This window comes from Capsicum annuum, chromosome 1, assembly GCF_002878395.1.
Source record: "Capsicum annuum cultivar UCD-10X-F1 chromosome 1, UCD10Xv1.1, whole genome shotgun sequence".
Taxonomy (NCBI): domain Eukaryota; kingdom Viridiplantae; phylum Streptophyta; class Magnoliopsida; order Solanales; family Solanaceae; genus Capsicum; species Capsicum annuum.
The window spans coordinates 247,490,163-247,562,251 of NC_061111.1; the positions used below are offsets into that span (position 1 = coordinate 247,490,163).

The window sequence follows — 72,089 nt, forward strand, 5'->3', positions numbered from 1 at the left end:
TCCTCTTGATAAAGGTTTTATAAGGCTTTGATCTTCTCCTTAGAGCTCTCCAGTCTTGTTCATGCATAAGAAAGATGGTTCACTTCGGATGTGTATCGATTATCATAAGCTGAATAAAGTCACTATAAGGAATAAGTATCTCCTTCCTAGAATAGATGACTTATTTGATCAGCTATAGGGTGCCAAGAATTTTTCCAAAATATATCTCAGATCTGGTCACCATCAATTAAAAGTTAGAGAATATGATATTCCGAAAATAGCTTTTCGAACCTGATATGGTCACTTTGAATTTTTAGTCATGTCCTTTGGTTTGATTAATGCTCCTACAGTTTTTATGGACCTTATGAACAGGGTGTTTAAACCTATTTGGATATGTTGGTGATCGTCTTCATTGACGATATCTTAGTATATTCTCAAAGTAAGGAGGAGCATGCTGATCATCTTAGGATTGTCCTTCAAACACTTAAGGACCATGAGTTGTATGCTAAACTCTCTAAGTGTGAATTTTGATTGGAGTCGGTAGCATTTTGTTCCATATTATTTCTGGTAACGACATCCAGGTTGATTCTGAAAAGATTGAGGCAGTGAAAAACTAGCCCAGACCTACTACACCTTCTAAAATTAGAAGCTTTATGGGTATAGCTAGTTACTACAGGAGATTTGTGGAAGGATTTTCCTCCATTGCTGTTCCTTTAACTATATTGACTCAAAAAATGGTCAAGTTTCAATATTCGAAGGCATATGAGCAGAGTGTTCAGGAGCTGAAAGATAGATTGACCTCCGCCCCAGTGTTGTCTTTACTAGAGGGAATTGAAGGCTTCTTGGTTAATTGTGATGCTTCACGGGTCGGTATTGGTTGTGTATTGATGCAACGTGGTAAGGTCGTAGCATATGCCTCAAGGAAGCTTAAAAATAATGAGAGGAATTACCCCACTCACGATCTTGAATTAGCAGCTGTGGTCTTTGCTTTGAAGATTTGGCGACACTATCTTTACGGGGTACATGTTGATATTTTCACTGATCATAAAAGCCTCCAATATATTTTTAGTCAGAAGGAGTTGAATCTTAGGCAAAGTAGGTGGCTTGAGTTACTCAAGGACTATGATTTAAGTTTGCTCTATCATCCTGGTAAGGCAAACGTAGTTGCAGATGCTCTTAGTAGATTTTCTATGGGGAGTCTTGCACATGTGGAGGAAAAGAAGAAAGGACTCACGAAAGATATTCAATGTCTTGATAATTTAGGAGTCTAACTTCTAGACTCTGCGGATGGTGGGTTGGTTGTACAGAATATGTCAGAATCATCCTTAGTGTCAGAAGTTAAAGAAAAGAAGAAAAATGATCCCATTCTTTTGCAATTGAAGGAAGAAGTTTTACAACAAAAGGTTATGGCTTTTGAGAAAGTGGGAGATGGTGTTCTGAGGTACCAGGGAAGATTTTGTGTCCTAGATGTTGATGGCTTGCAAGAAAGGATCACAGCAAAAACACATTTTTCCAGGTACTCCATTCACCCAGGGTCTACCAAAATGTATCATGATTTGAAGGAAATTTACTGGTGGAACATGTAGCAAAATATTGCTGACTTTGTTCTTAAGTGCCCAAATTATCAACAGGTTAAGATCGAGCATCAAAAACTTGGTTGCTTTGCTCAAGATATAGCTCTTCCAGTATGGAAGTCGGATATGATAAATATGGATTTTGTGATAGGGTTACCATATTCTCGGCATCAACAGGACTTAATTTGGGTGATTGTGGATCGGACGACTAAGTCTGCTCATTTCTTGCCTGTTAAGACGACATACTTAGCTCAGGATTATGCCCGACTATATATCCAGGAAATTGTTAGGTTGCATGGAACCCCGTGTCTATCATTTAAGATAGAGGCACCTAGTTTACAGCTCATTTTTAGAGGTCCTTCCAGAGAGGTTTGGGTATGCAGGTGAACTTTAGTACTGCTTTCCACCCTCAGACGTATGGTCAAGTGGAGCACACTATTCAGACGTTAGAGGTTATGTTGAGGGCGTGTATACTTGACTTCAAAGGAAATTGGGAGGAGCACCTACCTCTTATTGAGTTTTCATACAATAATAGTTTCCACTCAAGTATTCGGATGGCTCCTTTTGAAGCCCTATACGGGTTTAGATGTATATCTCCTATTGGGTGGTTTGAGGTTGGTGAAACTAAGTTATTTGGCCCAGATTTGGTTTATTAAGCTGTCAAGGAGGTTAAGGTTATTCGAAAGAGGTTGAAAACTGCTCAGATTCGCCAAAAATCCTACTCAGATAGGAGGCATAGGGACTAAGAGTTTGAGGTAAATGATTGGGTATTCTTGAAGGACATGAAGGTTGTCATGCACTTTGGAAAGAAGAGAAAACTTAGTCCCCATTATATTGGTCCTTACCAGATTTTAGGAAAAGTTTGAAAGGTTGCCTATGAGTTAGATTTGCCCATGGAACTAGCCTCGGTTCATCTAGTATTTCATCTATCCTTACTTAGGAAGTATGTGGGTGACCCTACTCTTATAGTCCCCGATGGAGAGTGTTGGTATAAAAGATTCATTGAATTATGAAGAAGTTCCCATTGAGATATTGGATCGTCAAGTTCGCAAGTTGAGAACAAAGAAAATTGTTTCGGAAAAAGTATTGTGGAGATATCAAAAGTTTGGGGAAGCTACTTGGGAATCAGAGGAAGATATGAAGGCAAGATATCCTCATCTATTCACTTCTTAAGAGGAAGGCAATGAAGGTAATAATGCAAATCCTTACTCATGATATTCCATAAATTCTTGCTCTTCATTTTTTTTTCTCATGCCCCATGGTACGCCTATCTTAAATCGTGCTTATGTATATTGTCTTTTGTTCATAATTTGTATTTATAATTTCTCTTGGTGGATTTCTTTTTTGAGTTTCGGCATTATGTTGAGAAATATAATCATAAGAAAAGTTCACTTCCTAATGCTAGTGTGTTGAGTTTTACACGAATATACAACCTTAATTCGAGGACGAATGAACCCAAGGGGCAGATATTGTAACATCTCACAATCCTCTTCTTATCGCAATTAATTTAAATTTTTTTTCAAATTTATTTTATTCATTGGTTTCCAGCATATAGCATGTTACCTTTTACTTTCCAGCAAAGGTCCATCTGTTTCTCACTTTCTCTATAAGTTGTCTACCTCTTTAAGTTTTCTGTTCACTTTCCTGTATTAGACCATTGCTTCATCCACCAATTTCACAATGTAATATCATTGCACAACAATCCTATTCACCTCTCAAACTCAACTTCTAAGAATCTCCATAGAATTGGCTCAAGGGATTAAGCTTAGCTCCTCCTTGCGATCTGAAGTCCTTTAAACGTTTGAGGTATGTAGAACCATCCCTTTACATCTGTAAGTTCTGTTGTTTCTCTCATAATCCTAAAATGTCTAGTTTTCTAGGAAATCAAGATTTCTTTAGCTTCATCCATTATATTAGTTCTTTAAATATGTTTTCTGGGAATCTGGGAATTCACTGCAGATCATAACTACCTATTCAGTTCGTTTGTGAAAATCATCAAAGCTTGTTTAGAAAGAAACATTAATCTCTTTTGTATCACAAGTTGATATTGATTCCAGATTGTGTGTTGACATGCCAAATCTCTGTAAGTTAAACTAGTGTGTGTAACTGCTAGTGTGGTTTTGGTTTTATTTGTTCTTCTCTGGTAATCGTAACAAAACTAGCAAAACTTATCATGACAAAAATAAACTTACAAAAAGATATGAAAGCTGTGAGAGCACAACAACTCTTCACCTGGGAAAAACATTTAATGAACCTAAGACTCAACAAAGTAATAAGAATAGTCACCAATTACAGATTACTCAATGTGTGAAACTACTGCATCTGTGGGTTCAATTGGACAAGCTTTCAATGGTCTACCTTCTCTGTTACATCTCTTTTTATTTTCTCAATTAGTGTCTCTATAAGCATGTTTACTTTTCATGAAATTTTCCAGTTCCAAATTGTCCAAAACTGGAACATATAATTACTCCCATAATGTATTGTCACAATTCCCTTTGATCTGTTTCCAGTGAATTCTCTTAAATGCTTTCTAAATCTTGCTATTCCACCCTCTTGGACATGAACGATCATAATTGCCATAGCTTCAAGTAACCTGTTTTATGTGATCACAGTCAGCAAAGATGTAAGACAAGTCTCACAAATCTACCTATTCCATAGGTTATAATTAATATCATCAATCTAGTTAGGTGAACTACCATATGTAAGTCATATTCACAAATTATAACATAGCGAACCATGAAATTAACTATTATGCCTCTCCAATAATGATGTTAGCTTGTGATTATGAACATATTACAGATAACTCCCTATATGAGCCCTAAAGTGGCAATACATAACCATGAGCCTAAAAGGCTAAACTATGAGCATGAGCCTAAAAGGCTAATATCTTCTTTCAAGAACTAATACAATAAATAAGATAACTTCATGAGCATAAGGGAGTTAGTTAGCTAACTGTGAAGGCATAGGTTGAAACAACAAATGCCCGAAACTATGTTTGCCGACATAGGATAGAGATTATTCCGCAAGTCGGATGACTCTTTTTTCTTTGTGCATCTCGGAAAGGGGCTAACCATGGATACTTGCTAGCAAATCATGTCATGTCACATCCTATGCCCGACAAGGTATAGGATGGCTTAACTGATCGGCTGAGATCAGACTCCATGCGCTCACATGGTGGTTTATGATGGTTCACTGCTTTCTCCCACAAATAATCAAAGAAAACAAATTTACCTTAGACAATTATCAGTTTAGTTTATATTCTTGTTCCTTTCCGGTTGTCTTCACTTACTTTTTAATTTGAATCTTTTTGTTTTCATTTATTGTCTCTTGCTATACTATCCTTTTTAAATGGTTTTACATACCAATACATTCACGTATTGACCGCCTTTGGCGCTATATCGTTTCATGATGTAGGTTCTAGTGCTCAAGTTCGCGGCCAGGCATCTCATTAGCATCTCTATCTTCTGCTATTGGTGAGCCTCTTTCCCACCTGGAGGCAAGATGAGATATGATGATTGTTGTTATATATATATATATATATTAGTATTGGTACTTATTAGAGGCTTCACAGGCTGGTGTAGTTGTCAAACAACCTTTGTAGTTTCCAGTTTTCATTTATCATAACTATTGGGATTGTGGAACATTATGTGGTATTAATTATATTGTGTGAAGTTTTTAGCTCTTCAGAAAATTATGATTGAACTCTATGCTACTTCCACTTTATCCATCTGAAATAGAAGTGTGCTCAGATGATATACCAGAATGTTCGCCCATACTAGTTATAGTATCGGGTGCGTGCCACGCCCAAGGCCCCATCTCGGGTCATGAAATGCTTGGTATAAGAGCCCAGATTTCAAGTGTCCTAGGGTGTCTGTGAAGCCGTGTCTACTAGTATTCTTTTATGGGTGTCCAGCGTGCCACACTGATAATTAGAAGGCTACAGGGCATTTAGAAGATATTTTCCATTCCTTCATACTCTAGTTCGTGCGATAAAGTTCAAATTTATGTATTTATTTTAATTCAACCTTGCCGCTTGTTTTAGATCATGCCTCCAAAAACACCTGCCAGCCAGAGGGCCACCATTAATACTGGGGCTTCTTCCAGTGCCAAGGCTAGCAATAAGCCCTCGACTCATGTGATGCATACCATAAATGGAGCTCGCATTCCTAGGAAGAATGTTACTACTGAAGCATCTCCTGTGGAACATACTCCAGTAAGGAAACCTAGGGCATTCTCTATGCAACCTCCTCACACTGATGCTTCGAATGGCGAATTTAGACAGGCTATTCAAATGGTCACACAACTTTTGGAATCTCAGTCCTGTCGTCTGGGTCCTACTAGCTCCAACTCTCATAACTTTTCCAAAATTTCTAGGATCCAAGTGTTCCTCAAGATGAATCCACCCACGTTCACATGATCCAAGGTCGATGCGAATCCCTAAAATTTTATTGACGAAGTTGAAAAGATATTAAAGGTTATGCATACTAGTGTCATAGAGGGAGTCGAGCTTGTTTCCTACTAGTTGAAAGATGTTACTAGAATCGGGTATGATCAGTGGGAGCTTGCTCGTAGTGAAAATACACCTCCTGCAGTTTAGGATGACTTTATGGATTCTTTCTTTGACCATTTCTTTCCATAAGAGCTAAGGGAGGCCAAGGTACAGGAGTTTATGAATTTAAAGCAGGCAAATATGGGTGTGAAGGAGTATGGTCTCATGTTTACTAAATTGTCTCGATATGCTCCAGAGTTGGTATCTATAATGAGGACAAAGATGCTGAAATTTGTGTCCGGACTTGGAAAACATGTACGGAAAGAGTGGAAAGCGGCATTGTTGATTAGTGATATTGATATTTCCAGGTTGATGGTATATGCTCAATAGGTTGAGGAGGAAAAAAAAAGATAGAGAGGAATTTTAGAATAAGAGGGCCAAGTTAGTAGGCAATGAGTTTGCTCAACAATGGTCACAAAATGGGAATAAAGATTTCTTCGAGAAGAGGTCATCTGGACCTGCCCTATCTTCAGCTAGTGCACCAGCACCAAGGCCTAGGATTGACCAGCGTGTTCAGACAAATCAAAATTTTAGGGTTCAAGGTTCTCAATCACAGAAAGGTGGAAGTCAGTGGGTTCCCTCATATCATTCTTATACTATTTGTGGAAAAAATCACCCAGGCGAGTGTTGTTATGGTAAAGGTGTATGATATGGGTGTGGTCAACGGGGTGATAGGCAAAAATATTATCGATCAACAAAGAAAGTTTATAGGGGAAATAGAGCCCAATCCTATGCCTCAGTTCCTGCAGCAGGTCAGAGCCCTACTCCGGGATTGGTAGAGTTCAGAATCGTCTGTATGCTTTGGGAAATTGCCAGGATTTGGAGGCTTCTCCTGATGTGGTTACTGGTATGTTGAAAGTCTTTTTTCATGATGTTTATGTTCTACTAGATCCTGGTGCTTCTTTGTCCTTTGTGACCCCATATGTAGCCATGAAGTTTGGAGTATTTCCCAAACAAATCCTAGAGCCATTTTCTATTTCCACACCTGTTGGTGAGTCTATTATTGCTAGACAAGTTTATAGAGATTATGTAGTTACTGTCCTCCATAAAGACACCACAGTTGACTTATTTGAGTTGGACATGGTGGACTTTGATGTTATATTGGGTATGGACTGGTTGTATTCATGTTATGCTTCCATTGATTGTAGAACGAGGGTGGTAAGATTTTAGTTTCCCAATGAACCAGTTATTGAATGGGGAGGTAGTCCTGTCGAGCCTAAAGGAAAGTTCATATCATATCTTATGGCTCAAAAAATGATATCCAAAGGGTGTATTTACCACTTGGTTCAAGTCAAAGATTCTATGTCAGAAATACCTTCACTTCAGTCTGTTCCTATCGTCAATGAGTACCCAGAAGCTTTTCCTGATGATCTTCTAGGAGTTTCTCCCGATACGAAAATAGATTTTGGGATTGATCTTATTCCCGGCACTCAGCCTATCTCTATTCCACCATATAGAATGGATCCTGCAGAGTTAAGAGAGTTGAAAGAGCAGCTGAAATATCCTCTTGATAAAGGTTTTATAAGGCCTAGCTCTTCTCCTTGGGGTGCTCCAGTCTTGTTCATGTGTAAGAAGGATGGTTCATGTAACGACCTGTATTTTGGGCTAAAATGTAAATGTCATTCCTACGCATAGATGTTCCAAAAATCCATAAATCCAATGTAAATATAGTGTGCTAATCAATTAAGTAGTGTGGGATCTTAATTGAGCATGAATTGAGATCATAGAGGTCCCTTAACTCAAAGTCAAGTTTAAAGCTTTCCTATCATTCGAGTTTTAGTAAGCATTAAAACTTGGATAAACTTCAATCAACCATAACTACTTTAATATGATGAACTGGGTAGCCTACTATATATCAAATGAAATTTCTTTAAGTCTTTTTTCCAACTATACCAATTTTGCCAAAATCCGATATCAGAGTAAAAAGTTATGGCCGTTTTATTGTGAGCTATCCGGACTACCCAGGTGCGACGTTGAGGTCTGATGGACCGTCGTACACGTGATGGACCATTGCCCAGACCATCGGAACTAAGGCAGTAAGCCTGTTTTCTAGCCAAAAAGTGATGGTATGAAGCGATGGTCCATCCCAAGTTCGATGGTCCATTGCCCAAGACATCGCGGACCTCCGTTTAGTGATCTAAAGCCGTTTCAAAGGGGGTTTTGGGTCATTTTACACCCTATTTAACCCCAAATTCCATTAATATATTCACCTTAACTCATTATTCATCCATAACATTAAAAACTCCCTCTTCACTCTCAAAATAGGATCAAATTAAGGGTTTTCCCAAGAATAAGGAATCAAAAATCAAGCCTTAAGTCCAAGATCTTCAAGAAACAAATCAAGATCTTAATTTTACCTATCAACATCTAGGTTTCAACTTTTAGGTCTGATAATCTAAGGTATGTGGGACTACTCTAAAATCCTTGGTCATAAGTTTAAATGCTTTTACCAAGATTAAAGATCCACAATTTTGTTTTATAATGAAGTATTCTACGTGGTTTTTGGAAGGTATACATAAGGGATTGTTTCGATGAAAATATATATATTGTCTTGAATTACTTTTCATGGAAATTGATTTATAACTATATAAGTATGGGATCTTCTGTATTTTGTAAGATTGATTGAGAGCATGAGTATAAATCCCCTCTCTTGTTGTTAATTAAAGTATATGTATTCATTATGAATGATTCGAAACATATGCTTTAAGATTTGAAAGTGATCTTCTCAAATATCATGGTGTTTGACGTGGATTGTTATATTTAATGAGAGGGAGTTTCTTGTTACAATATATCCTTGGTTTAAAGGTAAAGAATTGTATGTGATTGATTAAATTAACATGACCACCCCATGTTTTGAATCTTGTAAAGAGAAAGTGTTTTTGAGGTTTCAAATTGATGACTCTTTTGTGATGTTATGAATCTTGGGTGGTCATGTGCATATTTTAAATATGATGGGCTGTGAATTTGATATGATATTGATTTGCAAGTCACGGTATGATGATACACAGTGATGATATGCCCTCAATAGAAAAAGTATTGATTGTTTGAAAGGATGATTTTTAATGATTAAAAAATTGGGCTTAAGAGAGCTAATTGGTTACCCGAAGAAGGCGTTTGAGTGTAAGGGCTCATCGTTGGAAATCGTAGTTGCTGATACGGGTATGATAATGTGGACGTCATGTAAGGGTGATGTCATGGTATACTTGTAAGGGGGTATACTATGTTACTAAAACTCCAATTCTGGCGGCACACTTCGATTAGAGGCTCGCCCGCCGAGTCAAGGGTAGATTCCATATAGCCTATGGAATTGCAATCGTAGGGTGTATACCCAGTTCATTTATATTGAACCATTCCTCTCTTCAGGATCTGAGGAACAGTCCCGGGGTTCTATTCCAAAATAGATTTGAGTGTGTCAGAAGTTGCAGTTGGTGAGACTTCTTTATTTCGGAAGGCCTGATCTTCATATTTGGTTGTTTTCTTTGATTATGGTCTGCTGGGGCCTTGTCCTAGTTCTAGACAAGATATTGACTCTTATGTATTATAGATTTTGCAGACTGTTATTAGATGTTGTTAGAAGTTATGGAACTCCATTTGAATTATTCCTTCTAGTTTTATTCTTTGACCATAAGTCCATTGTTTTATGTATTTCCTCTTTGTATTTGAATGGTGTATGTGATTGAAAGTTAGAAGGACTTTCGTCCTTCATGGTTCGGGATGTCTGTCACGGCCAGGGCCCTAGTTTAGGTCATAACAAACTTGGTATCAGAGCATGGTTCATGGTCCCAGGGTGTCTGCAAAATCGCATCGGGTAGAGTCGTGTTTATGGGTGTGTAGCGCGTCATACTTATAAGTAGGAGGCTACTTTGTGATTTAGTTCGTGCTTTAGAGTATAATCTGTCCTCTAATAAATGATCTCTTGTATTTCAGAAAAATAGCCATGCCTCCACGTCACACTATCGATCAAAATACCCAGAATGATAAGGTCCGTCCCACTCATGGAATGAGGACCCGCAATAGAGATCAGACTCTGGAAGTTGTTGTTACTCATAGAGTCCCACTTACTCAGGTGATGTGTGAGCAATTGCTAACACATTTAAGACCTTTAACCAAGAATAATTGTGAAGTCTTAAGAAACTTTTGGCGTTTTTGATTTGTTATGTCTGATTTTATTGTTTAAGCTGATGGTATAGAGAACCAACAAGAATGGAAGAAAAGAAGTTGAAATATGGAGGAATCTGAAGAGAAGTGTGGCTGATGACATCTGTGATAAGTCGTCAGTCCTGTGATAGGCTATCACAGTTGTCGTCAGACTTAACCAGAGTTTTTGCATGAGTTGAAGTTATGACGATACTTTGTGATAAGGCGTCAGGAGTTTCGTCAGCCTTAAATAGAAGATGAAAGTTGAAGACAATTTTTTGACGACATCCATGACACGTCATCAGCTTGGTGATCCTTCTGCTTATTCGGAACCTCAGCTGATTGGGAGAATAGTAGAACAACAAGAGGCTGACAGACTGGCAGCCTTGGCCAGGGCTCAGGTGAACGTACGGAACTAGGTTCAACAAGTACGTAACCCAACCTATGATGATGAAGAATTGTGTGATGAGAAAATGCTGAATCATCAAAACCCAAGGCGAGCTGGGCAAATTGTTGCACCAGTACAGCAAAATTTCAACAAAAACCATCTAATCAGATGAAGGTATGGTCAAAATACTGTCCATTATGAGGTTGATGATGATGACGAAGGAATGGATGGAGCAGGTGCAATGGGTGCTATCATTCCTCTATCGTTGGCACCTCGTGCAAAATTCAGCATAACAAGTACTATGATTCAACTCCTGAATCTGAAGGGTTTGTTTGGAGGCTTGCCTGGTGATGATCCGAACATGCACTTGCTGAACTTTATAACCATTTGTAAATCTTTTGATAATCTAGGAGTGAGCCAGAATACGATCCGGTTGAGATTGTTTCCATTGTCTATGTCTGGGGAGGTAACAATGTGGTTAAATGAGCTGGAGCCCGATTCTATAACCAACTGGAGACAGTTGAAAGAGGCGTTCCTAGAATGGTTCTTTCCACTCTCTAGGAGGAGGATACAATTAAGGTACCAAATCAGTAACTTTAAGTAGCTCCCGACTAAAGTGTTGCATGAAACTTGAGAGAGATTCAAGAAGAAGATGGCATAATGTACAAACCACAACATGACGGACTTGCACTTGATGGAGACTTTGTACAAAGCTTTTAACTCTATGACAAAGACAATTGTAGATAATGCTGCAGGTGGTTCGTTCATTGACCTTTCTTTTTAAGATGCTTCAGACATGCTGAATAAAATGACCAAATAAAGTCGGGCTTGGCATACCAGGGATTCTGTGGTAGCTAGCTCAACTATTTCTGGTGGTATGAATGTGGAGCAGCGTAGAAGGGATGAAGAGCGAGACCAAGACATGGCCCACTAAAAGACTCAGATGGACTTGCTGACCAAGCACTTGCTATCAGGCAAGACTGAAAAGGATAAGGCAGTGGAGTCTCAGTGCATTGTTCCTACTAATATAGATGAAAAGGCAAACTATGTGAGTAATCAGGGAGTTTCTGAGGCAATATCCAAGGGAATCAAGGTCAGAACTTTTATGACAAGCCTGATTATAAAGACAGGGAGTAAGGACACTAGAGAAATAATAATGGCAGGCGTGGTTTGCATATTGTTCCTGGAAGTCGGGACGCTGCACCAGCTAGCTCTTGTAAGATGTCCATGGAGGACATGATGAAAAAATTGTTAAAAGGATTTGAGGCTACCAACTCGGGGATAACCACTACAAAGAGTGAATTCTCTACCCTAAGTCAGTTGTTAGTTCACACTCCACTTCTATCAAGCAGTTGGAGCAGCAGATGAGCCAACTTTCTATAACACTGAACTAAAGAAAAAATGGTACTTTGCCTAGTAATATGGTTTAGAATTCGTAGAATAATGGCTTATGTATGGAGATTACCACTAGGAGTGGTAAGATCTTATTTGGTCCTTCTGTGGGTAAATCTATAGATGATGAGGTAGTTGTTGATGAATCCGACAAAATCAATCTAGTGGAGTCTGAGAATCTAGATATTTATGTTGATGACTCAGAAAAGAAATAGAGAAGGAAGAGGAAGTGGTGTTAAAGACTATTCCAAGACCACCAACTCCATTTCCTCAATGATTGAAGAAGAAGGCTGATGATGCCAAATTCAACAAATTCATGGCAATGCTCAAGCAATTGACAATAAATGTGCCCTTGATTGAAGCACTTGAACAAATACTAGGATATGCAAAATTAATGAAAGACCTTGTCACTAAGAAATAAAAAGTGAGCTATGAATTGGAGGCAGATCTCCACCTTTGTAGCTTTATTTCTACAAGGACCCTAGTACAGAAGAAGCCAGACCCAAGTGCAGTCACTATTCCTTACACAATTGGGAAAATGGAATTAACCAAAGCACTATGTGATCTGGGAGCAAGCGTTAATTTGATGCCACTGACTATTCATAGAAAGTTGGGTCCAAAAAATCCCATACCCACCAACATGAGATTCGTGATGGTAGATAGGTCAATAAAGCAACCTGTTGGCATTCTGTATGATGTGTTGGTGAAGGTGTCTAACTTTATATTCCCTGCAGGTTTCGTCATTCTTGATTACGAGGTGGACTTTGAGGTGCCCATAATCTTGGGTCGACCTTTTCTCACAATAGAAAGTATACTGATTAATTTAAGAGCGAATGAGCTCTTATTCAGGATGAATGGTGAAGTGGTACGATTTGATGTGGAAAAATCAGTGAAGTAGCATAAAGAGATGAGTGTGTTCTCAGTAGTTGATGTGTATTTTGAGGACGAACAGGAGGTGCCCATAGCTGAGCAACTTGTTATCGAACCTTTAACTGAGGTTATGATGAATTATGGTAGTGAAGGCATTGGGGAGTATGAAGAGACCGATTGTGACTTGACAGGCATCGGCTCATATCCTTATGCTCCTAAAAAGCTAAAACTTAACTTGGCTAATCAACCAATGCTACTAGCTAAGCCATCTATTGAAGAGCCTCCGATGTTTGAATTGAAGGAATTGCCTAGGCACCAACGGTACGTGTTTGTGGGTGATGGGAACATGCTACATATTATTATTATTTCTGCTGATTTGTGGGAACAACAAGTGAATGCACTTATCTCAGTACCTCAGAGGCACAAAAGAGCTATAGGGTGGACCATTACAGATATTATTGGCATTCCCTCGGGAATCTGCACACATAAAATTCAGCTTGAGAAGGATTATATTCCAACCATAGGGCATCAGCATCATCTTAATCCACCAATGCAAGAGGTGGTTAAGAAGGAGATTATTAAGTGTTTGGATGCAGTAGTAGTTTACCATATTTCTGACAGCAAGTGGGTGAGCCCATTACAATGCGTACCCAAAAAAGGAGGTATGACGGTGGTTGCTAATGAAAAGAATGAGTTGATTCCGCTCAGGCCTATAACTGGGTAGAGAGTCTGCATGGACTACCACAAGCTAAATTCTTACTCTGAAAAACCACTTTTCGATGCCCTTTATGGACCAAATGCTTGATTGATTAGCTGGCAGGGAGTGGTATTGCTTCTTGGAAGGTTATTTTGGATACAACCAAATATGTATTACTGCTGAAGATCAGGAGAAGACGATGTTCACATGCCCATATGGCACCTTTGCATTTAAAAGGATGCCATTTAAGCTATGTAATGCGCCCACCACTTTTCAATAGTGTATGATGTCTATCTTCTTTGACATAGTGGAGGACACCAAGAGATATTCATGGATGATTTCTCTGTGGTGGGTGATTCATTTGAGATGTGTTTGGCAAATCTGAATGTAGCCTTGCAAAGATGTATTGAATTAAATTTGGTGCTTAACTGGGAAAAATGCCATTTCATTATCAAGGAGGGCATCATTCTCGGCCACAACTATTTTGAAAAGGGGATAGAAGTTGATCGAGCAAAGTTGGAAGTTATTGAGAAACTACCACCTCCCATTTTAGTGAAAGGAGTACGCAGATTTCTTGGACATGCTAGCTTTTATCGGAGATTTTAAAATACTTCTCAAAGACTACAAATCCACTTTCCAAACTCTTGGAGAAGGAGGTGAAATTTTCCTTCGATGATGAGTGCTTGAAGGCGTTTGCATGCCTTAAAAAGAAGTTGATTGAGGCACCTATTGTTATTTCTCCAGACTGGGAAAAACCATTTGAGATCATGTGTGATGCAAGTGGTGTAGCCCTTGGAGATGTATTAGGGAAAAAGAGGGACAAACTGTTACATCCGATATATTATACCAGCAAAGCACTGAATGGAGCGCAAAATAATTACACCGTCACTGAATAGGAAATTCTGGCTGTAGTGTATGCTTTCGAGAAGTTCAGAGCTTATCTGCTTGGGAACAAAGTAGTTGTCCACACCGACCATGCTACCTTAAGGTATTTGATAGCTAAGAAGGATGCTAAACCAAGGCTGATCAGATGGGTATTGCTGCTGTAAGAATTTAACTTTGAGGTCAAGAATAGGAAAGGTTGTGAAAACCAAGTTACAGATCATGGAAGGTGAACAGGAAAGTAGTGATGAATAAAGATAAATGATGCATTCTCTGATGAGGAGATTCTGGCTACTGCTATTGAAAAATTGGCCTAGTATGCGGATTATGCAAATTATATTGTGAGTGAGATCATCCCAGAAAACCTTTCTTTCCATCAAAGGAAGAAGTTCCTACATTATGTGACGCATTACTTCTGGGATGAACCATATCTCTTTCGGCGATGTGCAGATAATATTATAAGGAGATGCATGCCAGAAGTAGAGGTATTGTGCATATTTGAAGCATGTCATGCTTCCCCAGTCGGGGGTCACCATACAGGTGACCGAACAACTAGGAAGGTATTGCGGAGTGGCTATTATTGGCAAACATTGTTCAAGAATGCCCACTAGTTTATGTTGAAATGTGACCAATGCCAGAGGCAGGGGTCAATCTCTACAAGACATGAGATGCCCTTGACTAAGATGCTTGAAGTGGAATTATTTCACGTCTGGGGCATTAATTTCATGTATCCTTTTGTGAGCTCGTACGGGATGAAGTATATTTTAGTTGCTGTTGACTACGTCTCAAAATGGGTTGAAGTTATAGCCTTTTCTGATAATGAAGGGAAGAGGGTTGTTTCTTTTCTCAAGAATAATATCTTCTCTCACTTTGGAGTACCATGTACTATCATAAGCGATGGAGGATATTATTTTTGTAACAAAATGTTTTGAGCAACTTTGGCAAAATATGGGGTGAAACAGCATAGAGTGGATACTCCATACCACCCATAAACCAGTGGGAAAGTGGAGGTATCAAATCATGATATTAAATCCATCCTAGCCAAAATGGTGAATGCGAGCCAAAAATATTGGTCTCGAAAGATCGATGATGCCTTGGGCATATCGGACTACTTTCAAGACACCCATTGGCATGTCACCATTTCATCTGGTCTATGGAAACGCTTGCCACCTACCAATAGAGCTGGAGCACAAGGCCTTATAGGCACTCAAAAGGTTAAATTTGACTTGGAAGGAAGCAGCAGAGCTGAGACTGGGGCAATTGAATGAGATGGATGAATTCCATCTCAGGGCCTATGAACGAGCAGATCTGTATAAAGAAAAGATGAACAAATACCATGATTGGAGAATTGAGAAATGAGAATTCCAAAAAGGTGACTTGGTGCTTCTATTCAATTCCAGACTCAAATTATTCCCAGGTAAGCTGAAATCTAAGTGGTCAGGTCCTTTAAAAGTTAGTCAAGTCTACTCATCTGGAGTAGTGGAACTCAAAAACAAAGATTGTAGTACCTTCAAGGTAAATGGGCAACGTGTCAAGCTTTACATTGGACCAAAAGAATCAGTGAAAAGTATCACCATTATCCATCTCAATGAAGTTTAAAGTAATCGAGATACCTGAGTCATGCTGTGATGTTAAAGTAGGCGTTGCATGGGAGGCAACCAATGACACTTGAGATTGATCCATTACAGGTATACTCTAATCCTTAGTTTAATTTTGCTTTTATTTTGAGTTGAAGGTGTAGGGTAGTCTGTTGTTGTAACATATTTTGTGGTAACTAGGAGAAATATAAGTACAGAAAGCAGTTGACGTGTTTTTGATTGATTTTTAAACACCTCTCTAATGTTTTGTTGGCAAAGACTGTGTGAATTATATTTACTTATGACCATTTTGAATTTTGTTGTGGCATTAGTTATAGCTGCATGATGATCATTGCTGAACAATTGCATGAACTAGATAAGTGGTGGCCTGCGATATACTTGCATGCCATGTGTGTGAGTAACTACTTAATTCCCTCTGTATGCTAAAGCCAGAACTTGCCTGGTTAGTCTTTCCACGGTTAAAGGATAGGGGTTAGGAAAGGATGATAGGCCATTTTGTTGATTAACCCACTTTTAGCCTAAATAGCCTACCCTATGTGCATTATATCCCTTGATCCCTGTTTTGAGCCTAATTAGCCTATTTGTTCCTTATGACACCTTTTACCTTCCCATTTATACCATAATGAACCTGTTTGGCCCTGGTCCTCCTTGGACACTGTGTACCTTGACCTAGGCAAACAGCCTAAGTTGAGGGTGGCTATCATAGGGGTGCATGATGTAAGATGAGTATGAAGAAAGATAGAATAAAGAAGAAGAAAAAGAAAAGTTGGGTGCTATTCTGAAAAAAAAGGCAGCCAACTTGAACATGTGCGATCAATTGAAAAGAAAATGAAAAAGAGGTGAATAAGTGAGCCCTAAGAGAGTAGTGTAGTGTCAAGGAGACATAGTCACTTTAAATAACCTTGAATATCATACCAGCCCTAGAATACATTATAAGCCTAAAAAAAGTCCAATAGTGATCCTAGTTGGCCTATCTGAAGGTCTTGGTATTGAAAATAAGGGCAAGCCTATGGTACTTGGCATACACTGATTGGAACTTCATTTTGAGAGTGAGAGTCTTTTGATGATCCCCGCATTTACATTTTTGGTTTATTATATGTGAGGAGGGGGATTTCTTTGTTGTGAATGCACAATGGTATTGTTTCTAGCTACTTGCTTATTTAGATAGTGTAGCTATCGTATATGAATGGTTGTTGTGGCTAAGATTGATGACATCGCTTGAGTCCTTTGTGTTACATTATTGTTCTTCAATGACATACATAGTTGGTTTTAATTGGATGGACCTTGGAGGTTGTAACTATGTTTTGAGTATAAAAGAAAAAATTGGCCGCTGAATATGCTCTGTATTCTCTTAGTTGTGTTAAGTTGCTTGAGGACAAACAAATCTTTTAAGTTGAGGGTGTTGATGTGTGAGAAATTGCTAACATATTTAAGACCTTTAACTAAGAATAATTGTGAAGTCTTAAGCAACTTTTATCATTTTTGATTTGTTATGTCTGATTTTATAGTTTAAGCTGATGGGATAAAGAACCAACAAGAATAGAAGCAAAGAAGTTGAAACCTGGAGGAATCTGAAGAGAAGTGTGGCTGATGACATCTGTGATAAGTCGTCAGTCTTGTGATAGGCTATCACAGTTATCGTCAGACTTAACCAGAGATTTTTCATGAGTTGAAGTTGTGACAATACTTTGTGATAAGGCGTCAGGACTGTTGTCATCCTTAAACAGAAGATGGAAGTTGAAGATAGTTTTGTAACAACATCCATGACACGTCATCAGCCTGGTGATAAGCTGTCAAGGATGTTGTCAGCCTTAAATAGAAGTTGGAAGTTGAAGAAAGTTTTGTAACAACATCCATGACACGTCATCAAGATGGTGATGGGCCATCATCGTCGTCGTCAGCCTTAGGCAGCAAGAGCCAAAAATGTAGAGGAGCTGACAACATCCATGATAAGCCGTCATACTCATGATAAGCTGTCACTGACATCATCATTTATTCTGAGAAAAAGCTAAAACTTCTATTTTGTTTCCGTATTTAGGGTTAACTATTTAAAGCCTTGTTTTAGGGTTTTCTAGGGAGACAAAACTTATCAATCAACATACTTTGCAACAGATGATTTTTTTTCTCTCTCTCTAGACTAATATTTTGGGAGTTTTGTCTTGAGAATCAATTCAAGTTATACTTTTTGATCTTCATCATAGTTGTAAGATAATCTTCTCAATTATGAATTCAATTTGTGTACTTGTTTCTTGTATCATGAGTGGCTAAACCTCATTCACCTGAATTATGGGATCTAGGGGTAGGTCATGAAGAGGTTCTAAATACTCAAGATTCAATAGGTGTTAGGATTTCTTGATAATTCTGAGATTTTAATTGATGTCTGTTGGTTGCAAATAGCAGGCATACCTACTTTGATTTGCTTGAGAAGGAAATCATAGATAGTAGTAAGTTAATTATCAATAGGGACTCGAAAATACTTCGTTTAATAATTAGTATTGTAACTAGGTTGATTAACCTGAGGTAAAATCTGGGCAGTGAATAATGATTCCCTAAGTTTGAGAGGATTAGGAAATTAGACTCTCAAATAAGTCGAGAGACATTTGAGCATATCATCGATAAAGATAGGTTGTTATCCTAACCACCGTGAGAATCTTGAGTCACCTTTAGCATCTGTCATGTACCGTAAGCCCTAGTGAACATAATTCTAGTTATCTCATAAAATCTTAGTTACAAACATTGAAATTAAAGTGACAAAAAATCAATTATGAAACTTGAACCCCCATTTCAGGAAACATTAAACTATCATTGAATTAAATCACAAACGACTTGAGTTCGCATCATATTCCCTGTTGGATTCAACCCCAACCTAGTTGGGTTTTATATTGACGACGATTTCTTACACCTATTCAAGAGTGCAGTCTTAGTGTTATCATCAGACCAGCCCACCAAGGGCACCTAGAGCTCCCCGGACGGGGACTAGACGTACCCAACCTCGCGAGAGAGAGGTATCTTATGCAGAATTCAGACAATCGATTAATATGCTTGTGCAATTGGTGGCCACATAGACTTAAAGGTCAGAGGATATTGGGTCTGCATCTGTTACATTTGAGGGTACAAGGGTGGGATAGTTCATGAGGATGAACCCTCCTAAGTTTACTAGCACCAAGATAGAAGAGGATCCACAAGAATTTATGGATGAGATGGAAAAGATTTTTTGGGTGATGCATTTAGACACAGTGGAAGGGGTTGAGTTATTAGTCTACCATCTTAAGGATGTAGCAAATCAATGGTATAACGAGTGGGAGGAATCAAAGGGTGAGCATGAAGAGCCTTTAGAGTGGGGTGAGTTCGTGGAAGCCTTCCTAGATCGATTCTTTCCTCTAGAGTTGTGGGAGGCCAAAGCGGACAAGTTCATGAACCTAAAGAAAGTAAAAATGAGTGTCAAGGAATACACTCTAAGATTCAACCAACTAGCCTATAATGCTCCAGAGTTAACTGGTAATATGAGAGGCCTTATGAGAAAATTTACAGCTGGTCTTTTTGATGACTTAGCACTTGAGTGCAAGGGGCAATGCTAAATAGGGATATGGACTTGTCTAGACTATCAGTCCATATGCAACAGGTAGAGGAGAAGAAAAAGATGATCTCTGAATATAAGGAGAAGGACAGATAGGCCAAGAGGGCCAGGCCGGTCGATCAGAACCACAGTCAGATACATGGTGGTGATTGGGGTAACAAGTGGCAAAAGAAAAAGTTTTGGGGCAATGCCCAATCTTCAGCCAGCATCCCCACGGCTACACCTCCAGTTTATCGATGGTTTTAGAATTTTCAGCCCAACAGCAAATCCAAAGTACAAGGCACTCAGTCACAAGGGAGTATGGCTCAGACATATAGGCAGTATCCTCATTGCAGTATTTGTGGGAAAAAACATTCGGAAAAGTGTATCTATGGTGATCTCATATGTTATACTTATGGTCAGACGGGTCACTTCAAAAGGGATTTCCCAAAATTAAGAGGCAACGTTGGGGTTACTAAGTCCCAAGCTAATTCTTCGGTGCCACCACCACCTTCTAAGGGTACTACTACCGCTACTGTGGGTAGTTGCAATAGATTGTATGCCTTGTCTAATCACCAGGAGGTAGAGGATTCACCAAATGTAGTCACGAGTACGTTACAAATTTTCTCCCATGATGTGGATGTGTTACTTGATCCCGACTCTACCTTGTTTTATGTGACCCCATTTGTGGCAGTCAGTTTTGGCTTTGAACCTGAAAATATTATGGAACCTTTATCTATTTCTACTTCTGTATGTGACTTCATTATAGCTAAAAGGGTGTATAAAAATTGTGTGGTGTCTTTCTGTAATCATGATACAATGGCAGGCCTCATAGAGCTTGATATGGTTGATTTTGATTCTATTTTATGGATGGATTGGCTCCATTTGTGCTATGCCACACTAGATTGTAGAACTTGGAGTGTCACTTTGTCCTTTCCAAATGAACCACTTATGGAATGGGAGGGACATTCTTTAGCACCTAGGGAAATTAATATCCTACCTTAGAGCCCATAAGTTTATTTATAAAGGTTGTTTGTATCATCTTATTTGGGTTAAAGATTTAAATACCGAAAGCCCTTTTCTCTAGTCTGTTCCTATGGTTAATGAATTCCCAAAAGTTTCTCCCAGGTAGGGAAATAGATTTTGGCATTGACTTATTGCTAGACACTCGTCCTATTTCTATTTTGCCAAACAGAATGACACCTACAAAATTAAAAGAGTTGAAAGAATAGCTAACAGATCTTCTTAACAAAGGTTTCATCCATCCTAGTGTTTCTCCCTGGGTGTACCGGTTCTCTTTATACGTAAGAGAGATGGTTCTCTCCATATGTGTATAGATTACAGTCAGCTAAATAAGGTCACCGTTAAGAATAAATACCCTCCTCCCAGAATAGATGATCTCTTTGACAAACTTCAGGGTGCTAAGTGTGTTTCAAAGATAGACCTTCACTCGGGGTATTATCAGTTGAAGGTTAGGGAGGCTGATATTCCTAAAACAACTTTTCGAACTCGGTATGGCCATTATGAATTCTTAGTCATGTCCTTCAGATTAACTAATGCCCCTGCAGCCTTCATGGACCTAATGAATAAGGTGTTCTGCCAGTTCCTAGATTTTTTTGTCACAGTTTTCATTGATGACATTTTGATTTATTCCAAAAGTAAGGAGGATCATGCCAATCACCTCTAAATTATTCTTCGGACCCTAAAAAATCACAAGTTGTATGCAAAATTTTCCAAGTGTGAATTTTGGCTTAGGGCTATTGCTTTCTTGGGATATAATGTGTCTAGTGAGGGAATAAAGGTCAATCCTCAAAAGATTGAGTCTGTGAGAAAATGTCCTAGACCCACAAATCCAATCGATATTCATAGCTTCTTTAGTTTGGCGGGGTATTACAGAAGATTCATAGAAAGTTTTTCTTCCATTGCTGCTCCACTTACTAGGTTGACACAGAAAAGGGTGAAATTTGTGTGGACTAACTCTTATGAGAATAGATTTGAGAAATTGAGGGACAAGTTGACTACTGCAACTGTTTTGACTCTCCTAGAAGGTACAAAGGGTTTTGTGGTGCATTGTGATGCATTCTGTATGGGACTTAGAAGTGTGCTTATATAGCATAGTAAGGTGGTAGCATATGCATCTATCCATTTAAAGGTGCACGAGCGAAACTAACCTACTCATGACTTGGAATTAGCGGTTGTGGTGTTTATACTTAAAATCTGGAGGCATTGTCTTTATAGGGTTCATGTTGTTATATTTACTGACCATAAAAGTTTGTAGTATGCTTTCTCACAGAAAGAACTTAATCTTAGGTAGAGACAGTGGTTAGAATTGTAGAAAAACTATGATATGAGCTAGCACTAACATCCGGCCAAGGCAAATGTGGTGGCCAATTCCCTTAGCAGGTTGTCAATGGGCAGTCTCGCTCATGTTGAGGAAGGAAAAAGAGAGATGGTAAAAGATATTCACCGGCTTACAAATCTAGGGGTTCGACTTTTTGACTCTGAAAGTGGAGGAGTGATTGTTCAGGAGATAGCTAAATCTTCCCTATGTGATGAAGTTAATAAAAAATAGGTCGAAGACCCCATTTTGATGCAGATTAAGAAAGATGTTGGTCAACATAAGGTAATGGCATTTGAAATTGGTGGTGATGGAATTTTGAGGTATCAAGGTAAGCTATGTGCGCCAAATATGGATAGATTGTCGAAAAGAATTCTTGACAACGCGCACACTTTGAGGTATTTTGTTCACCCAGGATCTATTAAAATGTATCATGATCTTAAAGAAATATATTGGTGGAATAATATGAAATGTAATGTTGATAATTTTGTTTCTAAGTGTTTGAATTGTCAACAAGTAAACGTGGAACATTTGAGACTGGGTGGTACTTCCCAAGAGATAGCCTTGCCTTTATGGAAATGGCAGATGATCAATATGGATTTCCTCACAGGACTTTCGAGGTCTCAAAACCAATATGACTCTATTTGGGTGATTGTAGACCGGATGACCAAGTCAACTCACTTTCTGCCTGTAAGGACTAATTATTTTGGAGATGATTATGCCAAGCTGTACATTGAGAAAATAGTTCGCTTGCATGGGGTACCATTATCCATTATATCCGATCGAGTTACGCAATTCTTTTCACAGTTTTGGCGATCGTTTCAGAGGGGTTTAGGTACCCAAATGAACCTGAGTATTGCCTTCAACCCTCAGATGGATGGGCAAGCTGAATGCACCATTCAGAACCTTAAAGATATGTTGAGAGCTTGTGTAATTGACTTCAAAGGTAGTTGGGTAGATCATTTTCCATTGATAGAATTCGCCTAGAATAATAGCTACCGAGGAAGCTACTTGGGAATCAGAAGATGATATGTGTGTGAGGTACCCAACTCCTTTCGAGGCCATGGATGATGATATTGAAAGTACAAATCCTATACTACTCTTTTTGTTTCATTTATCTTTTGAAATAGTGCTTGATGTGTCCCAAGTCATCATTCAGGGACAAATGATCCTAAGGGATAATGTAACGACCCGCATTTCGAGCTAAAATGTAAACCGCCATTCCTATGCGTATATGTTCCAAAAATCCATAAATCAGATGTAGATATAGTGCGTTAATCAATTAAGTAGTGTGGGAATCTAATTGAGCATCACTTGAGATCATAGAGGTCCCTTAACTCAAAGTTAAGTTGGAAGCTTTCCTATCGGTCGAGTTTTAGTGAGCATCAAAACTTGGACCAAATTCAATCAAGCATAACTACTTTAATATAACGAAATGGGTGGTTTAATCTATATCAAATGAAATGTATTTGTCTTCTTTCCAACGATACCGATTTTGCCAAAATTCGATATCGGAGTAAAAAGTTATGGCCATTTTATAGTGAGATATCAGGACTGCCCAACTGCAATGTCGAGGTCCGACGGACCGTCGCACGTGCGATAGACCATCACCCAGACCATCATAATTGAGGTAGTAAGCCTGTTGTCTAGCCAAAATTTGATGGTATGAAGCGACGGTCCATCCCAGGTGTAACGGCCCATTGCCCAAGCTATTGCAGACCTCCGTTTAGTGATCTAAAGCCGTTTTAACGGGGGTTTTGGGTCTTTTTACACCCTATTTAACCCCAAATTCCATCAATATATTCACCTTAACTCATAATTCATCCATAACATTAAAAACTCCCTCTTCACTCTCTAAATAGGATTAAATTAAGGGTTTTCCCATGAACAAGGAATCAAAAATCAAGCCTTAAGTCCAATATCTTCAAGAAACAAATCAAGATCTGGGTATCATCTATCAAGATCTAGGTTCCATCTTTCAGATCTGATAATCTAAGGTATGTGGGACTACTCTAAAAACTTTGGGCATAAGTTTAAATGATTTTATCAAGATTAAAGATCCCCAATTATGTTTTATGATGAAGTATTCTACGTGGTTTTTGGAGTATGCATCATGGGATTGTTTCGATGAAAATCTATATATTGTCTTGAATTACTTTTCATGGAAATTGATTTATAACTATATATGTATGGGATCTTGAGTATTTTGTTAGATTGATTGAGAGCATGATTATAAATCCTCTCTCTTGCTACTGATTAAAGTATATATAGTCATTGTGAATGATTCAAAACATATGTTTTAAGATTTGAAAGTGATCCTCTCAAATATCATGGTGTTTGACATGGATTGTTATATTTAATGAGAGGGAGTTTCTTGTTACAATATATCCTTGGTTTAAAGGTAAAGAATTGTATATGATTGATTAAATTAACATGACCACCCCATGTTTTGAATCTTGTAAAGAGAAAGTGTTCTTGAGGTTTCAAATTGATGACTCTTTTGTGATGTTATGAATTTGGATGGTTATGTGCATGTTTTAAATATGATGGCTATGAATTTGATATGATATTGACTTGCAAGTCAGGATATGACGATACCCAGTGATGATATGACCTTAATAGAAAAAGTATTGTTTGTTTGAAAGCATGATTTATAATGATTAAAAATTTGGGTTTAAGAGAGCTAATTGGTTACCCAAAGAAGGCGTTTGAGTGTAATGGCTCATCGTTGGAAACCGTAGTTGCCGATACGGGTATGATAATGTGGACGTCATGTAAGGGTGATGCCACGTTATACTTGTAAGGGGGTATACCATGTTACTAAAACTCCAATTCTGGCGGCACACTTGGATTGGAGGCTCGACCGCGGAGTCAAAGGCGGATTCCATATAGCCCATGGAATTACAATTATAGGGTGTATTAATTAGCTCAGAAGAGTATAAAGATTGGGTCAAGGTTATCAATAACTGTTTTGAAAATATTAAATATGCCCATGTATTTTTACTTATATAACGTTTATTATTATTGTGAAATGCTCTCATTTATTTTTTATAAAAATATGTATTTTTCATTGTTTCATATACCAGTACATTTGTATTGACCCCTCACCCTCTATTTCAGGATCTGAGGCACAGTCCTAGGGTCCCGTTCCAAAATAGATTCGAGTGTGTCAGAAGTTATAGTTGGTGAGCCTTCTTTATTCTGGAAGGCCTGATTTTCATATTTGGTTGTTTTCTTTGATTATGGTCTGCTGGGGGCCTTGTCCCAGTTCTATATAAGATATTGACTCTTATGTATTAGAGATTTCGTAGACTGTTATTAGATATTGTTAGAAGTTATGGAACTTCATTTGAATTGTTCCTTCGAGTTTTATTCTTTGACCATGATTCCATTTTGTTATGTATTTCCTCTGTGTATATGAATGGTATATGTGATTACATGTTATTCATGGTTCGGGATGTCCGTCATGGTCAGGGCCTTGGTTCAGGTCGTGACAGTTCACTTCAGAAAGTCAGATGACTTATTAGATCAACTATAGGATGCTATGAATTTTTCTAAAATAGATCTCAGATTTGGTTACCATCAGTTAAATGTTAGAGAATGTTATATCCCGAAGACAACTTTTCGACCCCGATATGGTCACTTTGAAGTTTTAGTCATGTCCTTTGGTTTGACTAACTCTCCTATGGTTTTTATGGGCCATATGAATAGGGTGTTTAAACCATATTTGGATATGTTCATGATCGTCTTCATTGACGATATCTTGGTACATTCTCAAAGTAAGGAGGAGCATGCTGATCATCTTAGGATTGTCCTTCAAACACTTAAGGACCATGAGTTGTATGCTAAATTCTCTAAGTCTGAATTTTGATTGGAGTCGGTAGCATTTTTGGGCCATATTATTTCTGGTAACGACATCCAGGTTGATTCTCAAACGATTGAGGTAGTGAAAAATTGGCCTAGACCTACTACACCTTCTAAAACTAGAAGCTTTATAGGTCTTGCTGGTTACTACAGGAGATTTGTGGTAGAATTTTCCTCCATTGCTGATCCTTTAACTATATTGACTTAGAAAATTGTCAAGTTTCAATTGTCGTAGGCATGTGAGAAGAGTTTTCAGGAGCTGAAAGATAGATTGACCTCCGCCCTAGTGTTGTCTTTATTGGAGGGAAATGAAGGCTTCGTGATTTATTATGATGCTTCATGGGTCGTTATTAGTTGTGTATTGATGCAACGTGGTAAGGTCATAGACTATGTGTTAAGGAAGCTTAAAAATAATGAGAGGAATTACCCTAGTCTCGATCTTGAATAATTAGCTATGGTGTTTGCTTTGAAGATTTTGCAACACTATCTTTATGAGGTACATGTTGATATTTTCACTGATCATAAAAGCCTCCAATATTTTTTCAATCAGAAGGAGTTGAATCTTTGGCAAAGGAGGTGGCTTGAGTTACTCAAGGACTATGATTTAAGTTTTCTCTATCATCCCGGTAACACAAAAGTAATTGTAGATGCTCTTAGTAGATTGTCTATGGGGAGTCTTGCACATGTGGAGGAAGTGAAGAAAGGACTCACGAAAGATATTCGTTGTCTTGCTAATTTAGGAGTCTGACTCCTAGACTCTGAGGATGGGTGGTTGGTTGTATAGAATATATCAGAATCATCCTTAGTGTCAAAAGTTAAAGAAAAGCAGAATAATGATCCCATTCTTTTGCAATTGAAGGAAAAAGTTCTACAACAAAAGGTTATGGCTTTTGAGAAAGGGAGAGATGGTGTTCTGAGATACCAGGGAAGACTTTGTGTCCAGATATTGATGGCTTGCGTGAATAGATCATGGCAGAAGCACATTATTCCAGGTACTCCATTCACCCGGGATCCACCAAAATGTATCATGATTTGAAGGAAATTTACTAGTGGAATAACATGAAGCAAAATATTGCTGACTTTGTTCTTAAGTGCCCAAATTGTCAACAGGTTAAGATCGATCATCAAAAACCTGGTGGCTTTGCTCAAGATATAGATCTTCCAGTATGAAGTGGGATATGATAAATATGGATTTTGTGACAGGGTTACCACTTTCTCGGCATTAACATGACTTAATTTGGGTGATTATGGATCGGATGACTAAGTCTGCTCATTTCTTGCCTGTTAAGATGACATACTCAGTTGAGGATTATGCCTGACTGTATATTTAGGAAATTTTTCGGTTGCATGAAACCCGTGTCTATCATTTTAGACAGAGGCACCCAGTTTACTTCTTATTTTTCGAGGTCCTTCCAGAAAGGTTTCGGTACGCAGGTGAACTTTTGTACTGCTTTCCACCCTCAGACGGATAGTCAAGTGGAGTGAACTATTCAGACGCTAGAGGACATGTTGAGGGTGTGTGTACTTGACTTCAAAGGAAATTAGGAGGAACACCTACCTCTTATTGTATTTGCATACAATAATAGTTACCACTCAAGTATTGGTATGGCTTCTTTCGAAGATCTTTACAGGAGAAGATGTAGATCTCCTATTGGGTGGTTTGAGGTTGGTGAAACTAAGTTATTAGGCCCAGATTTGGTTTATCAATCTGTAGAGAAGGTTAAGGTTATTCAAGAGAGGTTGAAAATTGCTTAGAGTCGCCAAAAATCCTACTCAGATAGGAGACGTAAGGACTTAGAGTTTGACGTAAATGATTAGGAATTCTTGAAGGTGTCATTAATGAAGGGTTTCATGCATTTTTTAAAGAAGGGAAAACTTAGTCCCCGTTATATTGGTCCTTACCAGATTTTGAGAAAAGTTAGAAAGGTTGCCTATGAGTTAGATTTGCCCATGGAATTGGCCTCGGTTCGTCCGGTATTTCATCTATCCTTACTTAGGAAGTATGTGGGTGAACCTACTCTTATAGTACTGACGGAGAGTGTTGGTATAAAAGATTCATTGAATTATGAAGAAGTTCCCATTGAGATATTGGATCGTCAAGTTCGCAAGTTGAGAACAAAGGAAATTGTTTCGGTAAAAGTATTGTGGAGAAACCAAAAGTTTGGGGAAGCTACTTGGGAATCAGAGGAAGATATGAAGGCAAGATATCCTCACCTATTCACTTCTCAAGAGGAAAGAAATGAAGGTAATAATGCAAATCCTTACTCATGATATTCCATAAATTCTTGCTCTTCATTTTTTTTTCTCATGCCCCATGGTACGCCTATCTTAAATTGTGCTTATCTCTATTGTTGTTTGTTCATAATTTGTATTTATAATTTCTCTTCATGGGTTTCATTTTGGAGTTTCGGCTTTATGTTGAGAAATATAATCATTAGAAAAGTGCATTTCCTAATGCTAGTGTGTTGAGTTTTACACAAATATATAACCTTCATTCGAGGACGAATGACCCCAGGGGGGAGTATTGTAACATCTCACAATCCTCTTGTTATCCCAATTAATAAAAAACATTTTTTTTTAATTTATTTTATTCATTGGTTTCCAGCATATTGCATGTTACCTTTAACTTTCCAGCAAAGGTCCATCAGTTTCTCACTTTCTCTTTAAGTTGTCTGCCTCTTTAAGATTTCTGTTTACTTTCCTGTATTAAACCATTACTTCATCCACCAAGTTCACAATGTAATATCATTGCACAACAATCCTAATCACCTCTCAAACTCAACTTCTAAGAAGCTCCATAGAATTGGCTCAAGGGATTAAGCTTAGTTCCGCCTTGCAATCTAAAGTCCTTTAAACGTTTGAGGTATGTAGAACCATCCCTTTACATTTGTAAGTTTTGTTGTTTCTCTCATAATCCTAACATGTCTAGTTTTCCGGGAAATCAAGATTTCTTTAGCTTCATCCATTACATTAGTTCTTTAAATATGTTTTCTGGGAATCTGGAAATTCACTGCAGATCATAACTACCTATTCAGTTAGTTTTGTGAAAATCATAAAAGCTTGTTTACATAGAAACATTAATCTCTTTTGTATCACAAGTTGATATCAATTCCAGATTGTCTGTTGACATGCCAAATCTCTGTAAGTTAAACTAGTGTGTGTAACTGCTAGTGTGGTTTTGGTTGTATCTGTTCTTATCTGGTAATCGATAACAAAACTAGAAAAACTTATCATGACAAGAATAAACTTACAAAAAGATATGAAAGTTGTCAGAGCACAACAACTCTTCATCTGGGAAAAACATTTAATGAACCTAAGACTCAACAAAGTAATAAGAATAGTCACCAATTACAGATTACTCAATGTGTGAAACTACTGCATCTGTGGGTTCAATTGGACAAGCTTTCAATGGTCTACCTTCTCTGTTACATCTCTTTTTATTTTCTCAATTAGTGTCTCTATAAGCATGTTTACTTTTCATGAAATTTTCCAGTTCCAAATTGTCCAAAACTGGAACATATAATTACTCCCATAATGTATTGTCACAATTCCCTTTGATCTGTTTCCAGTGAATTCTCTTAAATGCTTTCTAAATCTTGCTATTCCACCCTCTTGGACATGAACGATCATAATTGCTATAGCTTCAAGTAACCTGTTTTCTGTGATCACAGTCAGCAAAGATGTAAGACAAGTCTCACAAATCTACCTATTCCATAGGTTATAATTAATATCATCAATCTAGTTAGGTGAACTACCATATGTAAGTCATATTCACAAATTATAACATAGCGAACCATGAAATTAACTATTATGCCTCTCCAATAATGATGTTAGCTTGTGATTATGAACATATTACAGATAACTCCCTATATGAGCCCTAAAGTGGCAATACATAACCATGAGCCTAAAAGGCTAAACTATGAGCATGAGCCTAAAAAGGCTAATATCTTCTTTCAAGAACTAATACAATAAATAAGATAACTTCATGAGCATAAGGGAGTTAGTTAGCTAACTGTGAAGGCATAGGTTGAAACGACAAATGCCCGAAACTATGTTTGCCGAGGATAGAGATTATTCCGCAAGTCGGATGACTCTTTTTTCTTTGTGCGTCTCGGAAAGGGGCTAACCATGGATACTTGCTAGCAAATCATGTCATGTCACGTCCTATGTCCGGCAAGGTATAGGACGGCTTAACTGATCTGGCCGAGATCAGACTCCATGCGCTCACATGGTGGTTTATGATGGTTCACTACTTTCTCCCTCAAATAATCAAAGAAAACAAATTTACCTTAGGCAATTATAACTTTAGTTTATATTCTTGTTCCTTTCCAGTTGTCTTCACTTACTTTTTAATTTGAATTTTTTTTGTTGTCATTTATTGTCTCTTGCTATACTATCCTGTTTAAATAGTTTTACATACCAATACATTCCACGTATTGACCATCTTTGGCGCTACATCGTTTTATGATGTAGGTTCTAGCGCTCAAGTTCACAGTCAGGCATCTCATTAGGATCTCTATCTTCTGCTATTGGAGAGTCTCTTTCCCAATAGGAGGCCAGACGAGATATGATGATTGTTGTTTATATATTTTTTTTCTTTCAGTATTGTTAGTTATTAGAGGCTTCACAGGCTGGTGTAGTTTTCAAACAACCTTTGTAATTTCCAGTTTTCATTTATCATAACTATTGGTATTGTGGAACATTATGCAGTATTAATTATATTGGGTGCAATTTTTATCTCTTCAGAAAATCATGATTGAACTCTATGCTACTTCCGCTTTATCCAATTGAAATAGAAGTGTGCTCGGATGATATACCAGAATGTTCGCCCAGAATAGTTATAGTATCGGGTACGTGCCATGCCCAGGGCCTTGGCTCGGGTCGTGACAATTTTACCCCCTCCCCCCGACCCCACTATGTGGGGAATATACTGGGTTTGTTATTGTTTTTCTTGATGATGACGTATGTTAAAGTACAATAATCAATGCAATGGTTAAACATTAAAATTTTTTGATACATATTACTCCATCTAATGCATTAGATAGAACATCGAGTATTTATAATTAAAAGTAATGATAATCTTTTGATTTGAATTTTGAGTATTGAGTTCAGTTATGCACTGTTCAATAATTTTGCAAACTGTGAAGGTATTTAGTATTTATATCAAGGAAAAAATGGGAAATATATGTATAAAATGCTATTGATTTTGGATCTTGGATAATTAAATTGAAACAAACATTTTTAGAAATAAGGCCAATCAAATACTAAATGGAGGGAGTAGTAGCTAGCCAATAGCCAAATTCATTACATGTATATGCATATATATATAACTTGTCACCCCCATCCACAACCAAAATTCTTAATGCTTAGTGCAAGCCATAGTCAAGAAGGAAACTTGTTTAGCCACAAGATCATACCCAATTAGAAATTTGCCTGTGACAAGTTCCCAAAAGTAGCAGTTCCCTCATCAGGCAGCATTGTAAGACAAATCAAACCTTCATCCACTTGTGTAAATACATACGCTTGTGACAACTCTACATCCGCATTTGTAAAATGTGCGACAATCTTAGGAGCATTGATAATATCATTCTTAGAGGCGTAACATACAATAAAAAACCCTGACGGGTCGTGTTTTCTAGTAGCATTAATTGAAGCCACCAATGTTTTCTCCAAATTCGAGTAAAATTCAGGAGGGAAAAGCGTAAGTAATGTACCTGAATCGATAAAAATGCTACCTGGAGTATTGGAACTAATTTTAGAAGATCTGAATGGTAAAATCTTGTTTCCAATGCTAATACTTTCCAAAGATAGAAAATGTAAACTTTGTCCCGTAAACAAGGGAGTTGAAACGACGCCAGGACCAGACACAACTGCATTTCACCAAAGCTGATGTGACTAGTTGCATTGAAATCAATTAATAATGATTCCACTTGAATAAAAAATAAGCGAATTTCCCTTTGATTTCTTGATGCATGTGGTTAACAATTGAGACATTGCCACCACCTAATCCAATGAGACCAGAAGTGGTATTAGAGAATCCACAATTGTTATGTCCACAACCAAAAGGAACTTTAGGAATTGAGATATGTTTGCCAGAAGTAGAAGCAAATCTAAAAGTTTCAACAGAAAGTTCACCAAATGTAGCGGAATCATCAGCATAAGTCACTTCATAATTACATGTATTATTGTTACATGGAGACCATACTTCTTGACAAAGTTTAGTGTCACAGCTAAGTGTTTTGTAAGAAGAGCTATCTTGGGATTGAAAATGGGTGTTAACTGGTCGAAGCATTCAACACAAGGCTCACATTGTATCCATTCAAGTCACTACCAGTGCCAAGAATGACAAAAGCGTCTACTGGGGGAGTTCCAATTGAGATTTTCATGAGGTATTCTCCATCGCTTCCTGTAAGAGTTGATTGGACTGGATTAACACATTTTTTCTTGTAGAAGGAAGCTCGGGAGGATGAACTATGGATGGCATTTCGAAGGCATTCGTATGGAGTGTTTGATGAGTCATAAAAAGGTGAAAGAGGACAATCACGGTGGATAAGATCGACAGTAGAGCCATTTACATTTCTACGACGAGAAACCAAATAAAGATGAAAGAAAGATAAAAGAACTAAAATAGGGAAAAGAGTGAAAGATTTAGTATTAATCACCATGGCTAAGGTTTCGAAGAATGATGAGAAATGATGAACAGGAGACAAATGTTTAGTACCATTATCTAGGTAACAAAATTTATGTCAAGAGACTAATATATGTTAGAGTACGGGCCCTAATAATTGCCTATCAGTGGAAAAGGTAAGTAAACGTGGTTCACAGAAGTAAAAGCTGAACACAGTGTTTTTATGTGGTAAACACTCGGCTCAAGAAAGGTGTAAAAAACCACGACTTGTACCTCTACAGGATTTAACCCCAACTTCACTATAATACTTGAGCCTCAACAATCAACAAAGTTAAAAGACTTCTTGTAAACTAGGATTGAAAACTTCTAACTCCTATCACTACAAAAGCACAAATCTTCCCCAGTCTTCGAGTTCCCTAACTTGAAAACACAACTCCTAACTCAATCTATACATCACTGAGACTAGAACAATGACTCATTACAATACAAAGAACCTACCTACTACATACAGTTTACGACTTAAGTAAGGAACCAGGTTCTTCTTCAAGTATGAGAACTGTTTTGCTGATTGTTGATTTTCTTTTCTGTGCATTGAGTAAGTTACTTGATCATGCTTTGTTGTATATATGCACACTTGTAATTCACCTTTGATGGAGTCCTAAGTTGATTTATTCTTCTTTCTTCTTTCAACTCTATCAAGTAACTTCACTCCTTGTTGTAGCCATTTCTCCTCCCCTGGTTGAATAGGACTTTTTTGCTTTATCTTTTATCCTTATAGAACTTTTCTCATTGTTGGACTTCTAGATCAACTTAACTTCTGAGTATGGCATTTTCCTTCCACTTTACTGAAGTGATAAGTGTTTGAGATGGTTCCTGAATATTCTTGCTTATCCACTCCTGTCTATGCGCAATATCATTTTATCAATAGTCTTGCTGGCATCTTTTCTTAGTACACTTGAATGGACCAGCTTTCACAACATGTTTCATTCACATTTCTTATATCAAAACTCCACATGCTTTAAAAAATTCTCCCTTTTTGATGATGACAAACAAAGAAGCACAACATCACAGACCCCTGACATACTCAATAAGGAATTTGAATAAAAGAATAGCACAGAATGAAACAGGTTAGTCCAATTGAGTTACAAGAATTGCATAGCCTACTCTTCTCCCTTTTTACATCATCAAAGAGTTGGATCAACAAGTGAAAAACATCTAATAATTCATGGCCATTGAGGCTATCACTAATACAATCAAAATTCAGAATATGAGAACATGAATGCAATATGAGAAAGCAGGAGCAGAAACTAGTAAACCAACTAAGCCCGTTTCATTCATTAGCAAATATGACTACATATAAAATGTAAACTAAGAGAGAAGAAGCTATCAGGGAAGGAATAAAAGGAGATAGGCTTATGATATCAGTCAAGAGGCTAAGTAGAAGAAGAAGAGGGAATAAGAGAGGTGAGTTTTCTAATAACATCTATATTTTTAGCTCTCTCTTTTTCCAACAAGGAATTAAGGAAAGAAATTTGAGCATGGAGGATACATTTTTCTTCTTCATGAGCAGCCTGTGCAGCCTCCAAAGCTTCCTGAGCAACTTCCACCTCAGCTTGTTTTTCATCCAGTGAATTTCTCAATATTTACATCAGATTATCAGCACTCCTCATGGAAACAGGTAGCATTATGTGGTTCAAATTCCCTATGATATCCTTGGTAGTCTATGAAGACCATTCTTGAACAGAAATACTAAAGTCCTCAAATATGGGGGTGAGCGAGAATTGATAAGGTAGAACATGTCCATTTAATTCCTTGATTAGAACCCTTTGCATATGCTTTAGTATTAGTTGAGGTAGATCAATTCTTACTTCAGTATCTAATAATTCCATGAGAGTGAGATCAAGAAATCTAGCCACATTCCTCCTTTCCTTCCTAGAAAGAATCATCTTATGCACTATATCAAAGTACAATTGGTGAAGAGGAGACATCTCCCTCTTAAACACTCTTCTATGATTGACCAAGTGGGGATGCCCAGAGAACTTTCTACATATGTCAAGAGCTAAGGAAAGATTATCAAGAGGTGGACAACTGCCTTTGACATAGTAACCCCACCTTCCAAAAGAAATATGTAGACTCCTAGCAATATCAACAATGTAAAGGTTTAGTGTAACCTTTCTAACTATAGTAGAAAACAACTCGCCAATGCCCACCCCATTCGTATAGAACTCACACACTTAATGTCGAGAAAATCTTTGCTAAAGGTCTCCTTGTAGAAAGAGATAAAACCATCCCTGAAACTCTAATTTTTCCAGTCTCCATAGCAATACCCCCAGATCCACTAACTACTCTCCCTCTAGCTAATTTTTGATTTTGAAAGTAAAGACGATGAGCCTCAGGAGTATCTTGATGAGAGGATGGTGCAGGAACCTCAAAATCGGGATCCACTTCAGCATTGGTGTCTAGATAGAAGTCAAAGTCAGATGAGTCAGAAGGAACAGGTTTGCTGACCTATTTCTTTGAACGGGTAGATTATCTGGGAGAATATTTGACAGTGGGGGAGAGTTTTGAAGAGGAGAAAGCCTTTGAAGTAGGTTTAGAGGAAGTTTTTTGAGACACAAAAGATTTGGAAGTTTTTTCCCTGACAGTATTATTTTTCCTAACTGATCGAAGAAGAAGATCTGGAGAGGATGCAGGAGAAGAGATGGAGGAGGAGTGGGATTAGAAATTACTAAACATTTCCGCTTTTTGGATCTAAGAGCTTCAGCCAATGTAGCATCTTCTCGTTGCTTCTTTCCTCGAGTATGTGGGGTTCGAGGATTAGAGACAACTGGAGAGGGTTTTGAAGGCACAGTGTCTTGGACATAGACAGAGGGTTTTTTCTTGAACTGAGATCTCGACCTTCTCGGGATTAAGTATGCAATAGGAAAATCATCTCTATCATTAGGAAGATTATCCTCATTAATAATTTTGAGCAGGATAGGAGGAGGAAGAAGGGGTCGGAAGAAGGATGAAGTAGGTGAGAGAATTTAGGCAAAACGGTTTGGGAAATTTCTGAAGGCTGAGAAGTTTGTGAATTTTTGGAAGATTGGAGGAGGAATTAAGGGAGGTAAGGTGATGTTTGGATGAAGGATAAGTACGGTGAGGGGATTTGGAATAGATTCAGTGGAGGAAGAAGAAGAAGAAGAAGAGGAGAAAGATGATGAGAGTGATGCCATTTTTGAACTAGGAAAGTGTTCTTGAGTGTGAGGATGTTGAAGAGAAATTTTAGTGTAGAATCAAAACACAAAAAAGCATATTTAATAGGGAAGGGTAAGGAAGTTGGAAGGGTGAGGTACTGTATTTGGCAAAGGCGTAATGATGAGTGTTTCAGTCTTGATGGGAAAGAAATTGGCAGCTTTTTAAAAGGGAAGGGACTCTTTAAATTTTGGAGGTTTAAATGGCCCAAGAAGGAACCAGGAAAACAACTTGTTTCTCTTTAAGCTACTTTGAATTAATAATAATCATACCTGAATGACAAAATAGACAAAATTGCTTCTATAATCAAGGCTTTCTGCAAAATCAACACACACATGAGTCAACATACTCTAAAATCTTGGACTTAGGATACACAACTTAATGTATGAGACTGAATTAACCAACAATCACTTGTAAAATCAACTTACTCTAGTCAAGCATTGAGGGAGACTTATGCAATTTTAATCATTTCCAAGGCTAACCTATTTTTTTCAAAGTGTTCTCTACTCAAGGACTTAGTGAAAATGTCAGCAATCTGTTCCTCAGTAGAACAAAAAATAATGGATATATGACCTTTTTCAATATTATCTCTAAGAAAGTGATTCCTAATATCAATATGTTTGGTTCTCTTATGTTGAACAGGATTTTTAGTTATGTTAATAGCACATGTATTATCACAAAAAATAGGAACACAACCAACTTCTATACCAAAGTCCATGAGTTGTTGCTTAATCCATAGCAATTGAGCACAACAGGAACCTGCAGCAACATATTCAGCTTCAATAGTAGACAAGGTAAATGAATTTTGCTTCTTAGTGGACTAGGTAATCAAACATGATCCAAGGAAGTGTGCCATTCCTGTAGTACTTTTTCTATCCACCAGATATCCTGCATAATCAGCATCTGAGTAACCTACCAAATTAAAGTGACTACATTTGGGGTACCATAAGTCGAGATCACTGGTTCTGTTCAAGTATCTGAAGATTCTCTTCATAGATTTTAGATGTGATTCTTTGGGTTTTGCTTGAAACCTGGCACATAGCCCTACACTAAACATAATATCTGGCCTACTTGCTATGAGGTACAATAATGACCCTATCATACCTCTATAAATTTTTTCCTCTACATCTGAACCTGTTTCATCCAATTCCAGCTTTGTCGCAGAGCTAATAAAAGTACTTATCTCTTTTGCCTCTTCCATGGGGAACCTCTTGAGAAGCTCTTTGGCATACTTCTGTTTGTGAATCATTGTCCCTGAAGCTGAATTCTTTATTTGCAAGCCCAAGAAGTAATTCAACTATCCCATCATGCTCATATCAAATTCACAACTCATGAGTTTGGAAAACTCATAAGTCATACTCATATTTGTTGAGCTGAAAATAATATCATCCACATACACCTGCACAACTAACAAATCCTTCCCATTAGTTTTCAAGAAAAGGGTATTGTTAATTTTACCTCTGGTATGTCCATGTTCCAATAGAAACTTTGACAGTCTCTCATACCAAGCTCTTGGAGCTTATTTCAATCCATACAAAGCTTTGTCTAATTTGTACATATGATTCCGAAACTCCTTTCTTTAAAATCCTGGAGGTTGTTTAACATAAACCTCCTCCTTGAGAATGTCATTTAAGAATGCACCCTTCACATCCATCTAATAAAGGATAAACTCCATGTAAGTAGCAAAAGCAACAAGTAATCTTATAGCTTCAATTCTTGCTACAGGAGAAAAAGTTTCATGAAAGTCAATTCCTTCTTCTTGGTTGTATCCTTGGACCACCAATCTTGCCTTGTTACTTGTAACTATTTCATGATCATCAACTTTATTTCAATATACCCATTTAGTCTCAATTACTAATCTATATTTAGGGAGAGGAACTAAGTTCCATACTTTGCTTTTCTCAAACTGATTCAACTCTTCCTGTATGGCTACGATCCAATCAACATCAAGCAATGCTTCAGTTATCTTCTTTGAATCAATCTTTGACAAGAATGCCTTGAAGGCACGCATACTTCTCAATCCAGAACTTGTGTTTATCCCAGATTTTAGATCAGTAAGAACATTCTTAATAAGATGTGATCCTTGATACTTATATCCTTTTGGAATCAAGCCTAGTAAGCTACTAGGATCACTATTGATGTTCTAAGCTGGGGTATGTTGAGGCTCAATTCCCCCTATCACTATGCCCTCAACTTCAATTCTCCCTACCAAAGTGTCTCTATGTTTGGTAGCTCCAGTTGATGAACTGGGTTGTATAACCCGTTCCTCAGTGTCACTTTCTTCCTACAGGTTAGTCTTAACATAGGATTTATCAAAGATTACATGCATGATTTCTTCAACACAGTTAGTTTTGTTATTTAAAACCCTATAAGCCTTACTATGAAGTGAATACCCTAATAATATTCCCTCATTACTTTTAGTATCAAATTTTCCCAGATTATCATTTCCATTATTGTGTATAAAACATTTACAACCAAAGGTTCTAAAATGAGAAATGTTAGGCTTTATTCCTTTTAGTAATTCACAGAGAGTCTTCTCTAACATTAGTCTGATCATGCATATATTTATGATATATGCTGCAGTACTTATTACCTCAGCCCGAAGGTTTTTAGCAACATTTGCTGCAAGCATCATTGTTTTAGCCATATAATACCCCAAAGAATCCAAAGCAATATTAGAGCCATGTACCAAGCTCATGCATAGTACACCATGGTTATTTTATAGTTTTATGAGTAAGTTACATCTATATTAAGGCTTCAAATAACTCCCAACTATCATACAAATCAAATTATTCCTTACTGATAGAATTCTTGAGAAGGATATTGGTCTAGTCAACTTCAAACGAGCATATCTCTCATTATACTTGAAATTTTTGAGCTCATAACCTATCAACAGATAGATAATTGAATTAGATTTCCAATGATACCAATTTCTCCTAAATCCCAAATCAGAGCAAAGATTTATCCCTATTTTATACTAGCATGTCAAGTTGGAAAATGGTGATGGCGTTTCTGACAGGCTATCACGTTTATGATGACTTTTTTGACGACGTCGTCACATTCTGACGACATTTTTAATGAAGTCGTCAGCTCTAGGTAGAAAATCAAGAACTGGAACCTTTTTGTGATGGCCTATCACGGACCTGACAGCCTGTCATGCATGGCGTCAATTATATTTTTCCAATAATTCAAGGGCATTTTTGCAAGGGTATTTTGGTCATTTCTTTCACCTTCCACGACTTATAACCCTAAAGAGGAATGAGTTTTCCCATTTTCTTCTGTTAAGCATCTCAAAAACCCTCTCTTATGCTCTCAACCATAAGATTAGGGTTTTCATCAAACTCATCTCTCAAAAGCAAGATTCAAGCCTCTTTCCAAGATAATCGAGAATTATGTTTCCCTATCCAAGAACTCTCCAGCAAATTATCAAGATCTCAGTGAAGATATAATCAATAGAACTCAGTCAGTCATGTGACTTAGGAACCTCAAAAATCTTATTATCTCAATTAACTGTCAGATAATAGTACTACTCCATCAGTCAACGTAAGTTAGTTAATCTGTCCATGTACAGTCAGTTGAATCATGTTTAGTCTCTTTATATGGGAGTATAAGTTAGTATCGAGTGAACCCAAAGAGGGGAACTCGCCTACCAGTTTAGGGTGTGAGTATTAGTAGTCATTCTTGTGTTCTAGAACTACGTAGCCAGCGTAGGTTGAGACATCTTAGCCTGTCATATTAGGGTTGATGAGGTGGCTTAACCTGTCAGCTTAGGATTCCCACCATTCTCCTTTTAAATACCTGTCAGCTAAGGGTCACCCATAACTGTCCTTACCAGTAGCACGGTATTGACACCCCTCCAGTCGGGCAGAAATTGGACCCCAACTTAGCTATATACGTTATTGGGGCATGTCAGTTAACAACTACCTCCCATAGTTTCAGAATCAGTCTCAGTAAAAGAACTAAGATAGGTCTTCAAATTGTACTTTATCAAGACTGTTAGATACAATCAGACTCAATTACAGTACGAAACTTAGATAGTTCCATCAGTTTCAGGATTGTCAGATACAGTCGCCCATGTTATCAGAATTTTAATAACAGTCATGTTAGCCATCAGTAAACCATGTATTATCATACAAGACTAGCTATCATGCACCCACGATTTTAATTACTATGTATGAATATTTTTAGTCTTACGTTCATATCAGTCAGACAGTTAACATTGTTCATGCATGTAAACCCTGTTTATATTTAGCCTACCTTGGTCATATACTCAGTACATTCCCTCGTACTGACGTATTTGCGCTATGGTGATATCTTTTCATATTACACCATAGGTTCAGAGACACAAGCTCCAGATCAGCAGTAGCAGTAGCATTTCCAGTTGCAGAGATTCAGTGAGTCCTCTTCATTCAAGGACAATATGATTTGATTTATTCATTATTATTTTAGCCAGTTATCAGTTTATGGAGTTAGTTGGAGACATGTTCCTTCAAATCTTTATTTAGACAGTACTTAGAGGCTTTTAGATTCAGTATTCAGACTTATATTCAAATTTGATTCAGTTTTTAGTTGTTTTGGGTATCTTTCACCGATATAGATATTATGTTTTGATAGATTCTTTATTCAGTTGAATCTTATGGCCTAAATATTCATGTTTTCCACATTATTACGTTATATATTGTAGTGTACAGGTACAGATATCAGTCATGGGTTAGCTTGTGATCCTTCAGGGTCATAAGCACCTTGTAGCATTTCAGTTTAGAAAATTGGGGCGTATGAGATATTTTAGGAATAGTTCACTTTCTTCAGTATTCATGTCGTGCTAGTAAACATAATTTCAAGTCAGTCTCTCAGTCTAATCCGCTCTTCTCTTATTTCATAATATGCCTCCAAAGAGAAGAAATCAGCCAGGTCCTAAGCCCAAATATCCTTTGGGCAAACATATTTCTCATGCGGAGTTTAGGACCGCATTTACCACTCTTAATCAATCTGTAGCTGCCCAGAATGAATGACCAGCAGTCGTTCTGGCCAACCCAGTGGCCAATTCAGCAGCAGCTAGGATTTGGGACTTTACTCAAATGAACCATCCATCCTTATTTGGGTCTAAGGTAGACGAGGATCCTCAGGAATTCATTGACCAAGTTCAGTAGATCATTGATATCATGGTAGTCACTTCTTCTCAGCGTGATGAGTTAGCTGCATATCAATTGCAGGATGTCGCTCACACTTAGTATAAGCAGTGGTTAGCAGAAAGGTTAGAGAATGCAGGTCCTATTGAGTGGGAATAATTGTCACGTCTTTCTTAGATAGATTATTTCCCCAAGAGCTTAGAGAGGCCAAAGTTCTTGATTTTATCAATCTCAGGTAGGGAAATATGAAGGTTAGAGAGTATTCTCTTAGATTTACTCAGCTAGCCAGATATGCCCCTCATGTAGTTGCAGACAACAGGGCAAAGATGAGCAAGTTTGTGTCTGGGATGAATAATAGCATGGTAAATGAGTGTAGGTCTGTGATGATGAACAGTGATATGAATTTAGCCAAGCTTATGACCCACGCTCAACAGATAGAGGAGCAGAAGGTTAAGACTAGGGACAGGTAGAAAAAGAGAGCAAGATCAGGTAGTTTCAGTTCTGTTCAGCCTAAATCAGAGGGAGGAAATTGTTCACAGTTTCGTCTTAAGTCAGCAGTTCCAGCCCCTTCCTCTGCTAGTGCCCTAGTGCCGAATTTCAGCAACGGGAACAAAGATAGAGCACCAGGCTCTAAATCTCAGTGCAGTGTTAGTAGTGCCCGAACAAATTCCCTTTGTCAGACTTGTGGTAAGAACCACAAGGGTATTTGCAGAGCCGGTAGTGATGTCTATTTTTGTTATTGTAAGCTAGGCCACAGGATTAGGGAGTGTCCTCAGCCAGGCCCTCAGGGTCAGCAGAATCGTTCCTCAGCTCAGTCAGGCCGCTCGAACTAGCAAGGTGCCACTTCCAGTGCTACTAGTGGGCAACACCCAAATAAACTTTATGGTCTTCAGACCCGAAAGGATCAGGAAAATTCTCCTGATGTCATTACTGGTACATTACAGATTTTCCATGTTCATGTTTATGCTTTGCTAGACCTAGGTGCATCCTTGTCTTTTGTCACTCCATACATAGCAGGCAATTTTGGAATCTGTCCTGATCTTTTAGCAAAGCCCTTTTCAATCTCTATCCCAGTGGGTAAAACCATCATAGATCGGTGGGTATATAGGAACTTCCCGATTATGATATTTTAGAAATCCACATCAGCAGAATTAGTCGAGTTAGAGATAACTGATTTTAATATCATTCTCAAAATGGATTGGCTTCATTCCTGCTATGCCATAGTCGACAGCAGAAATAGGATAGTTTAGTTTTAGCTCCCGAATGAGCCCGTCCTAGAGTGAAAGGGTAGCACTTTGTCTTTCAAGGGTCAGCTTGTTTCCTACCTTTAGGCAAGGAAAATGATTTCTAAGGGGGGTATGTATCATCTCGTGCATATTAAGGATTCCAGTTTCAAATCTCCTAGTCTTGAATCACTCCCAGTGGTTAATGAATATTTAGATATCTTTCCCAAAGATCTTCCAGGCATTCTTCCCGAAAGGGAAATAGAATTTGGCATAGACCTTCTCCCAAATACTCAGCCTATTTCTATTCTACCATATAGAATGGCACCAGCAGAACTCAAGAAACTAAAAGATCAGTTGAAGGATCTCTTAGATAAGGGATTCATCAGGCCTAATATTTCCCCATGGTGTGCGCCAGTCTTATTCGTGCATAAGAAAGACTGTTCTCTCAGAATGTGTATTGATTACCGTCAGCTCAACAACGTCATAGTCAAGAATAGGTATCCGCTGCCTAGAATAGATGACTTATTTGAACAACTTTAGGGTGCCAGTTATTTCTCCAAGATAGACCTCAGATCAGGCTATCATTAGCTCAGAGTTATAGAATGTGACATCCCGAAGATAGCTTTTTGTACTCGGTATGGTCACTTCAAATTTCTAGTCATGTCCTTTGGTCTTACAAATGCCCCTGCAGCTTTCATGGACTTGATGAACCGGTTGTTCAATAAGTACTTAGACACATTCTTCATAGTATTTATAGATGATATTCTTGTCTATTCTCACACAGAGAGTGATTATTTAGACCATCTCACAATTTTTCTTCAGACTCTCAGGGATCACCAGTTGTTCACCAAGTTCAGTAAGTGCAAATTTTGGCTAAGATCAGTAGCATTCCTCGGCCACATTATTTTTGGTGATGTCACTAGAGTAGATCCTTAGAAAATCAAAGAAGTAAAAAACTAGCCTCACCCTGTCTCTCCATCAGATATCAGGAGTTTTATGGGTTTGGATGGCTATTACAGATGGTTTGTCGAGGGATTTTCTTTTATTGCATCTCCTATGTCCATATTGACTCAGAAAAAGGTCAAGTTTCAGGGGTCAGAACCTTGCAAGAAGAGTTTTCTGGAGTTGAAGACTCGACTCACCTTAACTCCAATTTTAGCACTTCCCGATGATTCTAATGGATTCATAGTATATTGTGATGCATCTAGAGTAGGTTTTGGTTGTATCCTCATACATCATGGTAGAGTTATAGCCTACGCCTCCAGACAGTTAAATCCCCATGAGAAGAATTATCCTACTTATGACCTTAAGTTAGCAACAGTTGTCTTTGCCTTAAAGATTTGGAGGCATTATATATATGGTGTTCATGTAGACATCCTCATAGATCATAAGAGCCTTCAGTATGTCTTTTCCCAGAAATATCTCAATCTTCATTAGAGAATGTGGTTGAAGCTCTTGAAGGATTATGACATGAGTGTCCTTTATCATCCTAGCAAGGCCAATGTAGTGGCCGACGCACTCAGTAGACTGTCCATGGGTAGTGTTTCCCATGTTGAGGATAGTAAGAAGAAATTAGCTTAGGAGATTCATCATCTTGCTAGACTAGGCATTCGCTTAGTCGACTCTTCAGAGGGTGGTGTATGTATTCAAAGTAGTTCAGAGTCATCTCTAGTTTCTGAGGTGAAAGAGAAGCAAGACAGGGATCCTAGCCTTTTTAAGCTAAAAGAGTCAGTTCAGATTCAGGAAGTAGAGGTTTTCCACCAAGGGAGAGATGGTGTTCTTCGTTTTTAGGGTCGTCTGTGTGTTCCTAGTGTAGATGACTTGAGGCAGCGAATTCTTGCAGAAGCACATGGTGCGCGATACTCTATTCATTAAGGGGCCACTAAGATGTACCACGACTTGTGGGAGATCTATTGGTGGAGTAGGATGAAGAGGGACATTGCAAAGTTTGTGGCTAAGTGCTCTACATGTCAGCAGGTTAAGATAGAGCATCAGAAATCTAGTGGGTCTATGCAGGAGTTTACTATTCCTACTTGGAAGTGGGAAGAAATGAAAATGGACTTCATGATGGGGGTTTTCCTAGAACACGTCATCAGCATGATTCAATTTGGGTCATTGTTGATAGAATGACCAAGTCAGCTCATTTCCTTCCAGTTCATACCTCTTACTCAGTCGAGGATTATGCCAAACTCTATATCAGGGAGTTGGTCAAATTACACGGTGTTCTACTATCTATCATCTCAGATAGAGGTACCCAGTTCACCTCTCACTTTTAGAAAGCATTCCAAAAGGGTCTTGGTACCCATGTTCATCTCAGTATAATGTTTTATCCTCAAACAGATGATTAAGCAGAACGGACCATTCAGACTCTATAAGATATGCTAAGGGCATGTGCAATTGATTTCAAGGGAAGCTGGGATGACCACTTGCCTTTGATTAAGTTCGCATACAACAATAGCTATCAGTCCAATATTCATATGGCTCCATTTGAAGCTCTCTATGGTAGGAGATGTAGGTCTCCGATCGGTTGGTTCAAAGTTAGTGAGGCCGCAGTCATAGGGCCTAACTTAGTATTTGATGCCTTAGAGAAATTTCAGTTGATTAGAAAAAGACTTCGGGCAGCTCAGAGCCGACAGAAGTCTTATGTAGATATTCATAGAAAGGATCTCAAGTTCGAGGTTGATGACTATGTCTATCTCAAGAACTCTCCCATGAAGGGAGTGAAGAGATTCGGCATGAAGGGAAAGATCAGTGCCCGATATGTCGGTCCCTTCAGGATTCTCAGTCGCTTCGGCAAGGTAGCCTATGAGTTCGAATTGCCTTCAGATCTAGCCTCAATTCATCCAGTCTTCCATGTCTCTATGCTCAATAAGTACATAGGTGACCCAGCAGTTGTACTCCCTATTCAGAGCATTGACATTCAGAATAGCCTCTCTTATGAAGAGATTCCAGTCGAAATCCTCGACTATCAGACTCGTAGACTGAGGAAAAAAGAATTCCCTCTAGTCAAGGTTCTTTGGTAAAATCATTCCATAGAGGGAGCTACTTGGGAAGAAGAAGCAGACATGCGAACCAAGTACCCTCATCTTTTCTCCACTAATTCAAAATTAGCTCGAGGTAACCATTTTCCTTAAGCTTATTCAGTTACATATTAAAAATTCCAGTATAAAATTGGTATCAAGTATCAGTGCATAGATTATTATACAATCATGTATCAGTTCAGTCAAGCGATCATGCATAAGATATGCATTCTCATTGCGAGAAATTTTAGTTCATCTGAACATCATTTATGCATTCATAAGTTCAGCTTATCAGTCATGCATAAGATATGCATGTTCAGTTGGGCTATATAAAGTTTAGAATTCAATTCAGTCCTAAATCATGTGCCAGTTGAGCATGATTAGTATATACGTCATTTTATCTTTTCTCCCCTCTCAAGCAGTCATCATTCGAGGATGAATGTTTTCAAGGGGGAGATATTATAATACCTCAAAAAATCCAAACCAATATTACAGCCATGTACACAGCTCATGCATAGCACATCATGGTTATTTTATAGTTTTATGAGTAAGTGAGATGTATATTAAGGCTTCAAATAACTCCCAGCTATCAGACGAATCAAAACACTCCTTACCAATTGAATTCTTGAGAAGAATATTGGTATAGTCAACTTCAAATGATAATATCTCTTATTATACTTGGAATTTTTGAGGTCATGACCTATCAACAGATAGATAATTTAATTATCTTTCCAACTATACCAATTTTGCATAAATCCAATATCGGAGCAAAGAGTTATCCCTATTTTATTCCAACATGTCAAGCTGGAAAATGGTGACGACGTTTCTGACGACCTTTTTGACGACGTCGTCACATTCTGACGACATTTCTGATGACATCGTCAGTCCTGGGCAAATAATCAAGAATTTGGACCCCTTTATTGACGGTCATTCATGACGGCCTATCACAGACCTGACGGCCTTTCACGGATGACGTCAAGTATATTTTTCCAGCAATTTAAGGGCATTTTTGCAAGGGTATTTTGGTCATTTCCTTGAACTTCCACGACTTATAACCCTAAAGAGGCGTAATTTTTCCCATTTTTCTTCAATTAAGCATCTCAAAAACCCTCTCTTATGCTCTCAACCCCATGATTAGGGTTTCTATGAAACTCATCTCTCAAAAGTAAGATTCAAGCCCTTTTCCAAGATAATCGAGAAGTAAGTTTCCCTATACAAGAATTCTCCATCAAATCATCAAGGTCCCCTTTCTAAGGGATGCATAGTGTTCATCTATGGATCCAATCCGTTCATAGAGCTCAAGAACCATGTTTTAAATATTATTTTGTAAACTTTTTATGGTGATATGAGTATGTACATGTTGATGATTGTTGTTTAAGTTTCAATGTGATTTCTAAAGGTGTTTTCATGGAATATATGCATTTGTTAATTGAAAACCATGAACTTTAGCTGGTTTAATATGGTGCGAGTATGAAACCCACCTATGCCTTAAAGAATGCATGCAAGGTGTTTGATAAAATGCTTAGGATGCTAGAAATTCATGTTTCTATGGTTCTATGATGTCTAAATGACAAGTCCATGTTAGCTATATACTTCAATATGAATTTCATGTTTTTCATGTGTTGCTATTGTGGTGGTATGAAGCATGAAAGAAAATGGAGATATATAATATGTATATGAAATATATCCATGCATTCCCTACATTGTTTAAGATGTTGAATAACTATATGAAATATGATATCCCCTACTTATAATATTAATGAATTGTGGACTCAAATCTTGTGATCAAGTCATGTCATGTGTGTCAGTTTCTTTCTATCGAGTCCTGGGGGTATTCGTACCCAAAAAACATAGTTGTGTACCTAAAGCCATGTCATGTTGTCATGATAATCTTTGTCAAGCTATAATCTATAGAACTCAGTCAGTCATGTGACTCAGGAAACCTCAGAAATCTCATTATCTCAGATAATAGTACTACTCCGTCAGTCAACAGAAGTTAGTTAATCTGTCCATGTACAGTCAGTTGAATCATGTTTAGTCTCTTCAAATGGGAGTAGAAGTTAGTACTGAGTGAACCCAAGGATGGGAACTTACCTACCAGTTTAGGGTGGGATTCTTAGCAGTCATCCTTGTGTTCCAGAACTATGTAGCCAGTGTAGGTTGAGACATCTTATTCTATCAGATTAGGGTTAATGAGATGGCTTAACCTGTCAGTTTAGGATTCCCATTGTTCTCCTTTCGAACACCTGCCAGCTAAGGGTCACCCACAACTGTCCTTACCAGTGGCGTGGTATTGACACCACTCCAGTCGGGGTAGATATTGGACCCCAACTTAGCTATATGCGTTATTGAGGTATGTCGGTTAAACAACTACCTCCCATAATTTCAGAATCAGTCACAGTAAAAGAACTCAGATAGGTCTTCAGATTTTAGTATATCAGGACTGTCAGATACAGTCAGACTCATTACAGTACGGAACTCAAATAGTTCCATCAGATTCAGGATTGCAAGATACAGTCGGCCATGTTATCAGAATTTCAGTAGCAGTCATACTAGCCATCACTAAACCATGTATTAGCATATAGGACTAGCTATCATGCACCCATGTTTTCAGTTACTACGTATGAATGTTTGTACTCTTACATTTATATCAGTCAGACAGTTAGCATTGTTCATGCATGTAAACCCTGTTTATATTTAGCCTACCTCACTCGTATACTCAGTACATTCCCTCGTACTGACACATTTGTACTATGGTTCTTTCTTATCATGTTACACCATAGGTTCAGAGACACGAGCTCCAGATTAGCAGTAGCAGTAGCATTTCCTGCCGCAGAGATTCAGTGATTCCTCTTCATTCAAGGACAATATTATTTGATTTATTCATTTTTATTTTAGCCATTTATTAGTTTATGGAGTTAGTTGGAGATATATTCCTTGTACTCCTTATTCAGAAAGTACTTAGAGGCTTTCAGATTCAGTATTCAGACTTATGTTCAGATTTGATTGAGTTTTCAGTTGTTTTGGGTATCTTTTGCCAATATGGATATTATGTTTTGATAGATTCTTTATTCAGTTGAACCTTATGGCCTACATGTTCATGTTTTCCGCATTATTACGTTATATATCACACTGTATAGGTACAGATATAAGCCATGGGTTTTCTTTTGATCCTTTGGGGTCATAAGCACCGTGTAGCATTCTGATTCAGAAAATTGGGGCGTTACGAGGCATATCTTCCTAGGTTTTGTTTTTTCTTTCTACCACTCCATTTTTTTGTGGTGTTCTAAAAGCTGAGAAATTGTGATCTTTACCATTTGCTGAATAGAATCCTAAGAACTTTGTATTCTCAAATTTTGTACTATGGTTAGACCTTATAGAAACTAAAGAAGTGAGCAGTTTCTTTTCAACTTTCTTAATGAAGATTTCAAAGGCATCTTCCTTAGAGGCTAGAAACAAAGTCCACGTGAATCTGGAATAATCATCAACAATAACAAAAACATACCTTTTTCCACCTCTTCTTTGAAATCTCATGGGTCCACATAAGTCCATATGAACTAGTTCGAGACACTTGGTAATGCTAACATGGTTCTTTAACTTAAAATAAGATCTTACCTACTTCCCCCTTACACATGCACTATATAACTTTTCTTCCTTAAACTTGGTCTTGGGTAATCCCAATACCATGTCCTTGGATAAAAGTATATTTAGCTGTTCAAACTTGCATGACCAAGTCTTCTGTACCAAAGGAGGGGATCATTTTCTATAGCACTCAGACAAGTCAGCTCAGGTCCTGGTAGTGCCATAATGTCAGCTTTGTATACATTTCCGTATCTTCTTGCGGTGAGTACAATCTCTTTAGTGTCCATTCTTTTGACTTTAACACCTATAGTAGTGAAAATAACTTTATTTCCTTTGTCACACAGTTGAGAGATGCTCAGAAGGTTATGTTTTAGTCCTTCTACAAGATAGATATTCTCCAATGTTTTTTACTCAGTTGAGCCATACTTCCAACTCCAGTGATAATTTATTTTTTCCATCACCAAAAGAAACTCCTCCTTAATCTATTTTGGAGAGTGAAAGGAACATTTTCTTAGCACCAGTCATGTGTCTTGAGCAAGGACTATCTAAGTACCAATGCCTTTTATTTTCTTTCACCTTCTCCTGCACAAGAAATCAATGGTTAGGCTTAGGATCGCAGACAAGCTTAGGTCATATTTTATGAGTGAAACGGTGAATTAAGTTCCTTATAATCCATGCAGGCAGCATGTAGTTCAACATGTTTCTCTGACCAAAACTGGTATTGTTTTTTTGGGTATGAGAATATCTGTTAGCCAGGTTTAGACTATTTGATCTATTTTTTATAGCCACTATCAGTGGTGGGATGTCCAAGGTTTCCATAGATATAACATAAATCCTTAATATCACCAAAACTTTTGTGGAATCCCAATCTTGCCTTTTTATTGAAATTTCTTTTACTCAAATTTTGAACAATTCTTGAGGAGTTTGTCCATTTAGAAACTTCATGACTCAACTTATTCATTTTTTCAATTAAATCACAGTGTTGTTGTTTGTATCTAACCAACTTAAGTTTAGCATTTTATTATTCTTTACTCATGTCCATTTTCCCATTTTTAGAGAGAGTTAGTTTAAGAACTTCAGATTTAAGATTATTGTTTGACATCTCAAGTTCTATAACCTATTTCTTGAGAGTGCATTTTTCTTTGTCAACTAATCAAGCCTTTAGATCAATTAGATCAAATTTAAGACTTGCAAGACTGTTGAACAATTCATCCAACTCTTGGAAATCATCAATCAATGCACTCATTAAGGAAACAAGTTTTGGTTTTGAAAATAATTGAAGTTTTTCTTTGAGTTCAAGTTACTTACCTTACAATCTTCATATTCTTCATCTATATATGAATCTCCAAAAGCCATGAAAGTAGTTTAATCAACTTTATCTTCATCTGAATTAGATCCCCAGGCTGTTATCATTACATGTTCCTCCTTTCTTTTTGCCTTCAGTTCCTTTTCAATCCTTTCCTTCTTCCATTCTATTTCCCAGACTAGACAGTCTCTGGTCTGGTGATTAGTTTTTCCACATTTGTAGCATCCATTTGGATTGTTATTGGAATGTTTTTTAGTACCTATTCCCTTCTTCTTTTTAAAGAATTTGCTGAAGTTTTTGGTTATAAAGGCAACTTGCTCCTTATCAAGTTCAAAATCCTCATCACTATCAAAAGCGTTCAATGCTAGAATTTTCTCAGAAGTAGCTTGTTCTTTGGTTCCATCAATTTTCATTTCATAAGTCCTAAAGTTCCCTACTAGTTCATCCAGGGTCATTCCTTCAAGCTCCTTATTTGCCTCCCTGATTACAGTTACCTTAACATTCCATTTTGATCTAGGTAATACCTTTAGTACTTTTTCAACTTGTTCCTCCTCAGAGATGATCTTTCCCAGAGAAGTCAACTTATTTTTCAAGGTGGTAAGCTTTGTCATAATTTCATGCAGGGTTTCATTTTCTTTCATTTTGAATGCCTTATACTCAGTAAATAGAAGAGATATCCTGAATTTTCTTATTTGAGAGGTGCCTTCATGGGCATTTACCAGTGCATCCCATATTTGCTTAGCAGTAGTGCAGGTGGATACCCTATTATATTCATCAGGTCCTAATCCATAGACCAATATGTTCTTAACCTTTGCATTTCTCTTCAATGCCAACAAGTCATTAGGATTAAACTCACTCTTTACCTTCTTGACTTGTTCACCTTCTACTATCTTCATTGGAATAGTAGGACCATCAGTAATCTTGTCCCATAATTCATAGTCTTCACCTTGAATGAATATCTCTATCCATGCTTTCCACCAGATAAAATAAGAGCCATCAAAGAGTAGAGGTCTAGTAGTTGACTGGCCTTCACTGTGACTAGTAGTAGGTACGGAATCATCATGTTGATATTTTCTTAGGTGCTATCCTTATTTAAGACAACCCGATTTGATACCACTTGTTAGAGTATGAACCCTACTAATTGCCTATCAGTGGAACAAGTAAGTAAACGTGGTTCATAGAAGTAAAAGCTTAACACAGTGTTTTTATGTGGAAAACACCTGGCTCAAGAAAGGTGTAAAAAACCACGACCTGTACCTCTACAGGATTTAACCCCAACTTCACTATAATACTTGAGCCTCAACAATCAACAAAGTTACAAGACTTCTTGTAGACTAGGAATTAAAACTTCTAACTCCTATCACTACAAAAACACAAATCTTCCAAAGATAAGTGTTCCCAAGTCTTCGAGTTCCCTAACTTGAAGAAACAACTCCTAACTCAGTTTATAGATCACTGAGACTAGAACAATGACTTATTACAACACAAAGAACCTACCTACTACACACAGTCTACGACTTAAGTAAGGAACCAGGTTCTTCTTCAAGTATGAGAACTGTTTTGTTGATTGTTGATTTTCTTTTCTGTGCATTGAGTAAATTACTTGATCATGTTTCATTGTATATATGCAAACTTGTAATTCACCTATGATGGAGTACTAGTTGATTTATGCTTCTTTCTTCTTTCAACTCTATCAAGTAACTTCACTCTTTGTTGTAGCCATTTCTCCTCCCCTGGTTGAATAAGACTCTTTTGCTTTATCCTTTATCCTTGAAAAACTCTTCTCATTGTTGGATTTCTAGATCAAATTAACTTCTGAGTATTGCATTTTCCTTCCACTTTACTAAAGGGATAAGTGTTTGAGAAGGTTCCTGAATATTCTTGCTTATCGACTCCTATCTATGTACAATATCATCTTATCAACAGTCTTGCCTGCAGCTTTTCTTAGTACACTTGAATGGACCAGCTTTCACAACATGTTTCATTCACATGTCTTATCATCAAAACTCCACATGCCTTAATAATATAGGAATTAATTAAGTAAAAAGAAATGGAATAAGGGAACAAAATCTATGCTAGATTAGTTATGGGAATTATTGACTAAAAAAAATACTAGGGGAGAACGTTTGATTTTGTTACCATTACCAAATATAAGAGTATGAAGTGGGACATTTTGGATAGTTGACTTTCACTTTACAACGAAGACATGGATATATATAGTTATGTAATTAAGGAAATACTAAATCTATTAGATTCATATATACCAACTTGATAAATGGCGAATGCCAAATCTTAGGACTCTTAGGTATGATAAAGCCAATTCTTTTGTTAGTTGATTGTACATAATTGTTCAGAAGGAGTAGAGTAAGTTTTTATTGTGTGACTCCTTTTGTCTTGTAATTGAGGCATGGACAGGGGTGAGTCAAGGGTAAGACTAGTAAAACTTTCGTTTTAGGCTCCCAAAATTTTGAGGCCTCAAAAATTTTAATAGTAAATTCTATGATTTCAACTTCACTTGAAATAATAATGAAAATTGTGAAATACATTTTAAATATCTAAATAATAATAATTTTTTTAAAAAAATCTATCTTGTTATAAGAAATGCTTTAGAAATTTGAACTAAACAACTCAAACTTCATATTAACAAATAAAATTTAAACAGCATCCAAGTTAATCAAATGACTTATATCATATTAACTAGAACTAATCCTTACTTTTATTAGTAATCATATTAATATGTGAAGTTAAAGGTTATGCGTCTTTTAAAAATACCACACCAAAAACAACTACTATGCAAGAACAAATAAGATAACTCTAAATCTTAAGGTTGTGAATTGATCACCTAAAAGCAAAAAAACTGGAAACTCATAAAGAAGTGTGAAAAAAATGTTTACTTTAGAATTGTTGATATCGGTCCTAAATCAGTATTTGGAAAAAAATATTGCTATCCAACTTCATAACTTTTGGAGGCACCAAATTAAAATGCTCTAACATAAATAGTTTTCTTTTTCAATCTCACTGAATTACAAATTGTATTTCTTACCCCTTACACATTTAAAAAATAAAATTAAATCCACAACAAACTCATTTTTGCAAACTTTACAGAAGCAATTGATTAAAGATTGTGCACTCTGTGAAGATCTGACTATAGAAAAATATTAGCCCCATCAGAAGTAAAGTTAAGTTAGCTAACAATTTTTTTTAAAAAAAACTATAATCTTTCAATAAAAAAATGTGCAAGGTTAATTAGTCGGATACCTTCTCAGTTAACATCCTGATCTCATACTATAAAGTAGTTTCATAATCATAAAGGGCGACGATGTCGAGGCATATATGATATGCAACAGTGACATTCCTTCTTCGTTTAATTTGTTTTCCTGCAATATTATCTTCATATCAGACATACAAATAGTCTTAGACCACAATCACAAAAGAATAATAATTCATTTCTTTGATACAAAAAGTTTTTACTTATTTTATCTTTCTTAAAATAAACAATACCAATTCTATGCTATGTCATCCAGGTGTGCTGTCAAAACCGATGTGTACGGGATAAAATAGAAAAAAAAAACTCTTAAAGACCAAGTCAATCTAATTTTTACCTTTCAAAGAACACTATAAAAGAAAAAGGTGAATAATGAGAGCTTGAAACTGTAATTCGCAGAAGTTGTAAGTCTTTGCTACATGTTTTCACCAAACAACGAAGGTTTTTAACCGCCACAAATTGCAATTTTAACCTCCACAATTTACCTTTTTTTGTCATGACCGTTCTGGCATATCGCACAAGCATATATACTTCTAATACAAATGAATAAAGCTGAAATAATATAAATGTTTATTTAAGATTTACTCAAGGGATAAAACATCACCAAATTTTATTAGCACCACATAGTGTCCAACAATACTAATAGCTATTGTAAACAAAGACTAAAAATTACAATATTTGTTTGACAACTATACCAGTGAAGCCTTTAATAAGTACCAATACTAAAAGGAAAAAAAAAGAAGTCATCATATCCTGTCCAGCCTCCTGGTAGGAAAGACTCTCCAACGCCAAAAGATAGAGATCCTAATGAGGTGTCTGACCAATGACTTAAGAGACAGAACCTTCATCATGAAATGATGTAGCGCCAAAGATGATCAACAAATAGAATATATTGGTACGTAAAGCCATTTCTGGATGACAGTACAACAAGAGATTATACATGACAATATTTAAATGAATGATCTGGGAATTCCTAGCTCGAGACCTTTCACACGAAGTCAAACACGTGAGTAGCAATGACTCCAAGCCTTGTTCACATTCTTGGCCATGTGTGAGGCCCTTGTGAGCCCATCTAAGGGCCTATATTTAATAAAATGTAAAGAGGCACACCAAGACACCCCAAATCCACCCACTTAAATGCCAAGGGTAATTTAGTCTTTGTCCCTCCTTTTTAAGTGACTATATAATCCATGTAATAGGGCTAGTCTTGCTTTAGTTCATTCCTATTATTCAAGAAACAAAGACTTGTAAATTTTTTACTTCTCTTTCTCATCATTTGGAGAGGCCAAAACCAAATTCTCACTAGTAGAGTAATACTAGTGTTGTATCTCGGCTAGAAACTAGGTTCTTGAGGTTCTTTGAGTTCCTCTTGGTCCAAGTAAGAACTTGGTATTGATATTTATTAGTCTTAGGGTCCTTTCTCTTGTTAGGGTTCTTAGATTAATGAATATTGTGTGTCAAGTTTCTATCTCTTTCTTTGTAAATCTTCTTAACATTGTGTTGTTGAATATAAAAGTCTAGTGAAACCGTGTGGTGCTCTTTCGATTCACTAGCAATATTGTCTTTGTTGTTCTTGTTGTTAAACTCACTTTTCTAGTTCAAACAAGTGTTGCAAGCCTAGTGCAGCCGTGTGTGGCCATTTTCTATTCACTAGCACTTTGTTGTTCATCCTGTTGTTTGTGTGTTGGTTGGAATCTCTTGATACACACTTAGCATTGTATCATTTGGTATCAAAGCTCAAGGCTAGGTTTTGTTCTTACAAAAACAATTTTAGAAAGTTCATACCAAAAAGTTTGTTCTTGAACATTTTGGTAAAAAAATTGGTTGTAGATCTACAAAAGTTTTACTTGTTTAGTTGTTTCTTGTGTTGGTTTCTTTCTCATCAACACAAAGGGTGTCTAAATCTAAAGTTGAGCTTAATGAAAAAGAGAATAGTGTTGTGAAAAAAAAAACCTTGGAAGTGACCATTGTTGTGTATTGTTGTTCTGTTCTTGAAGGTGTTGATGTTGTGTTCATCCTAAACATCTCCTCATCTTATGTCTTAACTTCTATAAAGATAAATACATCCAAAAAGGTTGTAAGACAAAATTGAAAATTGTCTGTGAGAAGACTTGCCAACATCACCTTTTCAAGACTTGACAACCACTTATCCTTAAAATAAGGAACCATGTCTTGTGGGACTAGTAAGGTCAAACATCACCTTTTGAGTTTGAAAAAAAAAGAAAAAAAAAGGGTGTTTGAAAAATGTTACAACACTTTATGTTTTCCATCCCAATAACAAGTCATCCATTACAAAAGATCCAAGGGGACTAAGACTTCAAGTTGATGAACTATTTATGTGAACCCGCGGCCATTGACATGCCGCCACGTCACCCTAGTTACTGTTCACGTGATAATTAAGCTCAAATTTGGATGTTCTTGTTTCTAATTATTGATTCCTGGTGTCCTCTAATTGACTTGAGAACTAATTAACAAACTAGTACATTCCTACTAGCTTGTCAATTAGTCACTTGAAGCGTTGTGTTCGTGTCAACATTTGTTTGTGTGCTTTTGTCGTTTGAATACGTTGTAACTCTTGGCTCTAGTCCGACGAGAATTCTTTGAGTTTCAAACAATAATCCATTCCGGGAAAGAACATACTCATACCTTATGGATTCACGGGTTCCTAGACAACTACAAATCTTGTGGAACTTGAGTATGAGTGAACCAAGAGAGTGTGAGTGAGGAGAGGGATTTTAAACTAACTTGTTTCTTGCTTGTGTAGGTGATACCTTGATAATGGAGGGAACCACGTCTCAAACCGTGGATTCTAATGAAATGGAGAATATGAGGGTCACTCTTGAGGCTATGACCCATTCTCTTGAAAGGTTGGGTATGAAAGTGGGAGCCATAAGGGGAGAAGTGACAACTATTAGTTGGAGGTTAGAACAAGTGGAGAGTCAAAGGAACTCTCGTCCTTCTAGTCCTCGACATGTTTCGTCAAGTGGACATGATAGAAATTCCTCCGCCACTGTTACTCCCGAAACATGTCCACAATTGCCAAATTCTTCACTAGCTCCACTAAATGCCGCAAGCCAAACAACTTATAACCCTCTAAACCGAGACTCCAATAGACCAACCCATTCCGAAATGTCTCAAGTTCCGCAAGAGGTACTCAGACGTCAAATGCCTCTACAAAATCTGAACCCCCCCCCCCTTCCAAGCTCCACTAAACCAAAGACCACCACCTCCACTAAATCCAATTCCTCCGAATCAAGTTCCAAATGTCCAAAATCATCCCGTCCATCTAGAGGAATATGGTAGAGAGGATTATAAAGGGTATGGAGCCTTTGACGATGCCTACATGAGGGAGGAAGAGATGAGAGGAGGTCATATAGATCCAAGGAGATACCGAGGGTATGGAGAAAGGGGAAACCGATACCTAGAGAGAGACATAGGCATCAATACCATCAAATTGAGCCTACCTATATTTAAGGGTGAAAGTGACCCCGGGGTGTATCTTGCTTGGGAGTCGGCGTGTGATAAAGTGTTTTAAGTAAATGATATCTTGGAGGAGAAGAAGGGTTGTTATGCCATCGCTCATTTTAAAGGCTATGCTAATACTTGGTGGGAATACGTCAAGAGGTTCAGCAACGAGTTGGTAGAGGGACAAACACCACCATGGTTTTGGTTGAGCTACCTAATGAGGCAACGGTATCTTCCCAAAAGTTATCATCATGAGTTGCTTGCTAGGTTGTACAATTTACGAGAAGAGAATCAAAGTGTTATGGCATACTATGATGAGTTTCAACAACTCATGTTGAAGCTTGATCATCGGGGAGAACAAATTGACCATGACATCATTCGGTTCAAGTGTGGGTTAAACAAAAAGATCTCCACTCACTTGATGCTTCACAAGTTTAATACCGTTGAAGGGATTTTCCAAGCGGCTCTTGAGATTTAAAGGGAGCTTAAAGAGAGGTCGTCGTTCAAGGCAAAGGGACCATCAACCTCAGGTTGGCCGAGGAGCAAAGATATAGTTCAACCATCTTTGGGTTGGCCCAAAAACAAGGACTAACCCACCACTACAAGGCTTTCTGAGCCTAAAACAGTCCATAAATTTCCTCCCTGGCAAGAAGCTTACAAGTATCCTAATCCTAAAGGGTTCTAATGCTTCAAGTGCCAAGGTTAGGGACATAAAGCCAATGAATGTCCAAACCAGCACAATGTGATCCTAAGGGAAGGGAGATTGTATTAACTTGGTGAGGAAGTAGGTCTTGAAAAAGAATAAAATGAGGTCGAGCCTCAAGATAGAGAGAAACCCAAAAATGAGCCACATGATGATGATGATTATGAGGATGATTATTCGCAAGAAGGGGAGTGCGTGGTTCCAAACTTTGTTGTGAGGTGTTCCATGATTAGTAAGGTGATAGATGACCCTAGCCAACGGGAGAATTTATTCCATACTAAATGTCTTGTGAAGGGAAGTGTGTGTACTAAGGTGATAGATAGTGGAAGTTGTGCGAATGTGGTTAGTGTTGCAATGGTCAACTTCTTGAAATTGCCGACTACACCTCACACTAGTCCTTACAAGTTGCAATGGTTGAATGAATATGGTGAGTTAAAGGTCACAAGGCAATGTGTGATACGTTTTAAGGTAGCCGACTACCATGACGAGGTGCTTTATGATGTGATACCAATGCAAGCTTGTCACTTGTTGTTAAGAAGGACTTGGCAATACGATAGGTCGACCAAACATGATGGAAGGTCCAATCGGTATACACTTGAGAAGGATGAGCAAAAGGTCGCTCTTCATCCATTATTGCCTTCCCAAGTGAATGAATTATACCAAAAGATGCAGGAATTAAGGGAAAAGTGAAAGAAGGCTGAGATTGAGGGAAAAGAGGGCAACCCCAGAGTGAGGGAGTAGGGGAAACTGAGGGGCTCCTAATTTATAAAGGGCAAGGAAGTGTGGTGATGATTGATAGGAGGAAAGAATTATTTATGGATCATGATGAGGACACTCTGATGCTCCTCTTGGCTCATTATTTTAACACTAACGCCACTAACATTTCCATTTGTCCTCCTATTTCTCATATTTTGCAGGATTACAAGGATGTTTTCCCAAAGGAATTACCACAAGGATCTCACCCACTTCAGGGAATTGATCACCAAATAGAGGTTGTGCTGGGTTCATAATTGCCCAACAAACCGACTTATAGGAGCAACCCGATGGATACCAAGGAATTACAACACCAAGTTGAGGAACTCCTCAACAATGGATATATCAAGGAGAGTATGAGCCTTTATGCGGTTCTGGTACTACCAATTCCCAAGAAATATGGGACTTGGCGTATGTGCATTGATTGCCAAGCCATCAACAAGAAAATGGTAAAATATCGTCACCCTATTCCTAGGTTAGATGATATGCTTGATGAATTGAGTGGTTCGTGTTTGTTTTCTAAAATTGATTTGAGAAGAGGCTATCACCAAATTCGTATGCAATCGGGTGATGAATGGAAAAACACTTTCAAGACCCAATTCGGTCTCTATGAATGGATGGTTATGCCATTTGGCCTAACAAACGCTCCAAGTACTTTCATGAGGCTAATGAATCATGTGATGAAGCCATTTATCAAAAAGTTTGTTGTTGTTTATTTTGATGATGTATTGGTGTATAGTAAGTCCTTAGATAATCATGTAAAGTATTTACAATGTGTGTTTGATATCCTCCGAAAGGAGAAGTTATATGCTAATCTAGAAAAGTGTTCTTTTGGTGTCCATGACGTTGTATTTCTTGGGTTTGTGGTGAGCTCAAGAGGGGCCGAAGTGGATGAATCTAAGATTGACACCATTAAATTGGCTTACTCCCAAAACCGTAGGTGAAGTGAGAAGCTTCCGAGGGTTGGCTAGTTTTTATAGACGTTTTGTCAAAGGATTTAGCATCATTGTCGCCCCCTGACCGAAGTGATTAAAAAGGATCGGCCTTTCAAGTGAACAAGCTAAGGCCTTCGAGGACTTGAAAGTTATGCTTATCTCGACCCCTTTGCTACAATTGCCAAATTTTGACAAGACTTTTGAGGTCGAATGTGATGCAATCAAAGTCGGCATAGGCGCGGTTTTAATGCAAGAATTGAAGCCTATTGCCTACTTTAGCGAAAAGCTCAAAGGAGCAACTCTAAAATACTCTACATTTGATTTAGATTTGATGCCTTTATTAGAGCCTTGGATACTTGGAAACATTATTTGTGGCTTAAAGAATTCATGATCCGAACGGATCATGGATCCTTAAAGAATCTACGGGCACAAGACAAGCTTAACTGGCGGCATGCCAAATGGATTGAATTTCTTGAAACTTTCCCTTATGTTATTCAATAAAAGAAGGGTAAAGACAATGTGGTTACCGATGATTTGTCCCGAAAACATGTGCTTATGTCTACTTTGTCATCTAAGTTGACCGGGTTTGAAATCCTCAAGTCTTTATATCCCGAGGACCCTCACTTCGCTCGTATCTATAAGGAAAAGGAAGAGTTGGAAAGGGATAGATGGGTTACGGATAGGGGTTACCATCCCTATACAAAATTTGATGGATACTTGTTTAAAGGTAGACGATTATGTGTTCCCTCAAGTTCATGGAGAGAATTATTTGTGATGGAAGCACACAATGGCAATCTAATGGGCCATTTCGGGGATGAGAAGACCGACCCTCAGAATTTTGGAAGAATAATTTTATTGGCCTAGAATGCACAAGGATATGGCCAGGATTTGGGACAATTTGTTGAGTGAAAAGGAGCCAAGTCACGGCTCCAACCCCACGGGTTATACACCCCATTGGCCTCACCATTGCGTCCTTGGCTTGACATATCAATGGACTTCGTGTTGGGATTGGCGAGTACTAGAAGGGGGCGGGATAGTATTTTTGTCATGGTGGATCGGTTTTCCAAGATGGCTCACTTTATTCCTTCTTCTAAATATGATGATGCTCCTAGTGTAGCCTCTTTGTTTGTTGATAATGTTGTAAAACTTCATGGTGTTCCAAGGACCATAGTGAGTATAGGGATTCTAAATTCCTAAGCCACTTTTGGAATTCCATGTGGGGTAGACTCAGTACTAAGTTGTTTTTTTCGACTTCATGCCACCCACAAACCGATGGCCAAATAGAAGTAGTAAATAGGACCTTAGGGTCTATGCTACGGTCCATGGTTAAAGGAATAATGACTTCTTGGGAGGAGAACTTGCCATTGATTGATTTTGCTTATAATCATGTTATACACTCGAGCACGGGGATGACACCCTTTGAGTGTGTATAAAACATCAATGCCCTCACCCCTTTGGATTTAACCCCTTTGCAAGTGATCTTGTGATAAGCTTAGATGGAAGGAAATGAGCCGAGGCCATGAAAAAGCTACATGAGAAGGTGAGTTTGCGGTTGGAAAAGAAGAACCAAAAAGTTGTGAGCCGAGCCAACAAAGAAAGAAGAAAGCTCATTCTTGAACCGGGAGATTGGGTGTGGGTGCACCTAAGAAAGGATAGATTCCCATCTCCAAGAAATGCTAAGTTGATGCCACGGGGTAATGGCCCGTTCCAAGTATTAGAAAGGATCAACGACAATGCCTATAAGATTGATCTATCCCCGAAATATCAAGTGCATAACACTTTCAATGTGTGTGATCTCTCTCGGGTGGAAAGATGGAAGATGGCAATGATCCAAAATTGAGGACAAATTCCCTTCAAGATGGAGATGATGATACGGGAATTCCTAGCTAGAGACCTTTCACATGAATGCAATCACGTGAGTTGCAACAACTCTAAGTATTGTTAACATTCTTAGCCATGTCTGAGGCCCTTGTGAGCCCATCTAAGGGCCTATATTTAATAAAATATAAAGAGGCACACCAATACACCCCAAACCATCCCACTTAAATGCCAAGGGTAATTTGGTCTTTGTCCCTCCTTTCTAAGTGACTATAAATGCCATGTAATAGGGATAGTCTTGCTTTAGTTCATTCCTATTATTCAAGAAACAAAGACTTATAAATTGTTTACTTCTCTTTCTCATCATTTGGAGAGGCCAAAACCAAATTCTCACTAGTTGAGTAATACTAGTGTTGTATCTTGGCTAGAAACTAGGTTCTTGAGGTTCTTTGAGTTCCTCTTAGTCCAAGTAAGAACTTGGTATTGATATTTATTAGTCTTAGGGTCCTTTCTATTTTTAGGGTTCTTAGATTAATGAATATTATGTGTCAAGTTTCTATCTCTTTCTTTGTAAATCTTCTTAACATTCTATTGTTGAATATAAAAGTCTAGTGAAGCCGTGTGGGGATCTGTCGATTCACTAGCAATATTATCTTTGTTGTTCTTATTGTTAAACTCACTTTTCTAATTCAAACAAGTGTTGCAAGCCTAGTGAAGCCGTGGGTGGCCATTTTCTATTCACTAGCACTTTGTTGTTCATCCTGTTGTTCTTGTGTTGGTTGGAATCTCTTGATACACACTTAGCATTGTATCATTTGGTATCAAAGCTCAAGGCTAGGTTTTGTTCTTACAAAAACAATCTTGGAAAGCTCTTACCGAAAAGTGTGTTCTTGAACATTTTGGTAAAAAAGTTAGTTGTAGATCTAGAAAAGGTTTACTTGTTTAGTTGTTTCTTGTGTTGGTTTATTTCTCATCAACACAAAGGGTGTCTAAATCTAAAGTTGAGCTTAATGAAAAAGATAATTGTGTTGTGAAAAAAAAAACCTTGGAAGTGACCATTGTTGTGTATTGTTGTTCTGTTCTTGAAGGTGTTGATGTTGTGTTCATCCTAAACTTCTCCTCATCTTATGTCTTAACTTCTATAAAGATAAATACATCCAAAAAGGTTGTAAGACAAAATTGAAAATTGTTTGTGAGATGACTTGCCAACATCACCTTTTCAAGACTTGACAACCACTTATCCTTAAAATAGGGAACCTTGTCTTGTGGGCCTAGTGAGGTCAAACATCACCTTTTGAGTTTGAAAAAAAAAGCAAAAAAAAAGGGTGTTTGAAAAATGTTACAACACTATGTTTTCCATCCCAATAACAAGTCATCCATTACAAAAGATCTAAGGGGACTAAGACTTCAAGCTGATGAACTATTTATGTCGACCCGTGGCCATTGACATGCTGCCACGCCACCCTAGTTACTGTTCACGTAATAATTAAGCTCAAATTTGGATGTTCTAGTTTCTAATTATTGATTCCTAGTTTCCTCTAATTGACTTGAGAACTAATTAACAAACTAGTACATTCCTACTAGCTTTTCAATTAGTCACTTGAAGCCTTGTGTTCGTGTCAAAATTTGTTTGAATACGTTGTAACTCTTGGCTCTAGTCCAACGAGAATTCTTTGAGTTTCAAACATTAATCCATTCCGGGCAAGAGAATACTCATACCTTATGGATTCACGGTTTCCTAGCCAACTACAACTGTTGTGGAACTTGAGTGTGAGTGAACCAAGAGAGTGTAAGTGAGGAAAGGGATTTTAAAATAACTTGTTTGTTGCTTGTGTAGGTTATACCTTTATAATGGAGGGAACCACATCTCAAACCGTGGATTCTAATGAAATGGAGAATATGAGGGTCACTCTTGAGGGTATGACCAGAGCTCTTGAAAGGTTGGGTATGGAAGTAGGAGCCATAAGGAGAGAAGTGACAACTATTAGTGGGAGGTTAAAAAAAGTGGAGAGTCAAAGGAACTCTCGTCCTTCTACAACTCGACATGTTTCGTCAAGTGGACATGATCGAAATTCCTCCGCCACCGTTACTCCCGAAACATGTCCACAATTGCCAAATCCTTCACTAGCTCCACTGAATGCCACAAGCCAAACCAATTATAACCCTCTAAACCGAGACTCCAATAGACCAACCCATTCCCAAATGTCTCAAGTTTCGCAAGAGGTAATCAGACGTGAAATGCCTCCACAAAATCTGAACCCCCCCTTCCAAGCTCCACTAAACCAAATATCACCACCTCCACAAAATCCAATTCCTCTTAATCAAGTTCCGAACATCCAAAATCGTCCCATCTACCTTGAGGAATATGGTTGAGAGGATTATGTAGGGTATGGAGCCTTTGATGATGCCTACATGAGGGACGAAGAAATGAGAGGAGGTCATATGGATCCAAGGAGATACCGAGGATATGGAGAAAGGGGAAACTGATACCTAGATAGAGACGTAGGCATCAATACCATCAAATTAAGCCTACCTATATTTAAGGGTGAAAGTTACCCCGAGGTGTATCTTGCTTGGGAGTTGGCGTGTGATAAAATGTTTTCAGGGAATGATATCTCGCAGGAGAAGAAGAGTTGCTATGCCAGAGCTCATTTTGAAGTCTATGTTAACACTTGGTGGGAATACGTCAAGCGGTTTGGCAATGAGTTAGTAGAGGTACAACCACCACCATGGTTTCGGTTGAGGTACCTAATGAGGCAACGGTATCTTCCCGAAAGTTATCGTCATGAGTTACTTGCTAGGTTGTACAATTTCCGACAAGAGAATCGAAGTGTTATGGCATACTATGACGAGTTTCAACAACTCATGTTGAAGCTTGATCATCGGAGAGAACAAATTGGCCATGACATCATTCGGTTCAAGTGTGGGTTGAACAAAGAGATCTCCACTCACTTGATGCTTCACAAGTTTTATACCGTTGAAGGGATTTTCCAAGCAGCTCTTGAGATTAAAAGGGAGATTAAAGACACGTCGTCATTCAAGGCAAAGGGACCATCAACCTCAGGTTGGCCGAGGAGCAAAGATATGGTTCAACCATCTTTGGGTTGGCCCAAAAACAAGGACCAACCCACCACTACAAGGTTGTCTGAGCCTAAAATATTCCATAAATTTTCACCCCGACAAGAAGCTCACAAGTATCCTAATCCTAAAGGGTTCTAATATTTCAACTGCCAAGGTTGGGGACATAAAGCCCAGTAATGTTCAAACTGGCACAATGTGATCCTAAGGAAAGGGAGATTGTATTACCTTGGTGAGGAAGTGGGTCTTAAAAAAGAAGAGAATGAGGCGGAGCCTCAAGATGGAGAGAAACCCAAAAATGAGCCACATGATGATAATGATTGTGAGGATGCTTATCCGCAAGAAGGGGAGTGCGTGGTTCTAAACTTTGTAGTGATGCGTTCCATGATTAGTAAGGCGATAGATGACCCTAGCCAACGGGAGAATTTATTCCATACTAAATGTCTTGTGAAGGGAAGTGTGTGTACTATGGTGATAGATAGTTGAAGTTGTGCGAATATGGTTAGTTTTGCAATGGTGAACTTTTTGAAATTGCCGACTACACCTCACACTATTCCTTACAAGTTGCAATGGTTGAATGAATACGGCGAGTTAAAGGTCGCAGGGCAATGTGTGATACATTTTAAGGTATCCAACTACCATGAAGAGGTTCTTTGTGATGTGATACCAATGCAAGCTTGTCACTTGTTGTTAGGAAGGCCTTGACAATACGATAGGTCGACCAAATATGATGGAAAGTCCAATCGGTATACACTTGAGAAGGATGGCCAAAAGGTCGCTCTTCATCCATTATTGCCTTCCCAAGTGAATGAATTATACCAAAAGATATGGGAATTGAGGGGAAAGTTAAAGAAGGCCGAGAGTGAGGGAAAAAGAAGGGAACCCAAGAGTGAGAGAGTAGGAAAATCTGAGGGGATCCTAATTTCTAAGGGGCAAGGAAGTGTGGTGATGATGTCTAGGAGGAAAGAATTATTTGAGGATCATGATGAGAACACTCCGATGCTCCTCTTGGCTCATTATTTTAGTACTAACGCCACTAATATTTCCATTTCTCCTCCTATTTCATATGTTTTTCAGGAGTATGAGGATGTTTTCCCAAAGGAATTACCACAAGGATTGCCCCCACTTTGAGGAATTGAGCACCAAATAGATTTTGTGCCGGGTTCACAATTGCCCAACAAACCGACTTATAGGAGTAACCCGATGGATACCAAGGAATTGCAACGCCAAGTTGAGGAACTCCTCAACAAAGGATATATCAAGAAGAGTATGAGCCCTTGTGCAGTTCTGGTGCTACTAGTTCCCAAGAAAGATGGGACTTGGCGTATGTGCGTTGATTGCTGAGCCATCAACAAGAAAATGGTAAAATATTGTCACCCTATTCCTAGGTTAGATGATATGTTTGATGAATTGAATGGTTCATATTTGTTTTCTAAAATTGATTTGAGGAGTGGCTATCGCCAAATTCGTATGCAATCAGGTGATGAATGGAAAAACACCTTCAAGACCAAATTTGGTCTCTATGTACGGATGGTTATGCCATTTGGCCTAACAAACGCTCCAAGTACTTTCATAAGGCTAATGAATCATGTGATGAAGCCATTTATCAAAAATTTTGTTGTTGTTTATTTTGATGATGTATTGGTGTATAGTAAGTCCTTAGATAAGCATGTAAAGTATTTACAATGTGTGTTTGATGTTCTCCAAAAGGAGAAGTTATATGCTAATCTAGAAAAGTGTTCTTTTGGTGTCCATGAGGTTGTATTTCTAGGGTTTGTGGTGAGCTCAAGAGGGGCCGAAGTGGATGAATCTAAGATTGACGCCATTAAAAATTGGCCAACTCCTAAAACCGTAGGTGAAGTGTGAAGCTTCCAAGGGTTGGATAGTTTCTACAGACGCTTTGTCTAAGGATTTAGCACCATTACCGCCCCCTGACCGAAGTGATTAAAAAGGATTGGCCTTTCAAGTGGGGAGATGAACAAGCTAAGGCCTTCAAGGACTTGAAAGCTATGCTCATCTCGGCCCCTTTACTACAATTGCCAAATTTTGACAAGATTTTTGAGGTTGAATGAGATGCAAGCAAAGTCGGCATAGGCGTGATTTTAATGTAAGAATTGAAGCCTATTGCCTACTTTAGCGAAAAGCTCAAAGGAGAAACTCTAAACTACTCTAAGTACGATTTAGATTTGTATGCCTTGATTAGAGCCTTGGACACTGGGAAACATTATTTGTGGCCTAAAGAATTCGTGATCCAAACGGATCATGAATCCTTGAAGCATCTACGGGAAAAAGACAAGCTTAACCGGCGGGATGCCAAATGGATTGCATTTCTTGAAACTTTCCCTTATGTGCTTGTGTCTACTTTATCGTCTAAGTTGACGGGGTTTGAAATCCTCAAGTCTTTATATCCCGAGGACCCTCACTTCACTCGTATCTATAGGGAAAGGGAAGAGTTGGAAAGGGATAGGTGGGTTACAGATAGAGGTTCCTATCCCTATACAAAATTTGATGGATACTTGTTTAAAGGTAGACGATTATGTGTTCCCCCATGTTCGTAGAGAGAATTATTTGTGAGGGAAGCACACAATGGCGGTCTAATTGGCCATTTTGGGGTCGAGAAGACCCTCGAAATTTTGGAAGAATAATTTTACTGCCTAGAATGCACAAGGATGTGACTCGGATTTACAGCCAATGTGTTGAGTGCAAAGGAGCCAAGTCACGGCTCCAACCCCACGGGTTGTACACCTCATTGCCCACCCATTTGCATCCTTGGCTTGACATATCAATGGACTTCGTGTTGGGATTGCCGAGGACTAGATGGGGGCGGGATAGTATTTTTGTTGTGGTGTATCAGTTTTCCATGATGGGTCACTTTATTCCTTGTTCTAAATGTGATGATGCGCCTAGCGTAGCCTCTTTGTTTGTTGATAATGTTGTAAAACTTCATGGTGTTCCAAGGACCATAGTGAGTTATAGGGATTCTAAATTCCTAAGCCACTTTTGGAAGTCCATGTGGGGTAGACTCGGTACTAAGTTGTTGTTTTCGACTTCATGCCACCCACAAACCGATGGACAAACGGAAGTAGTAAATAGGACCTTAGGGTCTATGCTACGGTCCATTGTTAAAGGAAAAATGACTTCTTGGGAGGAGCACTTACTGTTGATTGAGTTCGCTTATAATCATGCTATACACTCAAGCACGGGGGTGACACCCTTTGAGTGTGTATACGGCATCAACGCCCTCACCCCTTTGGATTTAACCCCTTTGCCAAGTGATCTTATGATAAGCTTAGATGGAAGTAAACGAGCCGAGGCCATGAAAAAGCTACATGAGAAGGTGAGATTGTAGTTGGAGAAGAAAAACCAAGAGGTTACGAGGCGAGCCAACAAAGGAAGAAGAAAGCTCATTCTTGAACCGGGAGATTGAGTTTGGGTGCACCTAAGAAAGGATAGATTCCCGTCTCAAAGGAATGCTAAGTTGATACCACGGGGTGATGGCCCGATCCAAGTATTAGAAAGGATCAACGACAACTCCTACAAGATTAATCTATCCCCGAAATATCAAGTGCACAACACTTTCAATGTGTGTGATCTCTCTCGGGTGGAAACGATGGAGGATGGAAATGATCCGAATTTGAGGACAAATTCCCTTCATGATGGATATGATGATACGAGAATTCCTAGATAGATACCTTTCACACGAAGCCAAGCACGTGAGTTGCCATTCTTGGCCATGTGTGAGGCCCTTGTGAGCCCATCTAAGGGCCTATATTTAATAAAATATAAAGAGGCACACCAAGACACCCCAAACCCACCCACTTAAATGCCAAGGGTAATTTAGTATTTGTCCTTTCTTTCTAAGTGACTATATAAGCCATGTAATAGGGCTAGTCTTGCTTTAGTTCATTCCTATTATTCAAGAAACAAGGACTTGTAAATTTTTGACTTCTCTTTCCCATTATTTTGAGAGGCCAAAACCAAATTCTCACTAGCAGAGTGATACTAGTGTTGTATCTTGGCTAGAAACTAGGTTCTTGAGGTTTGTTGAGTTCCTCTTGGTCCAAGTAAGAACTTGGTATTGATATTTATTAGTCTTAGGGTCCTTTCTCTTGTTAGGGTTCTTAGATTAATGAATATTGTGTGTCAAGTTTCTATCTCTTTCTTTGTAAATCTTTTTAACATTGTGTTATTGAATATAAAAGTCTAGTGAAGCCGTGTGGGGATCTTTCGATTCACTAGCAATATTGTCTTTGTTGTTCTTGTTGTTAAACTCACTTTTTTAGTTCAAACAAGTGTTGCAAGCCTAGTGAAGCCGTGTGTGGCCATTTTCGACTCACTAGCACTTTGTTGTTCATCTTGTTGTTCTTGTGGTGTTTGGAATCTATTGAGACACACTAAGCATTGTATTAGTGAAGAAAATAAGAAAGGAGTAAGAATATAAACTAAATCTATGATTGACCTATCACTACCCGAACTTGTGCCTGGTCGTGACGGACATCTAACCCATGAAGGCCCGGATGTCCCACTCTATTTGGTAATCGTGCACAACATTCATATAATAAAAGGAAAATATGAAATTATAAACCTAATACGGAAACATGGTCATACTCTGAAATTAGTTTAACAATGAAGAAAAACTCCAACAATATCTAAATAACATCTGACTCTGCTAAATCTCAAAGAAATACTATCTGAAGTCTGGGACAAGGCCCCCAGCAGACCAAAACTATAGAATGATGAATATCTATAAGATATTAGGCCTTCCGGAATATAGAAGGCTCACCACTGCACAATCTCTTCTGCAGTCTGAATTATCTACTGCTTATCTTGACTCCTAGACTGTTCCTCAAAACCTGAGAGGTTGGAGGGGGAGGGAGGTCAATACAGATGTACTGGTACACAGAGCTAATCCAAAATAGTCATTTATAATCAACATATATGAGATCAATTTAAAACAGTTCATAAGCATATCATATAGTAAGAAATCACCTAGGCATTTTAAAGACTTTGAAACATATCTTTGAAACCATGACTCACTCTTTGTCTTACTTTTTAGCTAGATAGTACACCCTACAATATGTAATTCCACGAGCTATATGGAATCCTTCCTTGACTTGGCAGCCAAGCCCCCAATCCAAGTTTAACGCAAAGATTGGAATATCTATAAGGGGGACACGCAAGATCACACAGCAGGGTGCCAAAATCCCTTATCAAGTCAACATGTCATGGTAGTGCACTAGATCACAAAGCATGGCACCTAACCATAGTCCCAATTTGGGACGACATGAATCAAGGTACACAAGATCACAAACGATGGTACCATAATCTCGTGTCGGCAAATCACGATTTCTAGCATAGAGTCTTTCAACTCGTACTTTCTTCGGGTAACCATCTAACTCTCTTAAATCAAACTCTAACTCTGTCATGGCATATATTTATATGGTATCATCATACAATTGACTTGCAAGTCACAGTACCACATCAATTCTCCAACTTTTCAGGCCATTTACAACATGCACATAAATAAAACTTTCACACACATCAAACACATGCACCATTGTTCTTAACATGAAATAGTTTCAAGAAACTTTATCATTTATGAGTAATATCATGTCAATTGCAAAAACTCATGATCTTGATGGTTTAACACAAGTATAGTGTGGGGTATAAAACATTATCATGGGGGATTTAAAGAATTGACAATTCATATACATCGCACCTTTTCGAAATTCAGATCACATGTTCACAATTCAACAATTGAAATATATGCAAGAAAACAACCTCATGATATTTCGATATTTCTCTCAAAACCATATCACAAAACATGTTACTGATATTAAAACAAAACCCTACTTGTAAAAACATATGTATACGTATAGATAGTAAGGTCTTCTGTAAATTCTTTTCAAAAATCATGCCCATGAAATTTGGGACAACCCCTTGTACCTCTATTTCAGAAAGTAAATGGATGATTCGTAGAGCCTACGATGCAAGGATTCCAAATCTCCAATTGTCTTCTAAAACCCACGGTTAAATCTTGAGCTATGAGTATTTTTAGTCAGAAACCCTAACGGAGTTTCTTGAGAGATTTTGATGAAAATAAACTTACTTTGGTGTTCTATGGATTAAACCCCGTGTTAGAGATGATAAGGAGTTTGAGAAGTACCATTTTACCCTCAATGAGATGGAGTAAACATATAACCGGTGCCCGATTTTATAGGCCACCACGACACGCCACAATTGCGGTGGCTTACTTGAAATTGCCAATTGGGAAATTGTCTCACTCCACGACGCGCCACGATCGCGTAGTCTCACTGGAAATTAATGAATGCGAAACTAGGATCCTCCATGATGCGCTAAACACCTGAATGACGATTTTTTATGACTAGCACATAAAATAGCCATAACTCCCTCACCTGTTGTCCATTTTGGATGAATCTTATATCAACGGAAATCTTATTCAGTCACCTACGTAATGAGAAGTTAAAATTTAAAGAATTCTATAGGGAGTTAAGTATAATTAACTCTAGAATCCCATTCTTGATACTTTTAGGGACAAATTTTATCTTGAAAACTTTTGGGGCGTTACAATATCCCCCCCCCCCTTGGGAACATTCATCCCCAAATATTCATGCGGATCACAGAAAAGCATGACTTCAATCATACTAAGGCATAGAAAGAATAAGGCAAGGATTGTACTTTCCATTTTGTCATCCACTTGGTCAAAAAGGTTTGGGTACCTAGCTCTTATGTCAACTTCGGATTCCCAAGTTGCTTCTTAAATTTTTTGGTTTCTCTACAACACCTTAACTGAGGCAATCTCTTTGTTTCTCAATTTTCTAACTTGGCGATCCAAAATTTGTATAGGATCTTCTTCATAAGATAAGGAGTTTGTCACTTTGATTTCTTTGACAGGCAACACTAAAGAATGGTCTCCAATGCACTTTTTCAACATAGATATATGAAATACTGATTGAACGAAACGTAAACTGGTAGGCAATTCTAACTCATACACGACTGCACCTATCCTTCTCAAAATCTGATATGGTCCTATATAGCGAGGACTCAGCTTACCTTTCTTCCCATACCATATGACTCCCTTCATGGGAGAAACCTTGAGAAACACCCAATCTCAAACCTCAAACTCTAAAACTCTTCTCCTAACATCGGTGTAGGACTTCTGATGACTTTGGGCTATCTTAAGTCATTCTCTAATGACTTTCACATCCTCCATTTCCTGATGAACAAGATCAGGCCCAAATATTTATGTCTCACCCACTTCATACCACCCTATTGGTGACATACATCTTCTTCCATACAATGCCTAGAATGGTTCCATCTTAATAATGGAATGGAAATTGTTATTATACGCAAACTCTATTGGGTGAAATTGCTCCACCAAACTTCCTTTAAAATCAATCACACAGGCCCTCAACATGTCATCAAGGGTCTAAATGGTGTGCTTATCTTGGCCATCAATCTGAGGTTGGAAAGCAGTGCTTAGGTTCACTTAGGTACCTAAGCCTCTCTGAAAAGATCTCCAAAACTGAGAAGAAATATGTGTACCTCCGTCGGATATGATGGACACAGATGCCCCATGCAAATGAACTATTTCAGCAATGAACAACTTGGCATAATCCTCTCCTAAGTAGTTAGTCCTGACAGGTAGAAAGTTGGCTGACTTGGTAAGCCTATCTACAATTACCCAAATGGAATCATACTGGTTTTGGGACCTCGGAAGCCCTGTAATGAAGTCCATATTAATCATCTCCCACTTTCACAAGGGTAAAGCTATCTCTTGGGAAGAACCACCTGGCCTCAAATGCTCTACTTTAACTTGTTGATAATTCAAACAGTTAGAAACAAAGTCATCCATATCACGCTTCATATTATTCCACCAATACATAGATTTTAGATCATGGTACATCTTAGTAGATCCTGGGTGAACAACATACCTCGAAGTGTGAGTTTTATCAAGGATTCTTTGCCTCAAACCATCTACATCTAGCACACACAACCTACCCTAATATCTCAAAATGTCATCACTACCACTCTCAAACGACATCATCTTCTGCTGACCCATATCACTCTTTATCTACATCAAGATAGGATCTCCGGCCTGA

The 72,089-nt window shown here is 38.0% G+C and overlaps 1 pseudogene; it reads right to left on the reverse strand.

Annotated features, from left to right (window-relative positions):
• Window positions 1-31,183: 31,183 nt before the first annotated feature.
• Window positions 31,184-36,935, reverse strand: LOC107857357 (annotated as a pseudogene).
• Window positions 36,936-72,089: the final 35,154 nt, after the last annotated feature.